At 37.7% G+C, this 72,089-nt stretch overlaps 4 protein-coding genes and 1 long non-coding RNA gene across 5 annotated transcripts; 1 reads left to right on the forward strand and 4 right to left on the reverse strand.

The window, feature by feature from the left end:
- Positions 1-14,800: 14,800 nt before the first annotated feature.
- LOC133802606 (uncharacterized) lies at positions 14,801-16,582 on the reverse strand. Its single transcript, XR_009877400.1, has 4 exons — positions 16,425-16,582; positions 16,270-16,344; positions 15,740-15,801; positions 14,801-15,023 (listed from the first exon to the last, which is right to left on the reverse strand). It is a non-coding gene; the product is annotated as an uncharacterized LOC133802606 (long non-coding RNA).
- Positions 16,583-31,931: 15,349 nt separating this feature from the next.
- On the forward strand, positions 31,932-34,131 carry LOC133801475 (short-chain dehydrogenase TIC 32 B, chloroplastic). Its single transcript, XM_062239689.1, has 8 exons — positions 31,932-32,344; positions 32,477-32,708; positions 32,800-32,879; positions 32,971-33,124; positions 33,215-33,293; positions 33,371-33,455; positions 33,562-33,608; positions 33,719-34,131. Exons 1-8 carry the CDS (start codon positions 32,227-32,229, stop codon positions 33,890-33,892), a joined length of 969 nt encoding a protein of 322 aa, XP_062095673.1. The 5' UTR covers positions 31,932-32,226; the 3' UTR covers positions 33,893-34,131.
- On the reverse strand, positions 34,099-34,938 carry LOC133801476 (uncharacterized). The gene has a single exon (XM_062239691.1). It carries the CDS (start codon positions 34,667-34,669, stop codon positions 34,277-34,279), a length of 393 nt encoding a protein of 130 aa, XP_062095675.1. The 5' UTR covers positions 34,670-34,938; the 3' UTR covers positions 34,099-34,276.
- Positions 34,939-35,392: 454 nt separating this feature from the next.
- LOC133801474 (UNC93-like protein 3) lies at positions 35,393-38,980 on the reverse strand. Its single transcript, XM_062239688.1, has 10 exons — positions 38,646-38,980; positions 38,366-38,529; positions 37,846-37,909; positions 37,651-37,764; positions 37,508-37,552; positions 36,897-37,147; positions 36,679-36,769; positions 36,054-36,166; positions 35,841-35,964; positions 35,393-35,706 (listed from the first exon to the last, which is right to left on the reverse strand). The coding sequence occupies exons 1-10, from the start codon at positions 38,817-38,819 to the stop codon at positions 35,521-35,523; spliced, it is 1,326 nt and encodes a 441-aa protein (XP_062095672.1). The 5' UTR covers positions 38,820-38,980; the 3' UTR covers positions 35,393-35,520.
- Positions 38,981-39,393: 413 nt separating this feature from the next.
- Positions 39,394-47,552, reverse strand: LOC133801477 (AP-4 complex subunit epsilon). Its single transcript, XM_062239692.1, has 10 exons — positions 46,533-47,552; positions 46,235-46,450; positions 46,007-46,117; positions 45,723-45,920; positions 45,475-45,606; positions 43,973-44,029; positions 43,761-43,877; positions 42,597-42,674; positions 41,442-41,585; positions 39,394-40,977 (listed from the first exon to the last, which is right to left on the reverse strand). Exons 1-10 carry the CDS (start codon positions 47,319-47,321, stop codon positions 39,907-39,909), a joined length of 2,913 nt encoding a protein of 970 aa, XP_062095676.1. The 5' UTR covers positions 47,322-47,552; the 3' UTR covers positions 39,394-39,906.
- Positions 47,553-72,089: the final 24,537 nt, after the last annotated feature.

Raw genomic sequence — 72,089 nt, forward strand, 5'->3', positions numbered from 1 at the left:
AACAATTTACTTCCTTTTTTGATCCGTTTTTTAAATCACTCGCGTCGAACTTAGCGTAGGATTAGGATGTTGCTGGTTATTTAGACACGAGCAACGTTATCCTAATCTTCCACACTACTTCGCAGATTGTGTCTTATCTCCTCCATTGTCTGTTTACAGTTCATATGCAAGACCCTTGGGGAGGAGAAAGACCTATTGAAGATGAGCTATTGGGCCAACTACTTGAAGGCAAAGAGAACCCATCCACATTGATCCCAAAAATCATTTTTTCTCGTCCTAGTTCAAACTGTCCAGTCCCCAATCAGAGAATGGCCCGAACGAAAACAAAAGCCCGAAAAAGAAGAAACCCTAACTCTTCAGGCCAACCTTCTACTGATGCCCCCTCGACCAGTGGTCGAGGCGAATTCACTCCTGAGACTAATGTCCAGAGGCGTGCCCGTCCTCGGCATGCAGACCAGCCAGCTGTTGAGTGGCACGTCGTCCCTCAAAGTTCGGTGACACTGCGGATGATCGCCAATTATTTAAACAGATACAATCTGACGGGGGTGACCCTGGTCAGACCCTCTATCGACCAGCGAGCCAACCTGCCAGGATGGGCTTACAGCGCCTGGTCGAGGTTCCACATCGAGGCAGGTGCCACCCTGCCTCTTCACCCATTTTTTCAAGGGGTGGTAAACTACTTCGGAGTAGCCCCCTTTCAGATCACCCCGAATGGGTATAGGATGCTGGCCGCACTCTATATCCTGTACAAGCTCAAAAAATGGACAGCTCCTTCTCCACATGAGGTCAATTTCCTGTTTGACCTTAAGTCCAACCCCAACCAAGATGGTACGGGGTTATTTCACCTCTGCCACCAGGAGACCGGGCGCACCTTCTTGTCCGACACCACTCATATCTCCAACGTGGGGAGGTACCATCACGAGTACTTCCTCACGCCCGACATCGCCGCAGATAATCTGACCTTCACTCGAGGAGGTAAAAATTCCTACGCCAGTAGCTTCTGCACTTTAATGTTTTCTTGTCATAATGTCTCGACGTTCCATTGTGTTCCAGGCCCATGGTTACGCCCAACCCCCACTCCAGGAATGGAGTTGAGGGCAACACTCTTAGCCAGCATGTCAAATGCTGATAAGAGTGTAAAAAACTTAGTCAACGAGGCTAACCTTAGGCTGGCTGGCCTTTGGGGCTCCCAATATGCGACGAATGAACCCTCGACGGGTGGTGTCCAAGTCGACGCGGAACCTGAGCAGGAACCCGAGCAGCAACCTCAGGCACCCCCTCCACGAAGGAGGCTAACTGGGGTTACGATCAGGGAACCTGCCGTTCCCCATCGAGCGGCGGAATCCTCGGTCCCCGAGGGCAAGGGGAAACAAAAGGCTGCCGAGCCTACCGAACTTTCTGACGACTCGTCGAATGTAAACGATACAATAATCTCGCTTTTAAATAATTTGCCAATTCCCTCTCATCTATTTGATGGGGACGGCAACTCTAGGAATGCTTCTTCTTTAAACTCAAATTTCTTCCAAGAACTAGGTAGTTCAATAGATAATGTTATGACCAGTAGCTGTAGCCCGGGTACTTTACTTGTAATTTTTACTTTTATCCCGGTTCCCCCTATGACCATTTAATCTCAATACTCGAGTTGTTTCCTTTTGTGCAGGTATGGACTCCGAGGACGTCTTTGCGCACTACTAGGCTACCGCTGCCTCTTCTGTCCCGAAGAAGGATAGCAAGAGGGCTCGAGGGGAAAGCATCAAGACCCCCTCAAGAAGGCTCGAACAGAAGATGCTCCTGCCAACGCCCCCTCCAAGGAGAATTCACCACCTCCGCCCCCTTCCGAGCAGACGACTCCCACACCCGTCAATCCCCAGCCTTCCTCTAAGGCTGCCGACAAGGAGACTTTGGACAACTTTTCCGAAGGCTCCCTGCCCAGCCTCATAGTTGGCTCGGCCAGGGAGAGGATATATTGGCTCTCAAAGCACAGACACAGCCAGACCGCCATCACTGACACTGCCTCAATGGAGGTCGACCAAATCATCAACAAAGGGTTGAATGAGATAGTCAGCGTAAGTCATCTTCTGCTACTTTATCATTTATGTCTGACTTCCTTTCCTAACTTTATCTCATTCTTTGTCTTCAGGGGCTGCTGTCCTTAACTGCTAGCTGGCGCCGTGCTGGGGCGTTGGTCTCTCGGGGAAAGAACTTCGACTCCAGGCTTGCCCAGGCTAAGCAAGCACTTGAGGCTGAGAACAACAAGCTGCTCGAGGAGAACAAGGAGCTGTCCAAGCTGAATGAACAATTGTGCGAGGACCAAGCCACTCTCACCCAGGAGCTTCAGGATGCCCAAGATACGTTGAAGAAAGCCAACAAGGAACGGAAGACATGGAGGGAGAGTGCTGTACTTGTCACCCAAGAGTGTAAGCAGCTTAAGCTTGATCTGACCGGTAGCAGGGAAGAGACGAAGAAACTCGAAGAGCGGGTGCAGGAGCTCGAGGGGCGAGTGCGAGAGATCGAGGAGGAAGGGGCCACGAACTTGAAGAAGTATAAGGAGGTCACCCTTCTTTGCTTTTATGACTTCTGGAAGCACAACTGGGAGGCTAACTTCAACTATCTTTCCAAGCAGTTGAAGAGGACTTTGATGGCGCAGTGCACCACCCGATTGGAGGTAGAGGAGAAGGCTAAGGCTAAGGCTCCTGCTGCTGATACTGAAGCTGGTCCCCCGGCCGATCAAAGCACTCCTCCCAATCCTGAAGACCCTCCTGCTCCTCAGTAATTATCTCTTTTTTTTATTATTATTATTATGGCCCCCGGGCCTGCTTGTAAAGACAATTTATTTTTATTGCTGCAAGGGCAGCTTTTTTACTTACAATTGAACAATTACATCCGAGCAATACTGCTCGTGGTGTAAAAGATTGCCTTATTGATATTATAATGTTTATTTTATTATAATATCTGTTCGCATGACCAAACTTAGCACAGTACTTTGGTTTGATTTAACAAAACATAGGTTTTGAAAAATACTCTAAGTACCGTAGCATGCTTTCACTCATTTTGTTCATGTGTTTACATACCTCGTGGTATGCTTTGCTATCGATGTACCTTATATTCCCCCAAGTGATCGAGGAGCTTTAGGTCCTTGGTCACTTGCCTTGACTACGACCTGTGCGAACATTGCTGCTCGGTATGAAATTCAACACTTGTAATACAGCAAAACAACACACGTAATGAACAAATACTTGTAAAAATAAATTTACAAAGGTTGGCAAGAATGACTGGCTGCGCACAGTCCCTTATAATCTCGTATTAAAATGGACTAAACATGTATGTACGAGTGATCTTAAAAAAAATCTTACACTTATAAGCGATTAGCCATACAACGTGGCTAACCCTTTTTCGAAACTTGTAAAAAGTAAAAATTAATACAAGCCAGTCCTTTAAAAAGGACTGTTCATTGATAATACTTGCGCAGGTGTTCTCCATTCCAATAGCGTGGAATGAGATCTCCATTTAAGCGTGCAAGTTTGTAGGTGCCTGGATGAAGGACTTCTTCAATCTGGTACGGTCCTTCCCAGTTTGGTCCGAGTACTCCAGCAGTGGGGTCGCGGGTGTTCAAGAAAACTCGTCGTAGCACTAGATCTCCGACGTTGAATTTTCTTTCTTTCACCTTTGAATTAAAGTACCGGGCGACCTTTTGCTGGTACGCAGCTACCCAGAGTTGGGCTTTTTCCCGTTTTTCTTCAAGTGAGTCTAGGGACTCCATCATCAGTTGGCTATTCTGGTCCTGGTCGTATGTAATTCGCCGGTGTGAGGGCGGATCTAACTCGACGGGCAACATAGCTTCATACCCGTATGCTAAGGAAAATGGGGTATGACCTGTCGCTGTTCGGTGAGAAGTTCTATACGCCAGAGAACTTCAGGCAGCTGTTCTGGCCATGCTCCTTTAGCGTCTTCAAGTCTTTTCTTCAAGGTGTCCTTAAGTGTTTTATTCACCGCTTCTACTTGCCCATTTGCTTGTGGATGTGCAACTGAAGAAAAGCTTTTGACAATTCCATGTCTTTCGCAGAAGTCCGTGAAATAATCACTGTCAAACTGGGTGCCGTTGTCTGAGACAATTTTACGAGGCAAACCATATCGGCAAACTATGTTCTTGATGACAAAGTCAAGAACCTTCTTGGTCGTTATGGTTGCGAGTGGTTCAGCTTCGGCCCATTTAGTGAAGTAGTCGACTGCTACAATTGCGTACTTTACTCCACCCTTTCCTGTTAACAGTGATCCGATTAAGTCTATACCCCATACTGCAAAAGGCCACGGACTCTGCATCTGCTTTAACTCGTTGGGAGTTGTGCGTGGTATTTTGGAAAATCTTTGACACTTATCACATTTTTGCACAAACTCCATTGAGTCTTCATTCATAGTCGGCCAGAAATAGCCCTGCCTTAGAATCTTTTTTGCCAAACTTTGCCCCCCAGCATGATCTCCGCAGAAGCCTTCATGTACTTCCCTCATCAACTCCTTAGCTTTCTCTGGTGTAATACATCTGAGCAGCGGCATGGAATATCCCCTTCGATATAGAACACCATCGACCAGTATATATCTAGCAGCCTGCCTTTGAAGAGTCCTAGCTTTGTTCCTATCTGCCGGCAGTACGCCATTAGTCAGATACTCCAAGTATGGCGCCATCCATGTGTCTTCCATCCGGATTTCCATGCTGGTTTCATTTGCTCGTATGCTTGGCTCGCTCAATCTTTCTACTGGCACAATGTTCAAAGTGTCAGCATCCTTTCCGCTTGCGAGTTTGGCTAAGGCATCTGCGTTTGAATTCTGATCTCGGGGAATTTGCTGGAGGGTATACTTCTGGAACTGAGCCAAAAAATCTTTAGTTTTGTTCAAGTAGGCCCCCATTTTGAGGCCCCGTGCTTGATATTCCCCTAGAACTTGATTCACTACCAGCTGTGAATCACTGTAAATATCCAGCACCTTTATACTCATGTCTTTGGCCATTCTTAGTCCAGCAAGGAGTGCTTCGTATTCTGCTTCATTATTTGATGCTATGAAGTCGAACCTAATGGCGCAGTGAAATCGATGCCCTTCTGGCATTATCAAAATCACTCCTGCCCCCACGTGAGATTCGTTTGACGACCCATCCGTAAATAACTTCCACGAGGGAGCTTCATCTTGAGGCTCAGGCGCATTAGGCTTTTCGCACTGCTCGTCGTCTGGGAGTTCGGTAAATTCTGCAATGAGATCGGCCAAGACTTGTCCCTTTACTGCTGCTCGCGGTGAATATGTAATATCGAACTGCCCTAGTTCGACTGCCCATTTTAATAAGTGCCCAGCCGCCTCTGGTTTCTGGAGGACTTACCGAAGGGGCTAGTCGGTTAGAACTATTATGGGATGGGCTTGGAAGTAAGGACGTAGCTTCCTTGAGGCCAAGATTAAGCAGTAAGCTAACCTTTCAATAGGAGGATATCTCAACTCTGCTCCAATTAGCCTCTTGCTTACATAGTAAACCGCTTTTTGTACGCCTTCTTCTTCTCGTACTAGCACCGCACTGGCAACAACTTCAGTGATTTCCAGGTAGATGAACAAAGTTTCTCCTTCGATAGGCTTTGATAAAATATGAGGTTGTGCCATATGGGCCTTTAAGGCCTGAAAAGCTTGCTCGCAGTCTCCTGTCCATTCAAACTTCTTGTTGCCTCTAAGTAGATTAAAGAAAGGGACGCATTTATCCGTTGACTTGGAAATAAATCTACTTAGGGCTGCAATTCTCCCAGTTAAACTTTGTACATCTTTGATCTTCTCTGGCGATTTCATGTCGATCAGGGCTTTTATCTTGTCGGGGTTGGCTTCGATTCCTCTTGAATTAAAAATGAACCCCAAAAAATTTCCCTGATCCAACTCCGAAGGAACATTTAAGAGGATTTAGTTTCATCTGGTACTTGTTCAATACATCGAAGCATTCTTGTAAATCCTTCACATGTCCTTCTGCTTTCTTTGACTTTACCAACATGTCGTCCACGTACACCTCCATGTTTACTCCGATCAACTCTTTAAACATGTGGTTAACCAATCGTTGGTAAGTCGCACCTGCGTTTTTAAATCCAAAGGGCATTAATTTATAACAGTATAGTCCCGTATCGGTCTGAAAGCTGGTGTGATCCTCGTCAAGGGGATGCATGCTGATCTGATTGTACCCTGAGTATGCATCCATGAAGGAGAGGATCTCATGTCCTGCAGTTGCATCGACCAGCTGGTCGATCCTTGGGAGTGGGAAACAATCCTTTGGGCTGGCTTTATTCAAGTCTGTGAAATCCACACAGGTTCACCATTTTCCGTTAGGCTTGGGAACCAGCACTGGATTAGAAACCCACGATGGATAAAACGCCACCCTGATGAACCCATTCTCCTTTATCCTTTTAACTTCTTCTTTTAAGGCCCTCGACCGATCCTTATCGAGCAACCTTCTTTTCTGTTGCACGGGTGGAAAACTCTTGTCTATGTTCAGGACATGACTGATAACTGCAGGATCTATCCCAGCCATGTCTTTATGCGACCAGGCAAAGACTCCCTGGTTTTTCCACAGAAACTCCACCAATGCATGCTTCATGGTTGGCTCTAAGTTTTTCCCGACCTTTACGACTCTGATCGGGTCTTTTTCGTCAAGTTGGACATTTTCCAGGTCCTCGACGGGTCCAACATTTTCCTCAAAATCCCCAAAGCGAGGATCTAAATCTCTATCCTCACTTTGGGCAACACCCTATTTGGTGACTTCATCACCGGATTGGGCTTGTACCATAGCCATCTGCAACCTATCAGGGGGAGTGCTTTTTGACGTTCCCTTCTTCGCCTTCGCAACCGAGGCATTGTAGCACTCCCTGGCCTCCCTCTGGTTTCCCAACTCGCGTCCTACCCCTGCGTCTGTTGGGAATTTCATGGCTAGGTGCCATATAGAGGTGACGGCCCGTAGATCAACCAGTATAGGCCTTCCAATGACCGCATTGTACACCGAGGGACAATCGACTACTATGAAAGTAGCGAGTAATGTCCTGGTAGCGGGCGCTGTACCTGCTGTCACTGGAAGTCTGATTGACCCTGCAGGGGCGAGTCCCTCACCAGAGAAGCCGTATATTGTTTGGTTGCAGGGTTCCAAGTCCTTAACGGACAACTTCATGCGTTCCAGAGAAGATTTATACAGGATGTTCACTGAACTTTCTGTGTTGACTAGCACTCTTTTCACCATCATATTGGCCATTTGGATATCCACGGCCAGCGGATCGGAGTGTGGGAATCGGACGTGCTGAGCGTCGCCATCAGAAAAGGTTATTTCGCCTTCCTCTGATCGAGCCTTTTTCAGTGCGCGGTCTTCCACAGTCATCATCTCGATGTCCTGGTCGTGGCGTAGAGTCTGAGCGTATCATTCCCTGGCCTTTCCACTGTTTCCTGCGAGGTGCGGGCCTCCACAGATGGTTAATAAGGTGCCAGTTACGGGATCAGGCTGCAAAGGTGGCGAGCGTTGGCGCGTAGACGCTTGCTCGTTGCCACCTGGAGCTTCTCGTTGGGAATTTCCCGAGGCCCGTATATATCTTCTTAAGTGTCCTTGTCTGATAAAGAACTCAATCTCATCCTTCAACTGGTTGCATTCATTGGTATCATGTCCGTAGTCGTTATGATAACGACAGAACTTGGTAGTGTCTCTTCTTGAAATATCCTTCCGAATGGGGGCAGGTTTCTTATAGGGCACACTGGAACTCGTGGCCTGATATACCTCTCCCCGAGACTCAATAAGGGCAGTATAGTTAGTGAACCGAGGTTCATAACGATTACCCTTGTTTCTTTTATTGTCGGAGGTGGGAGGCTCGTTGTGTGGCCGTTTCCCACCATTTTTGTCGTTGCCATTGCCGTTCTCGTTGCCTTTGCCATTGCCATTGGGTTTTGACCCATTGGCGGGCTCGGCTGTCCCCTTATCTTTGCCTGGGGGTTTTCCCTCGTTGGCAATGGCATCCTCGAGTTTGATATAACGATTAGCTCGATCTAAAAATTCCTGGGTTGTTCTAACCCCATGCTTTCTGAGGCTCTCCCAGAGAGGCGTACGGCACATAACTCCTGCTGTTATGGCCATCATCTTGCCTTCGTCTCCCACCGTTTTCGCTCCAGCGGCTGCTCGCATGAAACGCTGAACGTAGTCTTTCAGCGATTTTCCGTCTTGCTGGCGTATTTCAACCAGCTGATTCGCCTCAGTGGGGTGCACACGACCCGCATAGAACTATCCATAAAATTCATTCACGAACATTTCCCTGGAAATTATACTTGCAGGAGGGAACTTGAAAAACCACTCTTGTGCAGCGTCAGAAAGTGTTGCAGGGAAGATCCTGCATCGAGCGTCTTCGGACACTTTCTGAATGTCCATTTGTATCTCAAATTTGTTGACATGAGATACCGGGTCACCATACTCGTCAAAGTTCGGAAGCGTAGGTATTTTGAACTTGCTAGGAGTTTCCGCCATGGCTATCCTCTGGATGAAAGGAGTGCATTTTCTCCAATCATGGTCGATATAAGATGTTCTTCCCCCGACCAGCTGCTGCACTGCCTGGTTGAGGGCATCTATTTGGGCTTGCACGGCGCTAGGAACCGCCGGGGCCTCTGCTGTTGCTAGGGGAATGTACTCATCGTGCCGTTCCCGGTGATCGTTGAGTACATCTCGCAAATCTTCGTCTCTTCTTCTCTGCTCGCTAGCCCTGAGCCGATCAAAGACGTTGTTATGCCTGGGCTGCCCCCCAGCATCGCGTCTTTCAGGGTAGTCGTCCCTAAGCAGTGGGCTTCTACCCCCTCCTCTTTCTTCGTTCCTCCGACCGGCATTACCTCTGCCTGAGTCGGCTTCGTTGTAATCGTGGCCATCCCTAAACCTCGACTGGCCACGATGGGATCGACTATTCCCTCGGTTGCCTTCCCGGGCTGGTACCTCCTGAGCGTTAGAGGGTGGCTTGCGCTGGTCGGTAGGTCCCCTTGCATTATCATGTCGTGGGGGTTCCCGGACCGCAAAGCCTGTCTCTGAGTTCCTTCTGTTTCCAGAAGGACGTTGCCCTCTGCTCGGTGGATTTAGCTCGTCGCCCCTATGGTGTCTAGGACTGCGAGGCGACTGCCTGGCCCTATTCTGCCTCTGCTGCGAGGGATTGCCGCGACCAGCTTGGGATAAAGGCTGTGCTTCAGGATCCCTTGGTGGGAGATCATCCTGAGGCATTGTAGGCTCGAAGGCCTTTGTGGGCTCGAGGGCTGGATAGACGGGCTAAGATTAGGACCTCTTTGGGGCGGTCCATTTGTGGCCTGATCAGGCTGCGAAGCAGGTACAGCCTGACTCCTAGCCAACTGTAAAGCAGCTTCGAGGGCTGCCATGGCCTCCCTTTGACGGCGGTCCATCTCCGCTTGCCTCTCACTTAGCTCCAGGCGCTGCCGCTCGATTTCTTGTTGCTGCTGCGCCATGATCTCGGCAGCGCTTTCTTGGCTGGCCCTCAGATTGGGCAGTTCATCCTGCAGTACTCCTAGGGTACTCCGCAGTGTCTCGGAGTCTAGCTCCTCTTCATCTAAGTCCAGATGTGGCTCATTTTCTGCCACGTTGGGAGGAGGAGGAGGCGGTTGAGATGGTGCAGCGCTAGCCGCCTGTCCAGTCTTCTTGGTAGGTTTCGCCATTGATGTTTCAACAATCTTGAATCAAGCTCTCAATGAAAGCACCAGAATGTTGACCCTAATTTTGGCCAACTGACACAGAGTCAAATACACTTGACGTGGATAAATGCGTTGAAATGAATGTGATGACGAAAACAATAAGAATACAAGAATTTATAGTGGTTCGGCCCCAGAATCTGGTAATGATCTACGTCCACTTGAATTGTTATTGATATGAGATTCAAAGAGGTGATCAAAGAACTAGGGTTCAATGAGTTTCACTAACCTTTGAAGAAGAAAATACAAATATTCTAGTGTAATCTCTCTAATCTCGAATAATTTTCTAGCCAAAAGGAAAAAGGCCCCCCTCCCTTGAGCTCTCTTCTTCTATTTATAAGCTCATGGAAGATTTACATTAATTTGTTACATATATTCTTTCCTAAATAATCGGATACTCAGGAAATCATGGGAGATAATTTCGGATTCAATCATAACTGCCTAAGATTTCCTCCGTGTATAGCGTTCGTACGACCAGGCTGGTCGTATGAAGAAGTCGATCGCGTGACAATAGATGTCTTCCTGGTCGATAGTCGAGCACGGATTCTGCCAGATGTCAGCCACGTGTATTTAATGTCTGCCATGTCATCCATGTCTGATTGTTGGGTGTACGCCCTCATTTTCCACGGGCTATTAGCGAGCTGAGATATGGCGTAATTATATCAACCACGTGGATCCCACGTGGGCGGAGCTGCTGTTGTCAGGTCCTACCCCTTTAGCTCGAGGTAGCCAAAGGTCTATCAAGACTAATCAAGGGTCGAGTCACGATTATGAAGACCGCAGGCCACAAAGGCGTCCAGCTCGGGGCTCGAGCTGGAGTTGGAAGCTATGACCTTTTATAAAGTCAACCACGCAATGTAAACATGCATATATCAGACATCACGTGTCTGGTATATCCCTGAATTCTCGAACACGCAGCAGGAACGTGCGTGTTCAGGCACCCACGACTGAGATGGGCCGTGCGGCCCATTATCCCCTTTTTTATTGATTAGACCACACTTCATGTGTCAGGTTTTAGGAATTAATCATGAATGTCACAGAAGTGACATGATGGGTAAGAAGGTCACGGGATGACCCCCCTTACCAACCCCCAGGTGCCTTCTCCTATAAATATGGAAAGGCTGGGAGTTGCAAAGGGTTGGATTCTATGGTGTAACAAAATACCTTGTAAAGAATACCAGAAATATAGCAATAATAGTGGCTGGTGGAGTAAAAGAATTTTAACCTTTGAACCACCTAAAAAAAGTGTTTGCATTATCATATTACATTAAGATCACTCATCTATTTCAGTTCAACACTTAGCACTAATCCCATTCTCTTATTTTCTTAATTACCTGTTGGCGAAGAACCGCGTCAACATTGGGATAATAGAGATTTTCAACTTTGTATATTTTTTTATGGATTTTGACATTATTTTTTAAATTTGTATGGGTTTTTTTCCCATGTTTGGATATTTTTTTATTTTACCATTTTTTTTAAATAACCGATTACTAATGTCGAATTAGTTATTTTAAAATGATGTAGCAGTAATTGGTTACCACTATGAATTTTTTTTGGGATATTTGTGGCGAAAGTACTTAAATTATTGTGTTTTTAGAACTTAAGTAACTAAGTTATTTTTTGGCAGCGAAAGTACCTTTCGTCCATGTTTTTGTGCAGTTTAGTGCATTTGTTTGTTGCGTCGTTAAGTCTGCCACCATGGCGTGAAATTTCCTTATAATTTTAGTACTTTCGTCACAAATATCTCTTAAATTTAGTACTTCTGCCACAAATATCCCTTTAATTATGTACTTTTGCTACAAATATCCATTTAATTTGGACTTTTGCATACGTGTTATAATCGAACTTAACGGTAAGAAATGACGGTTGTACTAAACTGCACCAAAACATGGACGGTTGGTACTTTCCCTGCTAAAAAAAATAATTTGGATACGTAAGTGCTACAAACATAATGACTTGGGTACTTTCACCGAATATATCCCTTTTTTTAGTGTTGTGGTGATAACAATTACCACTATGAAATTAGTTTTTATGTGTTTACTAATGCGGTGGTAACTGGTTACCATTATCAATATAACTAGTTACCACTATCAAAATAACTTTCTATGCTAATAAGAATTGTAGATGTGATTTCATACAATTGATTAGACGAGCACCAGCAACTTGTCAAGAACAAAGAGAGAGAGACGAGAGTTCAATTGAGAGCATCGGTGAGGTGTTAGCCAAAGGACTCTGACGCTCAAGTTATTCGGGTTGTAACGAAAGATGATTGAAAGTAATAAAACTATTATGTATATAATGAAAAAGTGACGGATGGATGAGTAATGAAGTGATCAAAGTAATGGTGGCGACGGCAGGACTGAACGGCTGGGTCAAGTCCAATCAGATCAGACTGATTCAACTTGCTTGACTGGATTGCTGAGAAAGAGAGTAGCCTTCGTTTCAATAAGAGAGTAAAAGAGAGTCAAGTGATTATCAGATGTCCCCCCCTCAACCCCTGAGGGTCTTCTTTATAGTCGTTCTCTTCTTTCCATTCTCCCTTCGTCTGTCTCGCCTGTCTGACCCGTTCTTAGTGGTTCCCTCCGATTCTCATGGGAAGAGGGGCGTGCATTTTGATTGCTTCAATGTCCCTGACTGATTGAATGCACCCGGACTTGGGTCTGGGTACCAGCTAGCTCGTTTGGATGGTTGAGCCCATTTACATAGGTTTGGGGCCTTACTTGCTTATTGGGTCTGGCAAGCTAGTTTGGCTGACTAGATGGGCTTTAATTGTAGAAAAATTTTGTCCACTACAACAATCAAATCTAAAACTTTAATAAATAAATAAAAAAACAAGTTACTTAACCTAAACTAATAATGATGGTAACTAATTATTTAGCCAAATCTAAGAATAAAAAAAAAAACTGACCGTGATAGTAAATAGTTACTTAGCCATATATGGGAAAAAATAATCAGATTTGAAACAAGAAAAAAATGAATGTGTTGTCAGATCTAGAAAAAAAAAACCCAGATTTGGAAAAAAAACATAATCAGATAGATCTGAAAACAACCAAGAAGAAAAAGAAATATATAGATTTCAAATCGCAATGATAACTAGTTACTTAGACAGATCTGGAAAAAAAAATTAGATCTAAAGGAAGAAGAAAAACAAATCTGAAAACAACCATTGCAGAAGAAGAAGAGAAGAAAAATGATAAGAATCTAGATCGTTGCTAGAGAAATTTATCGTAATCTTATAGGTGATGCCGAAGAAGATGGCTGGAGAAATGGTGGTGAAAGAATCTTTTTTTAGAAAGCTAAAGAAAAAAGGAATAGCTAGTTAGCTTTTTTAATGAAATTGATGAATTTGTTTATGGTAATATATTTTGAATATTTTATTTAACATTCATATTAAAAAAAAAAAAAATTGTCAACAACCCATATTTTGTGGCATTATTTTTTTGCCATACTTTTGTAAATTTCCCAAAGAAAGAAAAAGTGGTAATTTTTCCCAATGTGTCTATATGGGATTTAACTTTTGCAATAAAATATGGAAAAAAAACTTATTATAGAAATATATATGAAACAAACTAAAAACATTTTTTTGGGAACTAATTCTCATATTCAAATCACAATTAATACAATAAATAAAATAATTCCAAACCATTAAAGCATATATGAATATATTCTTGGTATATACTATAATGTTACATAAATTATTATCGTTATATTCTATACGGTAGTATATATATCTTTATATATTTAATAATTATATTAATATAAATTTAAATATTATAATAATAATATTTAACACACAATCCTAATTTTTTTTCATCATTTATACATATATTTTTTTTAAAAATGCATTATTCTTTTTATTATTACTTAATATTACTTATATAAATATATACTTATATAATTAAATAATAAAAACATTATGAATACATTATATATTGTGTTTGTACAAAATTTATGAGTGTGTAACTACATAAAAAAAAAAGTAAAATAACATCATTATTCTATCCAAAATGAACAAATTTCTTCAGTGATTTGAAGAATATCATAGTCGAACATTTTGTACTTTGAATAGAAGTACGTAGAGTGATTTGTTATTTAAAAAATTATCACATTATCTAAATAATATTTTTGGTTTATTTTTTTTAAATATATTTATGTCATTTTTTTATAATTTATATAAAAAATTAAATAAATATAATAAAAATAAATAAATATATTTTTTATTGCATCTTGCTTTCACAAAGTCACTTGCAAAGTTGTGTGGCAGCTGCCTCCACTCAAATTTCTTTTTTTTTTTAATTGAAAATTTTCAATTTTATATATGTATATATATAATACATATTAGTATAATATTTTTGTTGTTGCTTAATATGCCCCACTATTTTTTTGTACTTAAACTACTCCCACCGTATTAAATCTTTGGCTTTGTAACTATATATAAATATATATAATTTTAATGGTTACTACCTATTGATGATTATTTTAATATTAACTATTAGATTAAGATCAATGATCTATATTTATAGTTGTTAATTAATATTTCTAAAAATAAAATTTGATTTTTTCAAATTTTGGAAAGGTTATCTGATGAAAATCGTGTATTTATTATGAAAATATAATATTGTAAATTTTTCATTTTTCAAATGCATGTTAATTTCTAAATATAGCTAGTGTTATCCCCATTTCCTGTCAGGGTTTTGGGCCTTCGCCCCGGCCCACGGTCAGGGGACCAACTCGGTATTTGGGCCTTGCCCGAGGACTCCGGACTGGGCCTGCATATATGGGTCCAGGACGTTCCTCCGGGTTCGTCTCCAGCTTGAACGGTCCCGGCAATGTCCGGAGTGCCTGGACTGTCGCGGCCATCGCATCCCCGTCCCGGCCCTGGAATGGTCCGGGCTCGGAGTAAATGTAGCGGGCCAGGGGTAAACGAACCTGGACCGCTTCTTCCCCAGGCGTCCAGTGTAACACCCTCACTTATTTTAGTTAAAACCATATTTGAGGTGTTACGTTTTAAAACTATATCATAATTTATTACTGCAAAAGTTTGGACATTTTTTTTTTTTTTTTTTTTTTAAAACTTGAAAACTTATTTCACATTATTTACATTAAACATAAAGTGGGTCTCAAACATATTATACATAAGTATTAAATAACCCAATTTATTTTCAAAACATAACTTCACACTTTATTACAAACATCTCACTAATAATTGAAATAACCCACAAAAGGTCGATATGTTCATATGTACAAATCAGGGTCAGGACCATGCTTCAGTTCTCCTCATGTCATTCACACATTTCTTTCTCTACCTGCAACACAAGACAACTGTGAGCCTAAAGCTCAGTAAGCAAAGTAATGCATGCAATGCTAATGATTACCCAATATCAATGGACATACACAACTTCTTTTTAAATTTTGGGCCCCTTAATATTGTGCACACTGTTTGAATTGGTCAATGCCTACAGGGCTTGTTACACATACAATATAAAATCCCATGGGTTCTCCTCCGGCTAGCCATCACCACAGTAGGGCACATTAAAAACCTTATTCCATCGTTGCCCCGTCAGGCTCAAGAGTTAAGGCGGCCACACACTGTGGTGTCAATACATATAACAATAACTCATATGGAGGAGAAATAAAAACGGAAATATGGCAAACAATATAATTGGTTCACTAAACCTAGCCCAAATTATTGGGCAGCCACTATAAGCCTACTATAGGCCTCCGTTTACACTTATTAACACTTTCATTTGCCTTTTCAAAACAGTGGCACTGAACTTAACTTCTTATTACAACTTTCTTTTATGTTGCACAAAACTTGCAAAGGTATCATATAATTAATCATCATAATATCATGCATGGTCTTATATCATATAATAATTTACCATATCACTATTATGCCATGCATACAAATTTATGATGAAGTGTCACTGTATGTTAATACCACTTACTCACAAAATATTCATATAATGCATACTTTCACATAACACATAATTCTTGTGTTGCAGTTGAGTACTTTACTTACCTTTTGTCCACAATATATTTCACCGTGTAACAAGTGATGTCTTAGGTGTTGATATGCTTATCCTGACAATGGCATGGATTTCTCATCACAATGAAGGCAGTAAGACATTGAAATATCATTTAAAAATACCCATAAAACATCATATCAACTTTCATACCCAAAACATGCCTAAAACGCCTTAAACCACCTAGATCGAGCATTAGATTTATCTTAGACATTTGGGGAAATTTTGACAGAGTTTCCCCTTAATTTTAGCTATCCTCAAATATCAAAATCCACCAATAATCAACATCAATTAACCTGCCATAACCATATATCCCAAATACCAACATGATTCATCATAAAGTTATCATATACCGATTTTGATAAAATTCTTATCTCCTAGATCATCATCCAAATTAAATGAGTCTCCACATCTATTAAAACATTTATAAACATATATACTCTCTTATAAACTCAATCAAATAACCAAAAATCATCTTGTACTCCAAGAACCCCAAAAACCTCATAAAACACAAAATTTCACTTACCGAGCAACTTTTCGGTGAAAACAATCTCTTCAAGCTTTTCTAAACCTCAAACCACTTGGAAACCCCAAGAAATATCTTAAAAATGATAAAACACCATATATAAGCTTTCAGAAAAATTCAAAAACATAGTTTAACTTCCAAGTACAAGAACTTACCATAAAAAGGCTAGAACTAAGCTTAATCTACTTCTTTGGCTTTGCTTTCACTTGGATCTCCTTAGAATTTCTTCAAACCAGCCAAGAAATGGTTTTTGGTTTTCTTTTCTCTCTGTTTTTCAGAATAATGGTCGTGCAAAGTGATAAGGTTTGATGAAAATTCCTTATTTTCAATGATTTAGCCTTATTGTCAAAAGTTGACACCTTTCATCTCATCATTTCACCTTTTGACTTATGAAAACCTTATCACTTCAATAATTTCGACTTAATAATCTGCTAGGCCTATTATCCTTATGTGTAAAACACTCACACCAAACCTTAGGTCCATATGACTTCATACCCAATAGTTATGCTTACCCGATCGAGCGTAGTGCACTTATGCTAAGCTCGTTTTGACTTTGCATCAATACCACTGATTATGTATACCTCCCATCAAGAATTGATCTAATGGTTCTAAAACCATTTTTACATCATCAATGAGACCTTAATCATACCTCGATTACATTTGGTAAATCCATAAATACTCAATTTTACACCGAAATACTAGTAATCAACATTGTACTATTTTTCACTACTTAACCTATTTTGCCTTCTATATCTCACTTTCATCACTTAATTCCATGCCTTGTCCATATTTTTCATACTTTCTTATATCTTGAGCACATCAAACACCCATAAAAGACAACTCAAATTCCACAAGGTTAATAATATTGAGCATACATATAGACATCACATACACAACTTTTATACTTATACATGAGAACACTTATAAGAATATGCATATGCTCAAATTATACATATTGTATGATATGTAATGCAATGCAATCATGTGATTATTGGCTATATATATCAAAATAATGTGGGTGCTACATCCAGGACACTGAAACCGCCTCATTTCGCGTGAGCCTTGTCCCCCCACTTTTCACCTGCAGAAAGGGTCACCTTGGGATTATCTGCTGGCGTGTCAGGACTGCACAGCCAAGTACTCTGACCGGTCTTGTCTCCCAAATCGGCCTCGCGACTCGAAGTGGTCAGAGCCAAAGCGCCGTTTTGTCGGGGGAATGCTTGCGTCTCAGGGCAACTAATTGGGCCTGAGCTGGTTTGGAGTTGGTGTGCTGTATATCTTTTTAGCTGGGGCCTCCACTAGGGAGGTCCCTTGTGCACATTCCTCGGATGGGTCCGGGTCAGATCCGGCCCAAACCAGATGTCTCCCTCGTCTTATAAATACAAGTTGTAATACAACGTAGAAAAGGGAGAGAAGGCAGAACCCATGTTCAAATATAATTAGAAAACTCCATTGTAAAAGCTTATCCTAGCTCTAATACAGATTTATACATGGACTCGTGGACTAAGGCTAGTTAACGCCCCAACCACGTAAAACTCTTGCGTCGATCTTCCATTTTCATTATTATTATCAGTAAATACCCTTCATTAAGATAGTTGCCGAAAATCTCGGTAAACAGCTAGTGTCTCTCATTAATTGGAAATAACATTAATTATGACAAAAAAAAACTAAATTCAAAATTAATGTAGAAAACAAATATTTACATGTTAGTGACTTGCTATAAGTCACTATGTTGTCACATAATCATAATTGTTAGTACCTATGAGTAGTAACCATTAAAAAATCTTCTATATATATTATATAATGATGTTCATTATAGTCATGACAAATTTTTCGCATGTTTTTTGGAAATTCTAAATATTTATTTTGCCTAAAACAAGTAGTAATGTATTGGTACAACAAAATATATTATCCATGTTTAAATTTTGCTTTCGGCACAATAAATTATTTATAATTTTCCAGAAACATATGAGAAATTTGCTATTACTACAACGAACACTATTATATAAAAGAAATGAGGTCTTAACTTATTCACCTACCAAAAATGGTATAGTGTCATACCAATATGGCAAACAAATATGTTGTACCACAAACGCTCCCTAATTATATAAACTCTACCTAATTTTTTTTATATATATATATGTTATTAGATTAAAATTAATCTAGATGCATAACAATCTTAATGCGGAATAAACAGATTGTTACATAAAATAGTATAATCAAATATTGTACCTCCAGCCATTGCTATTGATAATCTCGTTCTATAAACTTTAGATCTACAAAAGAAAAGAAAGAAAATAAGAGAAATTATAACGAGTACACGGGCTTCCAAGCTCTCACTATCTCTTTAGATGGAGTTACTGAAAGTCAGAATGAGCAGTGAGTTTGGGGACCAGTACTCTATTTTTATAGGGTGAGACCTACCATCAGAGTCTCTTTCACAGTTACAGAGATTGGGATATTCTCTCAACTTAATTGATATATTTCCTCCATTTGTTAGGAAGTTCAAATTGGACTTAACAGATAAATGTTGACAATTAATTTTGATATATTAAATAAATAAAAATTCAATTAGTTATAACAAATTAATTTTTTAATATATATAGTTATAAAATATTCCAACATATGTATCTTGTAAGTAAACATGGGATCGAGATCGGTAGCCACTGAACTTCATCTTCTTCCTTTTTCTTTTTCTGGCTCTTCCTTTCCGTCAATGGCACGACTGAACGTCACTCTTTCTCTCTCAACTTGTTCAATGGAAAATACTTTAACCATGGTGGAGATGGAGAATCTTATTGCAGGATCTTTCTAACTTGGCACATCAACATGGTTTAGAACAAAAATTCATTTAATTAAAATTGAGTGGATTCAATTCAATAATAAATGGTAAGAAAACTAAAAATTATTCTAACTAGAATTCGACCATATGTATATTAAATTTAATAATGATTCATGTTTCTATTTGACACAATATGTTATATCAAATAATTATTATTGTGTTTAATTTTTGTGATAATAGTAATAGGAATAAATGGGATAAGCTCATTTATATTTAGGCCATGAGCATCCACATAACCACTATAATAGTTTTTTTTTTTTTTAAATTATAGTGGCAACTAGTAATTAGTCTATGAAATCCTAAAAATATGATAAGTACCATTGAAAACGTAAAAAGTTTAGTAACCAATTAGTGATCATATTTTTCATAGTAGTAATGGATTACCCATTTGAAACTAACAAAAAAAAGTTAAAGTAGTTAATGTGTAGTATTTTTTAGATTATAAAAAAGAGTAACATGTTTCTGTTGAAAACATAAAAGTTTGGTAACCAAGTTATTGTATCGATTTTCCATAGTAGTAACCAATTACCAATTTGAAACTAAAAAATTGGTAACAAGTTAATGTGTGGTGTTTTTATATTTAAAAAATCAGTAGCAAGTTAATTAAAAGGAGATCAAGTAGTTACAGGGCCGGCCCATGAGTATTGGGGGCCCAAGGCAAATTTTAGTATTTTTACAATATTTATATATAAAATGGTATTTTTGTATAAAAAAAATATCACTTTTGGGCATTTTTATTTGGGGGCCTAGGCACAAGCCCACCTATGCATAAGGACCGGCCCTAAGTAGTTATTGTATTTTATTAAATATAATTAATAAACACGGTTAGAACATACACATATAGTATAATTTTTAAGGTGGAAACAATTTCATACAACACTTGTGAATAAAAAAAACTAATTTGATAGTAGTAACTGGTTACCATCACATGAGTTACTATTTTTCTTAGTTTCATATTACATGATAACTAATTCCCTATATTTACGGTAATATAGGTAATAAATATGGGTAATTGATTACCGATAAATTAAACATATGCCAGAGTAATCAATTACCATTTTTCTTATTTTTAAATTGCATTATAACCTGTTACTCATATTTACAATAATATGGGTGATATTATTTCAAGTAATATGGTGATTGTACACATATTAAAACATGATGGTAATCTAATACTTAACCTAAATCTAAAAAAAAAAAAATGGAAAAAGTAAATTTGTACGTGAAATTTGTTGTTGTACAGTATATTTTGAAAGGGAAATATGACATATTATGTATTATAATATACCATAAATATGCTAACAAAATTAATTATCCAAAAATTATGTCATTTTGTAAAATTTGGACACAATTGCCCCTCTCTCTAAAACTATCTCTCATCCCCTCTCTCATTCTCTATCATCATTACCATCGTCCTCTCCATTGGCGCTGCCACCTTCTATCACCATTGAAGAATCCCATCGAATATCTCTCTTCATTTTTTTTATGTTTTAATGATTCAAAATGCAATCATCGAAATTGTGTGTTCTACATACAAATTTTAAAATTTTACATGATCTAATCTTGTAAATCTCGAAAAAAAATACTAGAATTAAAAAAAAAATCAACTAGAATGGACATTTGATTGAAAAGATATGAACCTCCAAAGTTTTTTATCAAATTTTAGCACAAAACATCGAAATTGCATTAAAAAATCATTGTTTTTTTTCTTCAAAAATCAAGTTTTCATAATTGCATCACAAAAACATCAAAACAACATCGATTGTGTATCAAAAAGCATTGATTTTGCATAAAAAAAGCATCGTTTTGACAAAAATTTAAGTTTTCATGATTGCATCGCAAGAGCATCGAAACAACATCGATTTTGCATCGAAAAAACATCGTTTTGGCAAAAAAAAAAAATCAAGTTTTCATTATTGCATTGCAAGAACATTAAAACAACATTGATTTTGCATCGAAAAAATATCGTTTTGGCAAAAAAAATCAAGTTTTCATGATTGCATCGCAAGAACATCGAAGCAACATCGATTTTGCATCGAAAAAGCATAGTTTTTCGGTTATGTATATTTATGTCTTATGTCACTATTATAGTTTTGAAAATATAATTGATAGAGTAATTTAAATAATTTAATATGAAATTTTAAAATATATAATGAAAAATTATTATGACTCATTTATTATTTTTATTTTTAATTTATTTACCTTATATAGATGACTTTATTATTTTTTTGTTTTTTTAGATTTATTTACTTAATTTAGATGACTTTAAAACTAATAGTGTAATCAAACTATAAAAAAATATTAAATCTAATGTAAACCAACATTTTTCATTAATCCCATATTTATAATATATAAAGATAATAAAATAGTATTGGAAAATTTTATTTAAGAAAAAAATGGGAATATAATACGTACGAAATTGAGCAAATCAGCTAAATTATAATTAAAAAGTTTTTTTTTTTTAAATGTAAAAACTAATGAATGGTCAATAATAATAATAAAAAAAACATAATACAACATACAAAATGACAAAAGTAAAGTAATCTATATTAATTAATAGTAAAGATTTTTAAAAAAATATGGGAAAATAAATTTCATATATTTGACTAAAACAAGTCATTCCTTAAAAAAATGAGAAAAGTTGAAAAAGTCATATTTGTGTAAAAGTTTTAAAATTCTCATATTAGATTTAATGTCCACAATTGATAAAGCCCAAAAACAAGAGAAAACTATATATCTTACTAGAGGCTAACACACAAAGTTCAAAATAAAGGCTACACTAGACCAATATATTACTATTAAGAGCTTGTTTTATCTTCTTGGGAAATTTCATACTTTTGAGTAATTTTAGATTTGATTTATATGGCAGAATTTGAAGATATATGCTTTCTAATACTTCATAGTTATTAATTATGCCAAGTTTACTAATTATTACAAAATTATGCTATCTATTTCTACTTCTCATTTCCTCTCATTTTCATTTTTTTTTTCTCTCTCTACCTGTGACGACAGAGCACCACCTCAACGCCAACCTCCATTAACGTCACCCTGACCATCGAACGAACTATCAACCATACCATTACTCTACATATACATCAATTTTTTTTTTAATATTTTTAATGATTCAAAACTTAAACCTATGAAAATCTTCACTTAAGGCAATAGTTTATATATGGTTCGAATACTTCTGTGCATAATTCTTTTATTTTGCTTACGATTTTTTACCTCATGAAATATGAAATTTGCAAAATTCCAAACAATTTTGATACGAATCAATAGTTCCGTCAAAACTTAATTTTGGAAGATAAAATCAATGGTTCTATCAAAACTTAATTTTGAAAGTCGAAATCAATGGTTCACTCAAAACTTGATTTAGAAAGTCAAAAGAAATGCAAAATCGATAGTTCAATACAAACTTGATTTTGGAATTCAAAAGCAATGCAAATCATGGTTCCATCAAAACTTGATTATGGAAGTCAATTTTTGATGCAATTCGATGGTTTTAATAAAAATTGAAGAAACTCTGTATGTGGTTAAAATTTTGCATAAAATTTTATAAGAACTTTAAAAAGTCATAACTTTTCACTTGGTTGTCTATTTAAAATGATTTTTTTTTTAATTTTAGTATATTTTTTTTAAGATCTACACATGCCAAACTTTCACTATTTTCTAAAAAAAAATAATTTTGGCAACTAAATTCATGTTTTTAGTGCCATTTTTAGCAAATTATTGATGCTTTATTTCAATTTTACATCAAAATTATTTCCCAAATTCTAACTTTGATAGAACAATATTTTGCATCAATTTTGTCCTCCAAAATAGTAAAGTTGGCATATTTTTTTAAATATGAGACACTAGGATGCATAGAAGCTAATGTTAGGAAAATATAAATTTGCTTCAATGGAAATTGATAATAATATTACAACTCTATGCAAAATATTATAATAGACAAGGATTGATTAAATAAAGTGTTACAACTCTATAACTGAAAATACAAATAAAAAGGAAATGAAGAAGATGATGAAGAAGAAGAGAATAGTAAAATACAACTCTAAGCAAAATGTTACAAATAAAGTAAAGTATTTGAAACAAAAGTAAAGAAAAGATTACAACTCTTGAACAAGAAATACAAGTAAAGGAACAAGAGAATAAGAAGAAAACAATACAATAGAAAGAAGAACAGAAATGCAAGAAACTCTCACTTACACAACCTAAGTGAAGAGGGTTGGGGATCACTAACTTGAACAAGGTTTAAAACCTTTGTCCAAAAGCTTATTTCTCCCTAACTCAAGCACCAAGGGATCTCTCTCAGATATTGGAAAAGCTTTCTGGAATTATCAAGCCTCAAGGTGCTTCTAGCCAAGTGCTCTAATGGATAGAAATGTTGTGTCTTACAAGTGAGCATTAGGCTCCTATTTATAGAGTTTCGAGACACCCTTTGAATTTCAAATTCCACCAACCCCCATGACTGTTACCAATGATTAATTGGATGTTTTATGGAATTAAAATAGAGATTTGAGAGTTACTTTGCTTTTGGAAACGTTCAAAATTGGATAAAAATCAAAGTTGGAAGAGGCTGTCAGGCACTAGGGCCGCGGCGCCTGGTAACAAGCGCCGCGGCCCTCAGTCAGTTCCAACAACTATTTTTTCAGTTTTTTTTCAAAACGTTCCAATTTATTCCCACTTGATTTTGTAACTTCCATACACAATATGGGAGTTAAAATCACATCTCTATCAGCCATTTCTCATATGGCTTTAAGAAATTCATCTCAAAATTATGTAACAACAAATCTACACAATAATGGGTGATATTTTAGGAGTTACAAATTTGTGATGAATTTGTAACACCAAATATATTACATGTTTGGATATTTCACTTATATCCAAATAATGTAACTCTCTATTATATGTTACAATATGTGACACTCTATGTCACATTTATTTAATCTAAAACATTATATTATAAAATAATATAATATTACATTATATTATAAAATAATATAACATTCCCCCACTAGATTAAATAGTCATCTATTGTAACACGTATTTAATCAATCATTATATTTAAAAATATAACATATCCCTCACTTGATTAAATAAGAACTCTCTCTTATAGGAGTCATTGCATTGATGCATAAAGTAAAGTGTTTTTCAACTTGAACTTTACTATAGTGTAATTATCACAAAATTTGTCGAAAATTTGATTACACTAGGCATTGAACCATCTTTTCATGATGACAAATCGGTGATAATACACACACCTTTGCGATGTTCACTTGAGACCTCTATGTCTCGCTTTGCACTGTTAATGGCCATGTGCACTTTCCATTCGTGGACGTTCTTGAGAATACTCCCAATTCTCATGAGAGGCGGCACCACCCCTAGGTCCATATAGGTAGAATTCTTACAGTATTTTGTTACAAAAAATACTTGTCTTTACAAGACTGAATTCTATTAAAAAACCTTTCGGTTTTAACCCTCCACTTGGTAACACACAAATACTCAATATCTCAGATGGGACTTGTTTTGAGTACAACTAATATTCAATTGATTGACTTGTTATTACCTATTGAACCTAACACTGGTTGAATAACTAGTGTTAAGATAGGTTACCGTCAATCGTGAATCTCTTTAGGGAGTTTAAGTCCCATCCCTCGAGATGATGCGGCCACTAAATCCCTCGTTAGTGGCTTAGTGAAAGGATCCGCCAGATTTTCACTTGTTCTCACATAGGATATTGAGATGACTCCTCTTTGAATCAATTCTCTTACATATCCATGTCTTAGACTAATGTGTCTAGACTTCCCATTATACACTCCGATGTATGCTCTAGCCAATGTCGCTTGGCTATCACAATGTATCGATATAGTAGATACATTCTCTTTGATTAGGGGAATCTCTATCAACAGATCCCTTAACCATTCGGCCTCTTTGTCGGTAGCAGCTAGAGCTATGAACTCTGCTTCCATAGTGGAATGAGATATACAGGTTTGTTTCTTGGAACCCCAAGAAATTGCACCTCCACCAAGTGTAAATACCCAACCAGTTGTGGACAAGTTGTCCCCAATATTGGATATCCAACTTGCATCTGTATATCCTTCTAATATCGAAGGAAATTTGGAGTAGTGAAGGTTTAGTCCTTTGGTTTTCTTGAGATAACCTAGGACTCTTCCAATTTCCTTCCAGTGATCCACACTTGGATTACTTGTAAACCTACTAAGTTTACTTACCGCAAATGTTATATCAGGTCTAGTACACTGGGCAGTGTACATTAGACTCCCTATAGCACTAGCGTACTCCAATTGAGCCACCGCTCTTCCTTCATTCTTCTCTAGTTTTACACTATGATCGAATGGAGTATTGACATCTTTAACCTTGAGATGGTTAAATTTGTTCAATACTTTCTCAACGTAGTGGGCTTGCCCTAGTGCAAAACCCTCACTATGTTTCTTTACTTTGATACCGAGTATGGTATCAACTTCTCCAAGATCTTTCATCATGAAGGTTGATGATAGAAACATCTTCGTTTCTTCTATCCCTTTCATGCTATTACTTAGAATAAGCATGTCATCCACATATAAGCAAACAATGATCACATATCCCTTACAAGTTTTGGAATACAAACACTTGTCTCCATTGTTATGTCTAAACCCATTAGACATGATGGCTTGATCAAATTTCTCATGCCATTGCTTGGGAGCTTGTTTCAATCCATATAAGGATTTTACAAGTCTACAAACTTTATGTTCATATTTTGGTAGGACAAACCCTTCAGGTTGTTCCATATAGACCTCCTCATTGAGGTCACCATTAAGGAATGCCGTTTTGACATCCATTTGATGAACATACAAGTTGTGTATAGAAGCTAAAGCGAACAAAATTCTTATAGAAGTTGTTCTTGCAACAGGCGCATAGGTATCGAAATAATCGATAACCTCTTTTTGCCTAAACCCTTTAGCTACTAATCTAGCTTTAAAGGTTTGGATAGTGCCATCAGTGTGGTATTTTTCTCCTAAATACCCACTTACACCCAATTGGCTTAGACCCTGGTGGGAGGTCTACCAATTCTCAAGTGTTATTGGAGAGAATGGAATCCATCTCATCATTGATGGCTTCTTTCCAAAATGCACAATCTCTTGATTGCATAGCTTCTCTATAAGTCTTAGGATCATCCTCAACGAGAAGTACAATAGGAATTTTCCTAATGACTTCCTCTCTATTTCCTTCTACCATGTAGAATGAAATTCATTGAGAATCTATCTCATCCACTACTAGACTTTTATGATTTTTAAGCCTTTGACTTCTTCTAGGTTCAAAGGGTTGCTTACATCCTTTTGAGAATTCTCCTCTTGAGAATCAACTTTGGATGTAGAAGCTTGAGAATTGTTCTCATATAACAAATTCTCCTTTAGAGATGTTGAAGCTTGAGAATTGTTGTCACCTAACATATTCTCAAAGAATTCAACTTCTCTAGATTCAATCATAATATTATACTCTAAGTCTAATAGCCTATAAGCTTTGCTATTGTTGGCATAACCAACAAAAACACACTTTATGGCTCTTGAACCTAACTTTGTTCTATTAGGTTCGTTTTTCTTGCAATATGCAAGACACCCCCACACTTTGAAGTACCCTATGTTGGGTTTTCTTCCTTTCCATAACTCATATGAAGATATAAATACCATGTGAAAATTTTCAAGCAAATAATCACTAATTTCGCTTTTAGTTGTCTAAATGATCTCAAAATGACTTAAACAACTTTTGTGCGTTTTCTAAGAGTCTTTTTGACATTCTTTTGAAAACATCATTTTGACATCCATTGATTTTCTCATCAAAGTCAATTTGAAGATGTCAATTTTTAAGCACTTAAATCAAAGAAAATAAACTCTCAATGATTTATTTAAAGACTTTGATTTCTAATGCTTTAGTTTAAAAAATTATCTCCTCATTGAGATTAATTTAAAACATATCACCATCTTTAACAAGAATGAATAAAATTCTCTTCAACCTTATTCACTATTGGTATAAAGATTCAAAATTGCTTCTCCAATTTTGTAATGTCACCTCATTGAGACATTAAATATTTGAGAATTATTGTCACTAAGTAATTCTCGAATCTTTTATCTTTTGACCACACTTTAGACTCCAAGCCTATAGGTCAATATTTCATTCCATAATTTTGGATTCTCTTAATCCATTTTCTTGCAATAGCAAGACTCTTATCAAAAGATGTAACCCTTTTAGGTTCATCTTTTCTTATCTCATAAGTTGAGATGGTCAACACTTAAATGAGAAATTTTAATTTCTCAAATAGTTCTCTTTATTTACCAAATAAATGGTAATTCATCACATTGCAATAAAATATGATAAAACATATTTATATTATTATCACTGTTGACGCCGTTTTCGTTAACAGTGAAATAAGAGCACGAAAATAGTAAATGGTTATGGCCAGAAAAATACAATGAGACAAACATGATTTTTTACGTAGTTCAGCAGTTAACTCTTCTTAGTCCACGAGTCTTTGTTATTAGAACTTAAGATGATTTCTGGAAATTCTTCAAGAATGAATTCTCTAGAGTTTCTCTCAAGATCACAAAAATTCGGTCATTTACAATAGTGCATGACTTCTTTATTTATAGAGGAGATTTCATAATACTATCCCACACATTTCGGGAAGTTATTCTGTATATGTAAATAAATTTAATGGCATTAAAAGCCTGTAACTCCTATATACAAGGAAACGTCCCCTGAAGATCAGGGGGCGTATAACTGAATAATAAATACCCCTTTATTATAGGGGATTTACAATAATGAATGTAGACCGCGTCTCTCCAAAATGACTCACTAGGATATTCAAAGTTATCAATCTACATCGTCAGTGTCGTGCCCACCCAGGTCTCTTAATGACTTTCAAGCTGTAGCATTTTCCCCGAGATCATGTGGCTTCGAACTCATACTTATGTCAGGCTCGGAGCCCCTGATCCGAGGTCATCCGAGAACAGACGTACTTCGATGTCTGCCTTTTGAGCTTGTGAGGATTTCAAGGCTACCATCTTCGAGGTTGCCCCTGCTTTGTAGGTTCGATGCCTAGGTGGCGGACACGTGTTCCAGACATTACAAGCCCATTCCTGACGAATCCAGCTTTCGAGATCACAATTCTTAAGGCTCGAAATCTGGGTGTAACAATCACCTTAATTATCATATTATATGAAACACCATAATAATCATGATAATTCTCATGTATATCTCAATATACTTTTATATATTAACATAATTATGTCTCAAAGAAATTTAACATAATTTGTCAACATATACCCATCATATTAGCATGCATTTTGAATCTCATAATTATATTGTAAATATATCACAAATATCATTCACATATTGATATATTCTATTGATTCACAAAATCAATATATAGGCATGTAAAAAACTACCTAATTATTATGCTTTATAAATTCTCAAAAATTAATTTATGTCAAATGTATGTCTTACTATATCACATATAGCATACACATAAGATTAACAATCACTAGATTATGTTGAGCTTCTCAAAAGTTCATTTCTAAGGACTTAACTTTCACAAATAGATGTGTAACCTATGTTACAATGTATCTCATATTATATTAACATGTTAAACATTTACACAATTATTCATATATCAACATTTGGAAAATATGCTAATACATGAAATAAAATTTCATCATTATAATACAAAAGAGAGTATACATTTACACTTACCTTGTCTTACCACCTAGTTCAATGGGATCCATCAAACCTATCCAACCTCACTAGGTCTTAATTCATGATTTTGATAGTCTCCCCTTCCATTGAAACAAAAAGGGGTTAAGCTTTTGAATGTTAGGAAAATATAAATTTGCCTCAATGGAAATTGATAATAATATTACAACTCTATGCAAAATATTACAATAGACAATGATTGATTAAATAAAGTGTTACAACTCTATAACTGAAAATACAAATAAAAAGGAAATGAAGAAGATGATGAAGAAGAAGAGAATAGTAAAATACAACTCTAAGCAAAATGTTACAAATAAAGTAAAGTATTTGAAACAAAAGTAAAGAAAAGATTACAACTCTTGAACAAGAAATACAAGTAAAGGAACAAGAGAATAAGAAGAAAACAATACAATAGAAAGAAGAACAGAAATGCAAGAAACTCTCACTTACACAACCTAAGTGAAGAGGGTTGGGGATCACCAACTTGAACAAGGTTTAAAACCTTTGTCCAAAAGCTTATTTCCCCCTAACTCAAGCACCAATGGATCTCTCTCAGATATTGGAAAAGCTTTCTGGAATTATCAAGCCTCAAGGTGCTTCTAGCCAAGTGCTCTAATGGATAGAAATGTTGTGTCTTACAAGTGACCATTAGGCTCTTATTTATAGAGTTTTGAGACACCCTTTGAATTTCAAATTCCACTAACCCCCATGGCTGTTACCAATGATTAATTTGATATTTTATGGAATTAAAATAGAGATTTGGGAGTTACTTTGCTTTTGGAAACGTTCAAAATTGGATAAAAATCAAAGTTGGAAGAGGCTATCAGACACTAGGGCCGCGGCGCCTGGTAACAAGCGCCGCGGCCCTCAGTCAGTTCCAGCAACTATTTTTTCAATTTTTTTTCAAAACGTTCCAATTTATTCCCACTTGATTTTGTAACTTCTATACACAATATGGGAGTTAAAATCACATATCTATCAGCCATTTCTCATATGACTTTAAGAAATTCATCTCAAAATTGTGTAACAACAAATCTACACAATAATAGGTGATATTTTAGGAGTTACAAATTTGTGATGAATTTGTAACACCAAATATGTTACATGTTTGGATATTTTACTTATATCCAAATAATGTAACTCTCTATTATATACTACAATATGTGACACTCTATGTCACATTTATTTAATCTAAAACATTATATTATAAAATAATATAACAGCTACAATTTCACTTTACTCACCCACATGAGGACCAAGTCTTATTTGTTGTAATTATTTTATTTTTTAGAATTAGGCCTAAAAACGTGTTTGTCTCAAAAATTAAAAGTTGGGGATAGGGACTGATTTGACAAAAAACAAACAATATGAACCAACTTGCCAAACCTACATGTACATTAATCATAGTAGTAGTAGCTAGCTAGCTAGTAGTGGTGAAAATATGAATATGTTTTGTGACTAAATTTGAGGTCACCAAGTGATGCACTCAAACAATTCATTAATAAACATGCATTAAGTATGTCAAGATGATGATTTTCGTACGTATAAGCTCACATTGCTCTAAAAAATGATGGTGTTCTACATCCATATTTGCGGTTCTATGGAAATCTGGCACAATCACCATTATATTTATGTCATAATGAGATATAACTTTTTTGGTTTTTTTTTTTGGTTTTTTTGTTTTGGGTTAAAACCTAAACTTATTATCTGCCAATATCACCTGACTGCATCTCAGTCCCTTTCCTTGTTATATAGCATCATTTCATTTATTGTTTGAGAGGGAACTCCACGTGAAAAGCCTCATCAACTTCAACTATATTCAACCATATGGGCCCTAATTTATACAGTATATACCATGACATACTTTTGCTTTTGTAATTTTTAAAAACATGATCAATCTGGTATTGATGAAAGAAGACAAAGATGAGAAAATGATTCGACCCATATGAGAAATTGGCAAATGCAAACTCATTATGATATTTGGTTATAGTATGACACAACACAAGATCTGCTTGTTCCCATGGGGCATGCAACCTCAACATTTTTATTCATAGGTTTAGCATAGCACAACTACATTTCTTACTACACACATAAATAAATATATTGGACAATTTTTCTATAGGAGCTTTATTTTAAGTCCTATCGGTAGGTCTTTCAGTATTTATCGACCCGTGAGTATTGGGGACCCAAGGAAAATTTTAGTATTTGGAATTTTCTCAACGCATAAAAAAAATTAGTCACGCGTGCAACAACATGTTTGAACCTAGTTTTCGGTACTGTAAACTATTCGAAATTTTCTGAAAATTTGCAGGATGCTCTTAATAGCTACAATATACATGGTCATAAAAAAAATCGCGCCGAAAACTATTCACAAGTTAAGAACACTGAGAGTCCTACCAATAGGACTTAAAGTGAAGCCCCAATAAGAGAACTTCCCTATATATATATATATATATTGTACTTAGTATTTGCATTGGGTGGAACTCAACTCCAATTTGTATTGATGAGCACATATGAACATTGGGCTGCATTTATTTTTTGTGCTTATGAAGGCATTGTAATTCTTTTTCGATCCATTTTTAACATTTGCAGGCTTGGTAGAAAAAATAAATGTTATAAAAAAGACACACAAGTGAAAAACTACAAAGAGGGCATTTATGAAAAAGAGGGGACCTCATAATTATTTTGCCTAGTACAATATTTAAGGGCTGCTTCTAGTACATAGAGTATTAGATAGATAAGATGGATTTTTGGAGGACTAGCAATGGTGTGTGTATGGTGTGATTGTGAATCAACAACCAACTACTATTCACATGACCCAATAAAAAATGGGAAAATTTATTTACTTAAATGATGTGATATATATACACATCCATATAATGCTGAAATAAACAAAATTTCTTAAGTCAAGAATGAAAGCCGATAAAGTTCTTTCTCCTTGATTGAAAGATGATTAAGTTGAGTTGACATACTTATCTTTCTCCTTGATTGAAAGATGATTAAGTTGAGTTGACAAGCTTATCTTTCTCCTTAATTGAAAGATGAATAAGTTGAGCTCCTTAATTTTCAATTAAGAGAAAGAGTTATGATGTGGGAATAAGACTCATGAAATAGTGAAAGGTAGTGGTTGAGAGGTCGTTGAGGCTATTTAACATCTCATAAGCACAGCTAGGTTGAGTCATCACCGACGAGCATTAACTTGTTCTTGAGAATGGTTTGGTTATATATAAGTGTGACTATTGAGATTGATCAAATGAAACAAAAACTGCATTTATAACCTAAGTACCACCCTCTCTTCTTCTTCCTATAAATATACATATATATATTTAATCAAGTCATTCTGAAGTATAGAATAAGAAGGTATTAAAAAAATGAGCATATTTTCTTTGGTGACTGGGAGACCAGGCCCGAGTGGCTATGGATCAGCCTCCACGGCCGAGCAAGTCACTCAAGGGATTGATGCATCTAAGCTCACTGTTATTGTCACTGGTCAGCAGCATCTATTACTTTCTTTCTTTGATACTAATGCAGTGATTGATCGTGTGGTTATGTATATATTTGTCATTTTGTTAGAAATGTATGCAGTCAAGAGCTAAGCAAAAATATAATTTTTTTTTGCAGGAGGTGGAAGTGGGATTGGGTTGGAGACCTCAAGAGTTTTGGCTCTTAGGGGTGCCCATGTGATCATTGCAGCAAGGAACACTGAGGCTGCAAATAAAGCAAAACAAGTGATTGTGAAAGACATAGAAAATGCAAGAGTGGATGTTCTAAAACTCGATCTCAGCTCCATCAAATCTGTTAGATCATTTGTTGATAACTTCCATGCTCTTCATCTTCCTCTTAACATACTAATGTAATCTAATCTAATCACTATTCAACTCCATATATTCTTTTCTCTTACCAAAAATAATGATATATATGTATGAAAAACTTGTGTGTTGCAGAAACAATGCTGGTGTGATGTTTTGCCCATTCCAGCTTTCAGAAGATGGGATAGAGATGCAGTTTGCAACCAATCATCTTGGTATAAGATTTAGTTACTAATCAACTCTCTTTATTTCTCTTGACTAATTATGTCTTATTTTATGATTTTTTTTTATTCGATTTATGAACAGGTCATTTCCTCTTAACAAACCTCCTCCTTGATAAAATGAAAGACACAGCCAGAACCACTGGTATTGAAGGCAGGATTGTGAATCTGTCTTCCATAGCTCATCTCCACACTTATGAAGGAGGAATTTGCTTCGAAAAGATCAATGATAAGAGTAGGTATGTATGAGGGTGGTGCAATAAATTAAAAAAATGACTTTTTTTTCTGTACAAGTAGATATATTTATAATAATTTTTATTGGGTTTCAGTTATTCTGACAAAAGAGCATATGGCCAATCCAAACTGGCCAACTTATTACATGCCAGAGAACTATCTCGTCGGTTACAGGTCATTTACACTCTTTTAAGTCAAATTTGTTTGTAAAGAAAATAAAGAAGCTGTCATTAAATTTGATGCTATTGCAGGAAGAAGGAGCAAACATCACAGTGAATTCAGTCCACCCAGGATTGATAATGACACCTCTTATGAGGCATTCTGCTCTTCTGATGAGTGTGTTTCTGATGCTTCATTTTCATATAATATAATATAATTATATACTATTACTACTCATGACATGATGAATATATATATATATTATGAATATACATATATGCAGGAATTTTGAAGGTTTTTACATGTCTCCTATGGAAGAATGTACCTCAGGTAAAGTAATTAATGAATGAATGAAAGAATCACATGCATCTTTGTTGGAAGTTTCTTTATATAATATAATATATATATATATATATATATGTGTGTGTGTGTATGGACAGGGGGCAGCCACAACATGCTACGTGGCATTGGATCCAAGGCTGAAAGGTGTAACTGGGAAATACTACCTGGATTGTAATGAGATGGTGCCTGGTGCTTATGCCAGGGACCAAAAACTGGCCAGGGAGCTCTGGGACTACAGCAACAAGTGGATTAATTCTACTTCAATGTCTTGATCAGAAAAACTACTTATCTTTATTTCATCATTAATCTTAATGCTGTGTTCATAATTAGAAAAATTCATCATAATAAGTGTGTGAGAGAGAGATTCTTAGTGAATTCAGTCACTATTCATCATTATGCCTTGGCTTTATATTTTAGGCCAGGCCACCTCTAGTTATTTATTGAAATAGTTGGATTCTGTTTGTAATTTCAATCAGTATTGATATAGTACAATCTCTTTCTTTATTTACAACGGTGTTGTATTGTGTGCAAGTATCATATGAAGATAAAAAAAAATGACAAGTCTAATGCAAATTGACAACTTTTGAGGCTTTAAGGGAAAAAAAAATGAACCAAAAAAACTATGATATATCTATGCACGTAAGCATCCAAGTGAACTAGTAAGAATGAGCATCGTCCTCCCACAAGGCGGCTGCTCGAACCAGAAAGGCGGAGCCAGCAACGACCGCTGCTGCAAAGACTGGCGGCACGATAAGATCAAGCTTGGACTTGGTGAAGAGATAGGATGGCAGGCAGAGTACTTCTCCAGGCATGTCTAGTGGAACTCTGATGGCCTTATTGGTTTGGCAGGCGCGGGAGGACGAGGAGGGGGAGATGGCCGAGACAAAGGCCAGCTCGGGGGAGAAAGATGCCACTGCCACTGTCAGGGTGAGGACTGTGGTCCAGCTGATGGCATAGATCAGCAGTGGCCAACGGCGGAGGATGTGGGAGATGAGCATGTTGGTCATTGACAAATTATGATGAGGAGGAGGAGAAGGAGTACGAAGCATTGTTGGTCTGATTTCTGTTTTGTTGGGGAACAGAACAGGTGAAGAGTACTTGCTTGGTTTATGTATATATGGTTAAAAGTGGCAACCTAATCTCAACGACTTTTCTAAGTTAGGAGTTTAGGTTTGATTGACTACTGCTGACGTTGTTTTGGGTTCGGTTAGGACAGGAGACCAACTCTCTTTCTCTCTTTCCATCTCTCTCTCTCCCACACACAAACACACACATAAGCTCAACAACTAGCTATCTTGATATGTATCAATATTTGGTCAACATACCCTTTCTTTTCTTCTAAGTTCTAAGATTATTGTCCTTAAAATAATGAAGTCAATGGGGCCTGGTCTGTCTACAACTATGCAAGTATTCTTGGTTTCACAAATCATAATGGGATAAGCTACTAAAGTGGCGTTGTGGTCTCAGCTAGGGACAAAGAATAAATGTACACAACAACATGTCAGCCTTACATTCTTCAGGTTTGCCGGCCCCCTTCGATCTAATAGGGAAACGTACACTTGTGAAACACGACTGTCATCCACATGACCATTTTATAAAAATATTTACCACTGTCACCATCACTTCCATTAATACTATTACTATTCATAGCCATCCCATGGCTGCCCTACTCCACAGGCAATCACCCATTATAGTAGGGCACCTCAATAGCCACCCCCCTTTCCCATTCCCATTCCCTACATATTTATATAAAAGTTCCATGCTACTTCTGATTGGGAAAAATAGACATATATCTTGAATCATTATTGACCAGATTTACACGCAGCTTCAGCATGGCAGTATGAATCAGTTTACATATACATACATATGTATGTACTTACTCTGCTTTGTGATTAAAATATTACAAACTGGATGGGGAACAAACTCTCTCCATCAAAAGAGTCAGAAAAAGAAACCCACCATAGGAGATGCATATTCCAGCTAGCATAATCAACAGCATTGCTTGCAATGAGATGTGTGGGCTCAAAAAGAAAACGACTGCAATGGAAGCACTCTGCCACACCTTCAGCTGTGAAAATGCTCCTTCCTGTCCCCCAAATGCAACAGTTTGTTATTAAATATTCAAATTCCAATTGATTAAATTATCAAGTACAATCATGAGTTTTGCAAGAACAGATATTAAAGCAAGTACTTTAGAAATATTAGAAGGTCAATCAGTACCGTGTCATGCTTGAAGAGTATTCCAATTAAAGCATTAAGCTGTGTATTAAGTACTCCATCACCAATGCCCAATAGAGCTGCCATCAGAAGTGGGTATAAGACTCCGAGTACTCCACTAGTTGCGCTGCAGGTGGCATGGTAAAACAACCAAGTCAGAGCCACAGAAAGTTATTCTAAAGCAATAATATGACACTATATGAACATAAGGATAACCTGTACTTAAGGAGGAGCCAGAGGAACACAATAACATGTGCAAAAACACCTCCGGATACTATGAGAGTGATGGACTTGAGACCAGAAGTAAGTCGACCAGCAGCCAGAGAACACTGAGACAATAGTCCAACATAATTTGAGACTACAATATATCAAATTCTACTAAAGCACTGAGTGGAAGACTTTTTCTTTCAACTCTTTACTATCATTTAACACCAAAATTTAAGTGTCTCTATATGATATGAAAAAAAAATTGTGCACTTCAAATGTCCATCATTGATCAGAAGGTGATAAACAAGAACAATGAGATAATGCAAGAAAAGAAAGTTTCTTCTCATGCAAGAGGGCTGATGAGCAATTTTCAATATCAGAACTTTCATTTTTCAGTCTCAAACGAATAAATAAGTAACCTGGTTGTGAGCTTTTATATGACTTTGTTTTGAGGAATTATCATCCTCATGATACCTACATTTTTATTCTCACTAATAATATTTCACATTTCTTGTAAAACTAAACAAATGAATTATAATATGGGCATTACTTGCAAAAAGGCACATATAAAATTAAAATCAGCAAAAGCACCACTTTTGTAAGTGTTAAAAACTGTTTGCTACTGCATACTTACTATTGCATCAAAAGCCCCATACACCGCCATTGAACCTCCGACACCAGATACACCCAGTGCAGGGGTTACAATATACTCGGTGAATTCTGCCCTACAAATTAGAACACATCTTCCTTGATTGAAAAATCTAATTTTGAAAGATAATATGAGAAAATAAAAGAACTAAACAACACTGGTTTTGTTTTGTAAGTAGATAATATGACTTAATCAAGACTTACCACACAAATGCTTGTTGTAGTCCTGAATATGCCATAAGAGGAACAATCAACAGCATCCGAGCATTTAACAAAGGAGTGATGACTGACTTCAACAGAGCTATCAGTGAAACATACAAGGATACAGAAGAAGATTCAGGGGCCTCCTCTCCTTTACCATCCCGTTTTTGTAGGAAGCACATAAGTATAGTACCCAAGGTCATACTGCAAAGGAACACAACATACAATAAAGTTGTCCCGCTCGTACTTCCGTCCTGCAGTGACATAATATAATCGAAATAATTATTACGTTAGACAAACTTGAAGATAGACTAGTACACTCAGCTTAAGACTAAACAGTTTAATAAATGCTTATGTCTTCCAATTTTTACATAGCTGATTGATTATGTCATTCCTTGCACAGACAAATTATATACTAAGGCTTCCCTACTACCAAAGCTACTCATACCTAACTCGTGACATATGAAACTAATAAATATATAAATTTGCTGTAGGAGCTATTAGATGGCAGTGTAACCATTTCATGTGTCGTGACTCTCCAAATAAAGCAAAAGAGTTATAGTAAATTGAACAAGAACCAGAATCCAAAGCCAAAATACAAAGAAGAAACATACTGTTCCATCTCTTAGGAGAGCAAGCGAGATAAGATTCCCAACAAACTGCAATGAATAAAGTTGTCACTTCGACTAAACAAAACACATCAACAAGAGACATCATAGATAGCAACACAAGAATATTCAGATTTAGATAGGTTGACCTGGTGACCGGCAAACATTCCCCAAAATATTCCATTGAAGTTCCCAATAATTGTTCCTTCATGCAAGCTGGAGTCTCTTGCATAACTTCGGGCTACAGAAGTTAGATACGTACCCTGAATGGACCACACTAAGGTAAGCAGTAAATATAGAAAAAAACTAAAGCTTTAAAGGAAATACAAAGCATGAACTTTCACCTCGCCAACCCAGATTATAGAAGCAGCAAAACCAAGGTACAAAGAAGCTGGAACCATTGTATACCTACACGAAAAAATCTTCAATAACAAAGCATGTGCGGTTTCAACATCTGATGAAATGCAAAATTTCAAATAAGCGACTTGAGAGATTTTGCCATTCATGGTCACAAATTGATGAAAAATTTCATACACTAGTTATCCATAAAAATACTGAATTGAATTATTGGAGATTCCATGTAGTGTAGTGGTCAAACAAAACTAGTTTATCCTTGCATCCTATATGTGACAAAACAACAGTCGCTATGAAATTAGATGTCTCAAGATTAAAATCAGGTCCATGAGGCAATTGGGTGTCTCAATAGGTGTGACATAAAATGTAAGTTCCTTCCACTATGAAACAGAACAGTCTCTCAGTCACTCTTCTTAAAGGACTTGAATCAATAATGATTTTCTGGGTCCAAAGTCCAAACTTGTATTCCTCATTCCTTAAGTAAACTAAGAAAGGAAAAAAGAAGATTACCATGTTGGTTTTAAATTTGCAGCAACAAATAACCAATAACCAGTAGTCCCAAGAACCAAAGCATTCTTTGAGCCCAGAAAGCGAACCACAATAGAGGCGAGCAGAGAGAAAAAGGTGAAAGACGTATACAAAATCCCCAATGAAGTTGTACCCAAAGCATGCTCCTGACAACCCCAAAAAAGAAACATCAGAGTGGAATGAATATAATTATAAACATATATATATATATATATAGAGAGAGAGAGAGAGAGAGAGAGAGAAGAGGAAGAATAAAACGCACAGTGTTGAGAGTACTCTGCAAGTTCTGAGCGGCACCATAGGCGAGGAAGATCAACAAGAAGGCGAAGCTGAGAATATAAACATCTCTTGTGTAATTCTGAGAGTGAGAGCTCTTGATGGATAAATCGTCGACAACGAGCGGGGCCTCCTCATCACCAGAATTTGCAGCCTCCATGTGAGTGTGAGTATGAGTACGAGAAGAGTAGAATTGGGATTTGGAATATATCAGAGCTTCAAAGGGCGTGTTTGGTCAATGAGAAAATCGGAGGAGGAATAGATTCATGTTTGAGTTTGGTGGGTGATGCTGATTCCATAGTATTACCAAAGGCAAAAACAGATTCAATAAAGGACAGACAAACGACGATTCCAATGGCTTTTATTACATATTTAATTCGTCGTTTCCACTTGTCACTTGGTTAGTTCGTTATCAGTTAAAATTCAATATTCTAATAAAAATAGATTCTTTTTTATGGAACTAAAAATAATAATAACAATAAAAATAGATTCTTTGTTGCCAACATTACTCCAAAAATCCTGAATATAACTAACAATTTATTCTCTCATTTCACTTTTAACTTTTCCAAATACCAAAAACACACTTCTAAAGAAAGAAAAAGAAGGAAGATGATACTTTTTTTTTGTTTTTCTACACAAAAACAAACACTAGAGATGTTCTATTAACCCAAAAAAGGCGCCAGCATTATTATTAAAAAAAACCCAAAAAGGGTCACAAACGAAACAAATTGATATAGTAAAAAAAATGGAAAGAGAAACTCTTATTAATACAACATTAATTCAACAAGTCGTAGAGAAAATGCAAAATCTTAATAATACACGTGCTTGGAAAAAACCTCATGGCATAACTTTAGAACCCTCAAAAAAGCCTTTCTCCCTCTCTCCTCTCCCCAACCAAATAATTAAAAAAAAAAAAAAAAGAAAGGAAAACCCACCAGATGAATGGCCCTAGCAAACCCAATAGGCTGGTTAAGCTGTGAGAACAGAGATCAGTGCATCATCACCAACTATATCCTATTTTCTACAGAACCCAACCCAATATGCCTGATTTTTTTTTACAATGTCTCCAGTGGAGATTTCATCATTCCACAAGGGTTTCTCTCTGCTTCTCTAGCTTGTGAAATCTACATCATATCTTTCCCTTTTTTTTCAGCCTTCAAGGTTAAAAAGAAATTGCATACATCAAATAACCAAAAGGTTGCCCGGTCCGAATATTGAAATCTTTTTTATGCCCCGCCCCGCATCATTTACCCAAGCAGATCTCCAAACAAATTTGGATTCTGACTGGTTGGGGTAACCCCCATCTGCCTTACAAGGGCATCCTTTTCTAAAGCCTCCTTCCTATTCGGACCTTTGCTAAATTGAGTGAGATATGCACCTGTAGCCCCGCCTTGATTGGTCTCGGTAGGATTCAATAATTCAGAAGCAACATTAACATCGAACCCGCTACTCTGGCCACTTACAGGTGTATCAGAATATAAAGCCATTAAATCAGGTGCTTTAGAAGCACCATCCCCACCATGATTTGCACTTGAAGAAACTAGAGCTGGATCGAGAAGCCCTTCTAACTGCCTGAATGGATCAATAGATGGAGGAGCACTTGTCACAGTTGGTTCGCTTAAGTCGAGCAGATCAGGAGCTTGAATATTTGTCCTGTCCACAGAACTTTCACTGGGCACTTTTGGTACCTGAGGCTTTTCTGTTGCATGGCTGCTACTGGCTTTTACCCCCTTATGGTTTGTAGAGGAAGTCTTTCTCTCACTTTTTGAGGAACCCCCAAATAATGAAGCAGCAAGCTTCTGCTTTTCTGGGTTGATTTCAACTTGTGTTTTCTTTGAGTCATATGTTTCTCGGCCTTTTGAGTTTACAGTGCTAACATTTGTTTGTGCAACCCCATTAGTTGTTTTCTGGGAAGTAGATTCAGAGGATGATGATGCAGAAGTGGAGTAATTTGGCCTGCCCCATTTTTTCTGAACACCATCAAGCCGTAACTTAAGATCGGATGATCCTGCTCCTGGGTCTAAAACAACTGATGGAACTAATGCTGCCTGCTGAGTCTCCCTAGGATAGGATGGCTCAGGTACTGGAACAAGTTCAGTTGGAGATGCAAGAGGAGCGATTGTTGATGGAACTAGTGGCTTTGGAACTTCATAAGCCTCAAATCTTAGACTATGGCTAGTCACTTCATGCTGTACTTGGCTTCCAAAAGAGCTAATATTTAGCACTCCAGAGCGCTCACTCTCGGGCATGTAGGGTTGCGCACCTTGTTCTATTGACTGTTGAACATAGCTGTTGAGGAAGGCAAGGTCTTTATCAATCTGCAAAAGCAAGACAATGATGAGCACACAGTATATTAAAATATTTTAAAGATGGTAATTATATTCATTCATGTCTGCCATCCTACATTTAGTGAGGGCATTTATAAGAAAAATAATCTGTGAGAGCAAGTAGAAAATAAATATTATGAATATGGTAAATTTCAGCCTAGTTCATTATACAATATTAGTATTGAGAATATTATAAACTAATTTTCTAGTTACTAACAAAATTATGGCATGTGCAAATTATGCACACGCTGCATCTACACTAGACCACCACAATTTAAATGAAAGCGTCAAGTATCTCAGATAAGCAAACTAACATGTAAAATCACAACAATTATCAAAATAGCAGAAATCCAGAGCATGATAACCACCAAAATTATGACCAAAATACTTCTACAAAGAATTCGAACATTAAACTAAAAATGAATACAGTAGGAATTTTGCAATAATTATATGACCTCTATGTCTTCACAACTTGCATCAGATGGCAAGATACTCCTGACAGCGTTAGCATCTAAGCCGATGACAGCTTGCATTTCATATGCTCGTTGCTGCAGATCTGTAGAGTGTGAAGCTGATAATGCCTCAACCAAAGATTGGCACTACAAAAACAGAAGAAGAATTACTAATGCTTATACGATTAATAAGATATGATGTGAACATACATGCAAATTAGTTCTATATTTCAAGAATTACTCCATTAGTTGCAACTTGCAACAAAGACAGAGGCAAGCAAGCTAACATCTGTAGAACATAATAACTTATTATGCACTCCTATTTTCTCCAAAGTTAAGACTTCTAATAATAAAAGGGCAGCACACCCACAACTTTTATTGATTGACAACAACATAAGTTATCCTTAAGAAAATAAAACAAAACTTAAAATAACGTAAGAGAAACATAAGTAAACACCATTAAACAACTAAGAGTTGCTAAAGGGACAATCCTCAAATTCCTTCTCCATTGAAGCCCAAAAAGAAGTTTGAAACATTCCTTTTTTCCTGTAAAACCATCACCATGCAGTTCTACAAAACAATCACCATCTTAGTCCAACCAAAACAGATAGGCTTGCCAATCATCAACAGCTCATGGAGAACCCAAAATCAGCTTTCAAGCAACAGTATATACCATAAAGCACTATCTATGCTACAATGCAGAAATACACATAAACGGTCTAGTGTTTAACTACCTTCCTTGCACATCACACACTAGAGGGAGAAAAAATAAGGTAAGGCCTTTTCCGTTTGTACCAATGCACAAGCACTAATCTTTCTAAGATAAACTAACTAAGAAAGTTCATCGTCAACACTGTCAGGAACAGATGACTATTTTATAAAAAAAAAATTGTCCTCCTGAACCCTACAATCCTTGGAAGGAAGATTTTTTATTTTTTTATTTAAAAAAATAAACAAACTAAACAAAACTACTTGGAAGTATTATTAGATCTCATAAGGTATCAAATCCCAGACCTCACAAGGTATTACATTATTATAAGATATTACACTTTTACTAGCTCCATTATCCAAATCATAAACAATAAATTCCGAGCCTTTAAAATCTTCAAGCAAATAAAGAGAAAAACAGAGGATTGTGGTATTGTTAATACTACTAACCTCAGGTAGCATAACCACTTCTCTCCCAGCTGCTATTTCAAAAGCATATACTTTCATGATTGCTGTAATAGCATAAGCCTAAAAGAAAACAGGATTTTTAATATTAGTAGCCAGTTTTTTATTTACACAAAAATAGAAAAGGCAACACATATACCATTTCACATATACATACAATTATGTGTGGGGGTACACGTACACAAATAAAGATACCAACATAATGCAATGCATGTGCAGATACACATGCTGTAGACACATGGGCATAAGGAAATGAAAATGGATAGAAATATATATTTTTCTATGAATCCCTCCAGAGGCTGACTGAGGATATTTGCACTTATCACAAGATTAATATCATAAAAATGAAGTTGTATTGAAAACAAAATATTGTTACTTTGATCTCAAGGATGAAGTTCCTATATATGTAAAAGTACTGGCATGGGAAGATGAAAATAAACCCATAATTTGGCATTTTTTTTTATATATAATGGAATAGGCAGTGGAAGAGAAAAGAGATGTGTGATTTCAGGATTACTATGATAAGTAATTGAAATGGGATTGTAATGAAAACTTTTAAAGGAAAATGCCCAAAAAAATTTAACATCATGTATTAATGCTACTCCATTACAATGACCATTCCATCAGCCCAAACACCACCTAACATAGCTATATGCACCATTAATGACCTATAAGATAACAATCTTACAACCAGCAGGTTAGTGGGTTTGAGATCAAGATCACAATCTTCCTATTTACCCACTAATGATTAGTTAGCAAGCGAGTTTGAGTAAGTCAGAAAAATCTAGCCAACTCATCATGCAAAACATGCTTACAAAGCAATCATAATTGGTCTTCAACAACAGAGCATTAGACTGCTGAATAAGAAGGAACTTCATAATAAAAAAATTTGAAGATTGCTGATCAGCCCATTCTAATAACGTGTACTGCAGTGGGCAGCTCTTCCAAAAAAAAAACATGAATGTCCATCCATAACTGTCCTTTTTCTGTTCTTATCAAGATTACAGACACACGGTAATAATTGGTAAAGGAAAAGGAAAACAAACATAGACATGTGAGTAAATCAAGTACAAATCATGTCTTTAAATTCCAATTCCAAATAAAAAAAATAGCCAAAACATAAAATAGGAAAATGTGATTTAAGGATACCTTAACAGTTTCATCACCAGAATATGCCTCTGCAATGTCACATAATTTTCCAGTGATATAGGCAGCATCATACTTCCCATCAGCAGTTCCATATTCCCCCAAAACCCAACAAATGACCTACAATGAGAACCACAATTTTTATTATACACAGTCGTACTTTCTCAGGCTGATCATTTTGTAGACAGCAATTGGAGAAGGTAGAATAGATATACCTGAAGAAATACTGATGGCAGTTTGGGCTCATTAAGAATATGCAAATACGACTGTACCTGCATGATTACAAGAAACTTATGTAAATAAATAATTAAAAGGAACACCATTTGATAAGAATGGGGAAAAAAATGTACATGAAACTAGAGGGCAACGATGACAAGTTTGTGCAAGGATTAACAGGGTTATAAATAATGACTGTTGGGACGTGGAAGTGAATGTTTGGAAGGATATTCATAAGACCATAGCTAGAATTAGATTTAAAAAAAAAAATCACCAATCAGAAAAGTCTCACACATCATGTGTACTCTTCCTCAGCAAACACACAATAATCCCAGTGAACAAGCATTTTACGACTTAGCTCCAACATATCCAAAATGAGGTAAAGAACAATGACATTAAGACCTAGAATCATGCAGATGTCCTCAGTTTTACACTTTAAAAGATTGCATCCCATATTTCCAAGAGCAAGGCAACAGTAAATTTTTTTCAAGCTTGTTCTTGGTAAAGTTATATAATATATACACACACACACGCACGCGCACACACACACGTGCACGCACGCGCGCACACACACACACACACACATATATATATCTAAACACCCCACGACTTGAAAAAAAAATCCTGTGAAAATTACTATACAATATAACATATGGGGCATGATATTACCAATAAATCACTAATATGATTAAAATAGCCCTAGGACACCAACAACACCCTTCATCAAAATTATACCAGATTACCAATAAATATATTTTGGGGGAAAGAGAAAGAGGGGATTAATTTACAATAAGACATAGCTAAGGAACCAAGGAAATATAATGGCATAGCTTGCTTAAAAATTCACCATTTCCCAAGGCTTATTAACACACTTCATGCTACAATAATCTGATGCAATGCCACTGCAGGCTCAAATTCACCATTTCCCAAGGCATATTTATACAAGTACCTCATGCTATAGTCTAAACTTGTAATCCGATGCAAAACTGACTTCAAGAGAATATAAGTATAGCTGGTGGAAGAATAATAAGAAAAATACGCTAATCTTGTAGAAAGTAACAGGCAAATCAACACTTGAAGAATAAAATCCAAAGAAGTTCATCTTGTAGAAAGTAAAAGGCAAATGTCGAATAATATCCTAATACAAAGTCACAAACACTTCCATTCCGATAATCCCTGATTCCCAAAATTCCAAAAATGCAATAGCCACATCTTTTTTATATTTTGAACAGATACAATTGTGGGGACTCGAACCTCACGCCACTCACCCACATTCAACTACTTGAGCATGGAAAAAAGCGATAGCCACATCTTGAGGACAATAGAAAGTATAAACTGTGCTTAGCTATTCGACAGAATGCAAATCAGATTTAATTTTGCTTTCTAAAATATGAAATGTAAATTAAAGCAAAATAACTAATTCCATGACTTTACTGATATTGAGAAATCCAACAATACACATGGATAGGTATATATGAATAGCATTGTCAAAATTACATACAGCAGATGATCTCAGCTGAGTATCCGCAGTTTCATCATTATCTCCAAACCCCTCAGCAATCAACCTCATCAAGTTATGTGCCACCTTTACATTCACAAGATCTCCAGCATGCTCGAAGACTTTATTCATTGTCTGTAGAGCATATATCAGGCAGGCAGAGATTACAATATGACAATAAAGAAAACAATTTTGTTTTTCCTTTATTGTGCCTTTATAAATAGAAAATCAAGAATGGTAAAACAAATTACCTGTATAAACCAAATGTTACTAGGTGCAAATTGTTCTGCAAGTTCAACGCATCGAGATGCTATATAAGTTTTGTAATGATTATCATTAATGCTTATCATGTAATCAATCATACGGTCAACAATCACTTCAACATTGGAGGACTTGGTCATTTTGTATAATAGTCCAAACGTTTTTCGTTTTAGAGTATCATCCGGGTCCTGGTTGTTCAGATGGAGATTTTATTAGAGTGATAATAACAAGTATGAAAGGTAAAAACAATCATCATGCATCAAGCACTGCTAACCTCTAAGCAATCAATCACAGCCAGTTGATGTTGCTCGGCTATCTCGGGACTCATCTTTATAAGTCGACCAAGAGCGTCAATGCCCATATATTTGAGATTATGACTATCGCTCTGTGGACAGCAATTAGAAATTATGAATAAAAAAACTGTAAAATTGGGCAAAAACTATTTGGTACAGGCAGGTCAAGCCTTACAGAAAAACTATCTAAGAAACCCACTGAGACAAACCTTCAAAAATCTGGAAATGACTTCGGTGGCGTCCCCTAATAGCTTGGTATTAGGATATATAGAAGAAACACAGCAAATGGACTCGTAAAGTACAGCATTTCCTATATTACTAGATGAATCACATTTGCGGAATATGTCTCCGACGACGGTGTACATCTTTTCGCTAGCTTGCTTATCCCCAAGTCCCAGCAAAGCTAGAATCTTGAGCAACTTAATCTGCATGCAGAGCTCTCTAAGTAAGTTTATAACGAAGAACAAGTAATGACCAACTTAATCTTAAGAGGAGTTGGTTTTGCACCTGAATGAAAGGGGCAGGCAAGGAGTGGTAGTCATAAGCTTTGGGCAACCTGCGCTCCGCCACCTGCTTGAGAATGCTGACGAAACTAACTACCAAGTCCTTATAAGAGTTGGGATCGGTGATGATAAGATCATAGAGCGGACAGAGAGTGGCGCCCATGACTCCGGGGTCGTTGTCACAGAGTCGCTTACGGAAATTGGTGATGAGATGGGAAATGGAAGAAGGGGATTTGTGGTGGAAGCGATGAAGGGCCATGATTGCCTTCTTCCTGACGGCCTCTTTGGGGTGGGCGAGGAGGTCGACGACCTGGGGCAAAACGGCGGGGATGGTCTCGTCGTTGATGAGCTTACAGACGGCATTGAGGGCGGCACAAACAACAAGGTAATTATCGGAACGGAGGTCCTTCTGGATAGTGTTGACGATGAGAATGATGAGGTCGTGATCGTCGGAGAGGAAGAGAGTGACGGCGAGATAGCCAGTGCGCTTGAGTAGTAGATTGTCATCATGAGTCATCTTGACTGCGTGGATGTAAGCGAAGGAGGCATCGTGGCCAAGCATCTCGACATAGACGAGGCGGATGAGATACTCCTTCATCTTGCGCTTGGGGATGTCAGGCTCGGTGAGACGGCGCTTGAGGGTTTCGATCTCGTGAAGAACGATGCGATCCTCTTCGGCCTTGGATCGGGCTTCTCCGATCGACTTGACGAGGTCGAGAAACTCCTTGGATTGGCCGAAGCCACCCTGCGATCCCATGGCCAGCTCCCGCCCTATGGTCTTCAATTGCTCCATTACTGTATGTACTACGATTTCTAGGGTTTTACAGATTGGAATCGGAATCCAAAATCATTCAGACAATTGAGTTGGATTGAATCTGAAATATTTTAGATCTGAATTCTTCTTCCGTTTTCGGAATTATGAATTTAGAAATAAGTATTTTCCACGTTTTATTTTGTATTGTTTTGCCTTTTGCGAACAAAGAGAGTAAGAAAGAGGAGATCGAATTTAACTTCTCTGCCACACCACACCACACCACACTTGTTTAACTGTCAAGATTTGTTTTAGCTTACTGTTTATTGCTTAATCATAATTTTCATCATATTGAGATTTTTTTTCAACGCAAGTCTCCTTCTTTATATTTTGTATCCCAAAAATTAGTTTTATATCAATTAAGTCTTTAATTTTTCCAAATCGCATTATTTAGATTTTAAATGATATATTTATTTCTTTTTCCTTTTAAAATACATAAACAAAATATTAAAAAAATAATAAATCATTCTTCAAAAAAATTGGATCACTTAATTTATAACAATATCAAACATAACATTAAAATATATATATATCTTGATGATATTTTAAAAAATATTTAATGATTTTATAAAGTAAATTAATTTTTCATTAAAAAATTCTTATCTATAAATTTTTAATATTAATGACTAAACTATCGCGAGATTATCAATATTTATAATATACATATTTATTTATTTTTTTGTAATTTTTTTATAATGAAACCGATTACTAATCATACATAAATGCACATAAATAACTTTATATACACTATTATTAAGTTTTAATATGAATATATGAAATAAAAAAACATAAATATAATAAAAAATAATAATATCAAGATAATCGAGATAATATAATTATTAATATTAATTATAAAACAACAATGTAGGTAAGAATATTTTTTTAATAAAATATTAATTTAATTTATAAAAATATTAAATATTTTTAAAAATAACACAAAATTAATTTTTTTCTCATGTCGTATTTGTTATTATCATAAATTAATGTCTAAATATTTTAATAATGATTCACTATTTATTTTTTTTTTTTATGTATTTTCAAAGAAAAAATAACATTTAAAGACCTAAATAATATGATTTGAAAAGGTTGGGAACATAATTGATACAAAATTAATTTTTGGGACTTAAGTGTTATAAAGTGTAAAAAATAAGCTGCAGCTAAAATATACCCTTCTAATCATGATTTGTTCTTTATTTATTTGTTTCATGGTTAATCACAACATCCTAAACAACTAACATAATGAAAGGGAAAAAAATGAAGGCCAACTTCTCCTTTGAGATGAAAAGTTCTTTGATAAGAGAAAACATATAGGTAGCACTCTCAATAAGTAGGTAAAATATCGTATTCTTTATAATATAAAGAAAAAATAGTTAAATAGTTTTTCAATGGGTGATGTAAACTTATATTTTTTTACTTAAATGAATAATATTTCTTTATATGTGGTGAAACACTATTCATCAAGCTATAAATATTTTATTATATTTTTATAAACTCTTGTATATATATATATATGAGTGTGATACTATTATATTTAATTATTTTATTTCTTAAAATGAATAAAATATTTTTTAAAATATAATATTTAAATGATGTAGAGAAAAAATAAAAAAGCTGATCTATGGCATAATGTAAAAGTTTGAGGTAAATTATAAAAAAAATATGTTTTGGTGATGTATTTTGTAATACACTTTCTCTATAATATTTAGTTAAAACTCACAAAAACATCTTTCATCAGCTCTTTTATACATATATTTATAATAGTTATGCACAAACTTCAATTAATCCATATCTACATTTACATAATATTTACATATCATTTATATAATATTTTAATATTATTATTTTTCTTTATAAGCTTTCTCTCTCCTATTTAGTATATATTTATTATTTCTTTTTTCTTTTTCAATTATTTTATTTTACTTTAATTAATAAAATATATTTAAAGATATAATATTTAAATGATGTAGATTATTATATAGAGAAGTTGATGTATGATATAATGTAAAACTTAGAGGTAAAATAGAAAAATGTGTGTTTTGATAAAGTATTTTAAAGGATTGAGTAAAATATCAATTGGGAGTGCTCTCACAGTCAAAATGAAGACCAATTGTTTCAATACCTAAATTATCCTCCCAAAATATTATAAAGAAATGTCTTTTCAAAATATTTTTTTAGTATATATTTATTTTTTAAGAGGCAATTTGGTATGAGAAGTTCAAAAATTAGCATTAATGAGAATGACGAAATGTTATTCTCCACCCGAACTATAGCACTTGTGACTTTTGCCTCCCGAATTTTTTTGCTTAGCAAAAATACCCCTCAAACTATAACACATGTAGTTAATATCAATGTTTAACTGCTATGTCAGCAAACCGACGAATCATTTAGGGGCACAATCATATAGTGGTCATAGTTCGGGCATAATCATGTGTTGACCCTAGTTTTGGTCAATGACACGGAGTCTAGAAAACGACAGAAAATAATATAGAGCTTGAGAAAATGATCTAATGGAAAATAAAGGACACAGAGAATTATAGTAGTTCGGCCCCAGTGATTGGTAATAACCTACGTCTACTTGATACTATTATTAGTATTGAGCTTCAAAGGTGTGATCAAAGAACTAGAGTTCCTGAGTTTCCAGACCTTAGAAGAAGAAAACAATTCAAACAATGGATAATAGTAATACAATTCTGCCAAAGAGAAAAAAGATCGATCCCCCTTCTTGAGTTATTTCTTGTGTATTTATAGGCTCAAGAAGGGTTACATGAATTAGGAAATAATATTTATCCTTAATAAATGGATCTGCAGGTCATAGTGTAACGACCTCCTTTCTTAACATACATATATATAGTGTAAAAACAAAGTTTAACATGAATATAACAATACTGAAATTCTGAATTTACAAAAACTTTATTAAACAATACATAAACTAATGTTCATAACTTCAAGCCATACAATACTCACAACTAAATAAAAACTTTATCTTACATACAAATCTTAATACTTTTATAAATAATTTTCGTGGCGTGACTACACCTTAACGTAGAAATGAAGATGTATCCAACTGATAAATTGAAAAGCTTTATGTAAATTACAAAGTTCATGAAATACTTTTAAAGCTTTAAGTAAATTATAAAGTTCACAAAATACTTTTTATGAAATATAATTATAAAATCAAGTTTCTCGTTTATTTATAAAATAGCATAGCAGAACTCTACTCCCTTCAGGTCAGCCCCATATGTACAGTCATGTTGGCTCCACGTATACTCATCAACGATTTATATTTGAGGCATCTTACCTACAATACAAGACATTGTCTGATGAGCTAAGGCTCAGTAAGCAGAATAACTACCTCATATGCATAAACGTGCAACATGTTATATGTATTTTATTTCTTTCTTTCACTTTCCTTTCTTTTGGGCCCTAGAGGATGCTGCTGCCGGCATTACATAGGAAATCACATTCCCACCTGAACATAAACATGATAATAGGGAATTTCTCCCTTATAAACATTCATCATATAGGGAAGTACATCTCCCTCCTTACATTTTTGGGACTTAGGTCTCCCAAGCAGCACCTATACTTTAATGCTTTCAATAACTTGTTTGTGAAGATTAAGCGTGCTTATGCATAATAAATATAACATTCTTGAAAATAACTTATGCATAAGAACAATATGGCAGATTAACATATAAAGCATATAAATGCACATAAGACACATAAAAGACTTGTATTGTAGATGAGGATTTTACTTACCTTGCGTCTTGATAAAACAACCGAAATTGTTAGCTTCTTGATAAAAACACAAACTATTAATTTACATAAAATCTACATTATGAAATGTTAGCTTATAATTGTTATTATTCTATTTTTTTCCTGTTTTATTGCTTATTTTATGTCCAGGCATATGGTCATACTATAATTGTCCATGGCAAGGTCCTTATTTAAAAGTCGTGGTCATGGTCATATGGAAAAGTCCAGGTCATAATACTTGTCCATAATAGTAGGGAATAAGGTCATAAGAGTCCATAATAATAGTCCAAAGTGTGACCATAGCCTATATAAGTTTAGTATTATAATGATACAAAAAAAAAATAGTTTATATTTCAATTTTGGCATTGTAAATTATAACGACATGGTAAAGTAATCTTATATATAAATTTTGGCATTATAACGGCATAATAAAATAATCTATATATAACTTTTGACATTATAATGACATGGTAAAATAATCTATATATAAATTTTGACATTATAAAGACATAGTAAAATAATCTATATATAAAAAATAGTTAATTAACTGAACTGAAAGGCTCGGGAAGGAACTTACCCAAAATGTCTTCGTAGGCTAGTGTTACAGATAGAACTTCGCCTAGATTTTAGAGATTTAAAACTTTAAAATAGCGTTAAGAAGATTTTTAGGCAGAGTAAGAGAAAGAAAATTTTTTCGTAATTCAAAAAAATGAATTCTGGAAGGCTCTATTTATAGGAAAACATTGGATTACTATACTGCATAGTAAAATAATAAAATATTTAAAATATCAAGCATAGTAAAATAATAAAATATTCAAAATATCAAGCATAGTAATTTGTTGAAGTCATCACTGTGTCACTATTGCATCAACATGTGGGACCCATGGGGTGGACCACGTTGTGGGACCCACTATGAATAGTACTTGGTGAATAGTAACCAAAAAATAAAAACTTCTCAATCTTCTTATATTACTTAGTCCAACACTTTTGACTCACAAACTTTTCTGAAAATGTTTCTCTAACATCTATAAATTAATTATTCTCATGTGTTAGTTACTTCAACAACTTAGAATTGTTAAAATCCCACAATAGAAATACAATTATATCCCCAACGGTCAGGTAAATGTTTCCAACGGTCAGATCACTATTCATCAACTGTCATAACGACTAGTTTTTGTCCTATAAATACTTGTTCCTTCAACCATTTACTTGCACAACTTCTTCATCTCTTAACCTTATAGATAAAATTCATCATCAAATCATGAATTTCTCTTTATTGTTCATAACTTTAGTGATTGTTTGCTTGTATTTAGCATCATTCTGTGGGTATTATACTAATGAAATGCCCATGAATATTATAGTTGCGTATTCGTTAGTTATTCTTCCACTTTATTTAATAGCTCTAGCATTCGATTAACATTGTAATGTACTCCAAAGTATGAAAAAAAATATCTTCTCTTGTTTTTCATAATTGTTATAATGCATTTGTAGAAAGAAGTGGGAGTTACACATAATGAAGAGATGTTCTCGGAGATCATCACAACTGTACAGATCTTTACATAAATGAATGGAGTATACGACCAGTCTGGTCACATATAAAACTTTATCTTTTCATGTGGAAATTATCCTGGTCGATAGGCGAGCAATATCTCTGCCACGTGTCAGCCAGCTGTCGAAAATCCTTGCCACATCATCAGCAGCTGTTTTAGGGATAAACATTTGCCCCCAAGTTTATTTATTGCGACCAGCAATAAGTAAACTTAGGAAACCAACTTTTCGCATGCCCCACGAAATCTGTCAGAGCCTCTCGTGCGTTCTTGAAAACTGTGACCCAATCACGTCCAATCATGCCTTTTTAGTTTCCAAGTAACCTTTCCGATGGCTGATACACTCCCCCATGCTTTGAAAAAGGTAACTCATGATTACCCATTTTCAACACATCTTAGCTTCTATAAATAATCCTCACATTTTTCTTTAAACTCTTTACATGCTATCTCTTTGCCAAGAACTCTCAAGAACTTTATTTCAGAGCCCGGAACTTCAAAGGTCTTCAGTCGCTTTGCTAAGGGTCCTTCGCTTGCAAACCCAAAGTCATTCATTTTCAGAATCTTCAATCTTTATCCAGGTAAATTTCTTCGACGTTTAAACCCTTTGAGATGCCAAGCATATTGTTTCTGTGTTCTGAAATTTTTTGCATTTTTGGGTAGAAATTTGTGAGGATTTTGTATATACCGTTTGATGCTTAATAGGGTAGCGTATTTTTGCTCTGTAGAAGTTAAGAATCAGTTTGATAGTCAGAATCATGGGTTTAGGGCGTAAAATCGAAGTAAAAAATCGATTTTTAGGCTAGCTGAAAAACTGGGTTTTACCTTTAAACTAGCTCGGCCAAATGGAGAAGCAGTCCTACGGACCTGGAACGTGGTGCATCTAAAGAAATATTATCAGTAATACTTTTGTAAGGCTTAATTATGAAAGCCACCTTATTTTATTAAATAATGAGAATTAGTTTCTTTGTATTATTGTATATCTTTGTGTGTACAGTGTTAGGACATGTTCCAAGTAACCAAGAAAGATCCCTTCCTGATTACTTGAGGGGCATATATCCTGGATACGACCAGGTCCTAAAACTTAGAAGTTGGTTTAAATTGATTGATCGATGTTTTTCTTAAAAAGCACGAGATATCAATAAAAAGTAACGCGAAATAAGTTTTCAAAGTCAATGTCTTGGATACGACCAAGTCCTAAAACTTAGAAGTTAGTTTAAATTGATTGATCGATGTTTTTCTTAAAAAGCACGAGATATCAATAAAAATTAACGCGAACTAAGTTTTCAAAGTCAGTATCCTGGATACGACCAGGTCCTGAAACTTAGAAGTTGGTTTAAATTGATTGATCGATGTTTTTCTTAAAAAGCACGAGATATCAATAAAAATTAATGCGAACTAAGTTTCTAAAATCAATGTCCTGGATACAACCAGGTCCTAAAACTTAGAAGTTGATTCAAATTGGTTAATCGATTTTTTTTCTTAAAAGAACACAAGATATCAATAAAGGATTAACGCGAACTAAGTTTTCAAAACTTAACCGTCCTGGATAAAACCAGGTCTCGAAACTTAGAAGTTAGTTGATTGACAGAGTGCTTTGTGGTTTTAAAGAAAAAGTTAGTGAACTAACGTGAACTAAGTTCTTACCAAATGCGTTAAAAATGAATAACAATAAGGATAAAAATAGATTAAAATGAAATTCGGGGAAACCAATTGTCTTGAGGAGAAAAAAAATTCGTAGTGGAAGATTACAAATATAAAAAAAAAAAAAAGGGAAATAAAGAGATCAAAAGTCCTAGCCCCCCCAGGTCGTTCCGACGAAGTCACCCCTTCAACATCCTACTCGCCTGCAGCGGAAGTCTCCCCAGTCTCAGAGGGCGCCTCCTATTGAAGACGAGCCTTGAAATTCTCGAGGAAGGGCTCCCACACCTCCAGTGCCAGGAAGGAAAAATCGCCATCCTGGTTGAAGGCCCAACAATGATAAAGCATGGCCTCCATGGAGGAGCTAGAAGATGCCTTCTATGTCACAAGGGCGGCCTTGGCCTCCTTAATCTCGACCTTCGCGGCCACCAAGGCGACCTGTGTAGCCTCGGCCTCCAGTTGCTTAGCCCGGGTTGCCTCTAGATCGGCCTTCGCAGCGGCCAAGGCGGCCTGCGTGGCTTTTTCGCTTTCCTTGGCAGCCATCAGGGCAGCCTTGGCATCTCGCTCTTGTTGTTGTGCAGACGCGATGGAGGCCTGAGCAGTTTGGAACTCGCCCTTGATCTCGTCAAACCTGGCCCTGGACCGAGCTATGCTGCGGTGTAGAGCCAAAGCCTCCTTCAAAGTCAAAGATAGTAAGGCATGTGCTATAGAAATAGAATTATTGATTAAGTAAACTTACCGTGAGGGTCATCCTCAGTGAAGACTCCATAAAGTTCTCAGGGCTCCTCGTCTCGATCTCCCGCAAGTCCCTTGGGGTGGCATTGTAGTAATGATCCACCGTATAGCTCGCGGTTTCGTAAACCGTCCCTCGAAAGGCCTCGGGGATTTTTTCCAGGGCCTGAGTGTTAACTGGGATGCGCACGGTGGGAGTTGGAGCTGGCGAGGTGTAACAACCTCCTTTCTTAACATACATATATATAGTGTAAAAACAAAGTTTAACCTGAATATAACAATACTGAAATTCTGAATTTACAAAAACTTTATTAAACAATACATAACTAATGTTCATAACCTCAAACCATACAATACTCACAACTAAATAAAAACTTTATCTTACATACAAATCTTAATACTTTTATAAATAATTTTCGTGGCGTTACTACACCTTAACGTAGAAATGAAGATGTATCCAACCGATAAATTGAAAATCTTTATGTAAATTACAACGTTCATGAAATACTTTTAAAGCTTTAAGTAAATTATAAAGTTCACAAAATACTTTTAATGAAATATAATTATAAAATCAAGTTTCTCGTTTATTTATAAAATAACATAGCAGAACTCCACTCCCTTCAGGTCAGCCCCATATGTACAGTCATGTTGGCTCCACGTATACTCATCAACAATTTATATTTGGGGCCTCTTACCTACAATACAAAACATTATCTGATGAGCTAAGGCTCAGTAAGTAGAATAAATACCTCATATGCATTAAAATAAACGTGCAACATGCTATGTATTTTCTTTTTTTCACTTTCCTTTCTTTTGGGCCCTAGAGGATGCTGCTGCCGGCATTACATAGGGAATCACATTCCCACCTGAACATAAACATGATAATAGGGAATTTCTCCCTCATAAACATTCATTATATAGGGACGTACATCTCCCTCCTTACTTATTTGGGACTTAGGTCTCCCAAGCAGCACCTCTACTTTAACGCTTTCAGTAACTTGTCTGTGAACATTAAGCGTGCTTATGCATAATAATTATAACATTCTTGAAAATAACTTATGCATAAGAACATGACAGGATAACATATAAAGCATATAAATGCACATAAGACACATAAAAGACTTGTATTGTAGATGAGGATTCTACTTACCTTGCGTCTTGATAAAACAACCGAAATTGTTAGCTTCCTGATAAAAACACAAACTATTAAATTACATAAAATCTACATTATGAAATGTTAGCTTAATATTGTTATTATCCCATTTTTCCTGTTTTATTGCTTATTTTATGTCTAGGCGTATGGTCATACTATAGTTGTCCATGACAAGATCCTGATCTAAAAGTCGTGGTCATGGTCATACTGAAAAGTCCAGGTCATAATACTTGTCCATAATAATAGGGAATAAGGTCATAAGAGTCCATAATAATAGTCCAAAGTATGACCATAGCCTATATAAGTTTAGTATTATGAGGATACATAAAAAAATAGTTCATATTTCAATTTTAGCATTGTAAAATATGACGACATGGTAAAGAAATCTATATATAAATTTTGGTATTATAATGGCATAGTAAAATAATCTATATATAAATTTCGGCATTATAATGGCATGATAAAATAATCTATATATAAATTTTGACATTATAAAGACATAGTAAATTAATCTATATATAAATTTTTTTAAACATAGTAGCATAATCTATATATAAATTTTGGCATTATAACGGCATGATAAAATAATCTATATATAAATTTTGACATTATAACGACATAGTAAATTAATCTATATATAAATTTTTAAACATAGTAGCATAATCTATATATAAATTTTGGCATTATAACGGCATGATAAAATAATCTATATATAAATTTTGACATTATAAAGGCATAGTAAAATAATCTATATATAAATAATAGTTAAATAACTGAACTAAAAGGCTCAGGAAGGAGCTTACCCAAAAAGGTCTTCGTCGGCTAGCGTTACAAACAGAACTTCGCCTAGATTTTAGAGATTTAAAACTTTAAAAGAGTGTTAAGAAGAGTTTTAGGCAGAGTGAGAGAAAGAAAGATTTTTCGTAATTCAAAATGAATTCTGAAAGGCTCTATTTATAGGAAAACATTGGGTCACTATGCTGCATAGTAAAATAATAAAATATTAAAAATATCAAGCATAGTAAAATAATAAAATATTCAAAATATCAAGCATAGTAATTTGCTTAGGTCATCACTATATCACTACTGCATCAACATGTGGGACCCATGGGGTGGACCCCGCTGTGGGACCCATGTGGACCCTACTGTGGGACCCACTATGAATAGTACCCGGTGAATAGTAAAAAAAATGAAAATTTCCCCAACGGTCATGATCACTATTCACCAACGGTCATAAACGGCTAGTTTTTGTCCTATAAATACTTGTTCCTTCAACCATTTACTTGCACAACTTCTTCATCTCTTAACCTTCTAGATAAAATTTATCATCAAATCATGAATTTCTCTTTATTTTTCATAACTTTAGTGATTGTTTGCTTGTATTTAGCATCATTCTATGGGTATTATACTAATGAAATGCCCATGAATGTTATAGTTGCATATTCATTAGTTATTCTTCCACTTTACATAATAGCTCTAGCATTCGGTTAGCATTGTAATGCACTCAAAAATATGAATAAAAATATCTTCTCTTATTTTTTTCATAATTGTTGTAATGTATTTGTAAAAAGAAATGGGAGTTACACGAGGTCCCAGTTGGTGCCTCCAGTTCCCAAGTAGGGCCGGAGGTCATGGGGGAGGTGGGGGCATCTTCTCTGTGGCGGCAGGGACCTGGCCCTTCCCCTTAGCGGGAGACTTGGAGGTGGTCCCGGGAAGGGGAGCTTTCTTGGTCAGCTGGGGTTTCTTTACCAATGGCCCGGACGACCCGGAGGGAGGATTCCCACCTGGAAAATGGATCGCAAGACGTTGTCCCCAGGCTGTGCCATCTCTTCGCCTGAAACAAAAACAAGGAGGCGTTAGTATACATGTAAGAATACTTGATCACAAAAAATCTTAGGGTGTATTGGGAAGGCCCTACCCTCTGAGCTAGAGGAGGAATCTATTGCCACGACCTCCGGATGTGGAGCTTCTACGGGGGAGTCTAAATTTATAACTTCGCGAATGAGAGGGGGCTCTGGGTCCGGATCCGCCTCAGGACTGGACTCCTCTACATACTGTGTAACGATCCAAAATCGCTAATAAGGCTTAAGGGCCTTGATTAGTGTGCCAGGAGGGCATTAATGGAATAATTGTGATTTAAATGAGTAATTATATGTTTAGTAATGTTTATATGATAATTGATGATATTACGTGATAATTTGATACGTATATATATGTGATAAATGTGAGAACCACATCACTATGTGGTAGGTTTGCAGGGCATGACTCAAGACGATCCTAGGGTCAGATAGCGCGGGAAAAGTCACAACGGGGCTTAAGATATGACTTTGGACAAGTCAGGGGTATTTTAGGTATCGGGTAGAGAATTGGACTATCGGGTCATGAAAATAAATATATAGAGATATATTTAAGGTTAGGATGTCTAGGCGGGAATATTTGGGGATTTTACTGTTTTGGCCTCGGGGACGGTTCCGGCACCCCGAGCTTTGGGATTAACTTAACAAGTAAGATAGACATAAGGAAGCCTTTAGAAAACATAAACCAACCTTAATTTTCTCAGCTCTTTCCTCTACTCTCCCTCTCAAGGAAACACAAGATAGAAAGGAACACAGAAAACTTAAGGGAAACAAGCTGGAATTTCTGAGATTTGTGTGAGGATTTGGAGGTTTAGCTCAGGAGTAAATCAAGAACTAAAACAGGGATTAAGGTAAGTATCTAATCTTCTTTTCTGTGGTTGAATTCTGAGTTCTAGTTGGGTTTTGAGGCAAATATGGTTCTAATGTTTAGGGACAGAATTAAAGGGGAAAAAGCTTGGGAATTTGCTTGGCTTTGGCTTGGTGGAGTGGCTCAGCAGAGAAGGTAAGTTTTAACTCATAGTTTAGAGGTTCTAAATTGGATTTGAGTGACTGGTTTAACTGTTTATAGCTCTTGAATTTCAGAAATTCAAAAGAAGATTAATGTGTGTTGGGTTGAGTTTTCTATGGAAATATGTTGTATAAGTCATGTTAAAGGTGTTCAGATTGTTGGGTGTTGAAGTAGGGAGCTTAAGGGTGGTTGTGGCTGAGGTTTTGGGCTTTGAAATGGTGTAAATTTTGGGTTCGAAGGGAAGGGTCGTGGCTCTGTTCTAGAGCGCTATGGCCTTAGCATGCAAAGGAGCCAAGGAGGCTCGACCAAAGGGAAGCGTCGCGGTGCCCAAAGCAAGGGCCGCGGATCGTGTCCTCTTTCAAGGGTGGTGTTGGTTCTATTTTGGGGAAGGGCCACGGTTAAGCTTCAAGGGCCGCAGCCCTTGGGTGCACACATGAACTTTTGAGGGTTTTAGGCGTGGGAATGTGGTCTAGCTTGCTCGAGATTGATTTCACCACCGTGCTTGGTGGAATTCGGATTCCCGAGAGTTAGTTTTGTAACCGAGAACCTATATTTGAGTATTAATGAAACCCTATACTTTGGTTGTGACTAGGTGATAAAGGCTTAGGCTCGAGAACAGATCGTGCTTAAGGGGCGTGGCTCATAATCGATAACCGCATAGACTAAAGGTAAGAAAACTTCACCCGATTGAATATTTGAACGAGACTAAGGGCTCCCTAATATAGATGATTGAAAGAATGGTATTATGCCATGTAAATTGTAACCAACGGCCTAAGCAAGCCACGGTTAACTTGTGCAATTGGCACAGCTCAGACACTGGTATCCGAGGACAGCTTAATATGCACTGAGCTCGGTTTAAGCGGGCCGGAGTCAGTGGGTTAAACGGAGGGAGCGGCCTAAGGTGTCGGCCCTAGTATTTGTGTGAAATGAATACTGTATTTGGTATAATAGAGATTGTTGAATAATCTAAGTGTGGTTGAAGTTACTTGTACCCTGAAATATGCTTATATGCTATTGAACTGTTAACTGAACATGCTTGCTAGAATATCTGTTTGAGAATGCTATATATGTTGTGTACATTGTTTTCTTGCTGGGCCTTGGCTCACGGGTGTTGCGTGGTGCAGGTAAAGGCAAGGGCAAAGTCGATCAGCCTTGATTGGAGAGCTCTGCAGGGTGAATGTACATGGCAGGCCGCTCAGCCGCCACGGTTGAGGAGATTAGAGGGACGAGAGGACCAGAATCTTGTATTTTTCCTTAGTATGGCTAAGGGTTACTCTTAACTGTTGAATTTTGTAAACCAACTTTTAAACGTTGTACTTTTGGGGATCCCTTCTGTAACTTGTTTATAATCTATGAAATGTTTCTTTTGCAGCCAAAATGTCTATTAGCCCTAGAACACTTTAGCTAATGACACATTTTGATTAAATGACTTGATTAGCAAGTCTCACACCTTTATAAACACACAGTGTAACGGTCTTGGCTATCCAGGGCGTTACATACTGCCTAAGCCTCGAAGCAACTACACCCTCCAAAAGGGAGGGCCACGACCTAAGGTTGGTCCCATACTCCTAAAAAAAGGCCGACCTAAAAGCCAGGGTGTTGTCTACTACTACAGTGCCCCTAGAGCAACCCATGTCATGGCGCAACACTAGTTGATCAACGCACTGGAGTAGAGTTATGTTAAGGTCTGGGTCATTTTGATGATGATGTACGAGATGGATGGGGTTAAACCTAGCAAGCCGTAGGTCTACGGCAGCCCTGTCTAAGTCTGTAACGTCCTGGATATCCAAGACCGCTACACTGTGTGTTTGTAAAGGGGTATAACTTGCTAATCAAGTCATTTAATTAAAACGTGTCACTAATCATAAGTGGGCTAGGGTTAAAAAGAAGTTTTGGCCTCAAAAGATACATTTTATAAACAATAAACAGTTTTACATATGGGATCCCAAAATCATCAATGTTTAAAAGTTGGTTTACAAAATTCAAAAGTTAAAGACAATCATTGGCCATACTAAGGCAAAATAAACAGTTCTGGTCCTCTCGTCCCTGCCTCCTTCTCAACCGTGGCGGCTGAACGGCCGACCATGTACATTCAGCTTGCAGAGCTCTCCAAATCAGGGCTGATCGAGCTTGCCCTTGCCTTTACCTGCACCACGCAGCACCCGTGAGCCAAGGCCCAGCAAGAAAACATAATACACATCATATACAGTATTGGCAAACAAGTAACCTTTTCAGCATGTTCAATCACTCAGTATTCATGTCATCTCTATAGCATGTAATCATAATCCAAGATACAAATAAACATCATTAACAATCAGATTACTCAATAATCACAATAATCATCTTTAATAGCCAAATTAAACAATAATCAGGGCCGACAACTTAGGCCGCATCCTCTGTTTAACCCACTGACTCCGGCCCGCTTAAACTGAGCTCAGTGCATAATAAGCTGTCCTCTACTACGAGTGGCCGAGCCGCGCCCTGTGTGCTAGTTTAATCATGGCACGCTTGGGCTGTTGGTTTACTATGTACATGCATAATACCATTCTTTCAAGCATACATATTAGGGAGCCCTTAGTCCAGTTCAAATACACAACCGGGTGTAGTTTTCTTACCTTTAACTTCTTCGTTTATTAGTTATGAGCGACGTCCCCCGAGCATGATCCTTTCCCGAGCCCTAACTTTAGCACCTAATCACAACCAAGGTATTGGGTTCCATTAATATTCAAATATAGGTTTTCGGGTACAAAACTGTAACGCCCTGGCTACCCCAGAACAGTTACGGAGAACGGTGAACCGGAAATTTGACTCGCTACCCGAGTCCTTTGGCTAAAAACGTGATCTAAGTGTTATTATCAGGTTAAGGTGGAAAACCAGTAAAAGGAAAGGGTACATTTCATTAAGTAAATAAACTGCTCATGAGCCTTTTAAAATGTTTACAAGTAGTTTGTATTACAAAAGAGTCGCTACAGTTTCATATATACAATCCCCGCCGGCCTAAGCGGCAAAAATAGGGTAAACCCCTAGTCCCTCTGAGAACTCCTTGACCGTGGCGGTCAAGCGGCCCTGTATGTACATCACACCGCCCAAGCTCTCCACTCAAGGCTGGCCAAGCTTTTCCTTTCCTTTACCTGCACCACATAGCACCCATGAGCCAAGGCCCAGCAAGAAAACATAATAAAACATGATATAATATCAACAACGATCATAACAACCATTCAGGACTATCAGTCCAACAAATAGGTGACATTAGCCAAAAGTCACATTAATGAGCATCGCTCCCTCTAGCCATGTGACGATAGGGTCACCAGGGCTTAACTGATAGGTGATTTCTTTCATAAGCATGTTCAGGACAGGTGCATGGTGATTGGTCACCAACATAACCTTCCTCACGACTCTAGGGTCGAAACTATGGACAACGTCCCTTAGCCACGTGACAAACGGTCACCGGGGTCATATACCTTGGCTATAGTCATCTGGTCGTAGACCAGGCAAGCACTTATAAGTTTCTCGACCTTAGGGTCGGTCTGGCATTAATGCTATAGAGCCATTCAATGCATGATCATCGACTTTAGAGTCGGTCCCTGACTAGTCAGTGTCTTTAACAGGTGATTAGCAATCATTAGCATTTGATATGCAATCCACGTTCACATATAACAAATAACATGCCTCAATATCAAATCATGCATGTCATATACCTGTACAGGGTGCAACTGTGTCCATACACTGTTTTCTTACCTCAAGTTCGAGCGAGAAGTATGATAAAGACGACCCCTGAGAACGATCGGTCTTTTAGCTCCTTAACGGTTACCTAATCACAACCAATTATAACCTCCATTAATGAGAATCCACAATAATAGGGTCTTAACCTAAGCACCACCCTCGGGACCTCGAAACATGCCCACACGGTGAGTAGAATCGATCCCGGGCCTTAAGGATTGAAACCCCAAGTCAAAAACCCTTAAAAACACTCAAAACGGGGTTTGGAAGGAACAGGGTAGCGCTACAGCGCTCAACCCCTAGCGCTACAGCGCTATACTCAGAACCGCCCAAGTGCCAGAAACCCTCCTGAGGAGCGCTATAGCGCCCTAGGGTGGGCGCTGTAGCGCTACCTCCAGCCCAGAACACCCCTGAACCGACTTTCTTCATCTCCTTCGATTCTAACTCGATTCCCAAGCTTCCAAAGCCTATTCTTGATGCCAAATGAACCCAAAAACCATCCCAACACATCCCAAACATCACAAGCATGGGAACCCTAGCCAAAACTCCCAACAAAACCCATGAATTCACCCTAAACATTTCAGCCGCAAAACCAAAACTAAAACAGAGCAAACCAGAGAAACTATGGTTAGAAACTTACCCAAAGCTTGGCTTATGAAGCTCTTCAATGATGGAACACACTCCCAAACTCCCAAGGCTTGCTTCCCAAGCTAGAATCCTCAAAGTTGGCTCAAAAACCACAAAGAACAGTGAAGAGAAAAAAGTACGGGAGGACTCTTTTTACATACTCTGTTTTCCAACATTTTCTTCAGCTATATAAGGTTATATCTATCCTAGGGGTGAAATGACCATTTTACCCCTAGGTCAACTAATGGTTTCTAAAGACTCCCAAGGGCATTTTTGGTACTTTCCTCCTAACTCGTTAATCATAATTAACACTCTCCAATTCCCGTTATTCTCGATAATCATAAACACCAATAATTCACATCCCGTTACCCTTTATCTCCCGGTAACGCTCTAATCATCAAAATCACCCCGAGACTCAAACCAAGTCCCGACACTTAATCCCGTTGTGACTAAACCGCTAATCAATCATCTACGATCGTCTCATGTCGAACAACTCGAACAAACCCACATCATAATGTGGTCTCAACATATATCACCGACATGCTTACAATTAACATTATATTATAATATAATTCTCATAAACGTACATAAACACGTTTAACAGCATAATTAAGCAATTATGGCCCTCCCGGCCTACTAATCCAGCCGTTAAACCACATTAGGGAATCCGGGGCATTACAAAAACTAACTTCCGAGAAATCAAATCCCACCAAGCACGGTGGTGAAATTGATCCCGAGCACTCTAGGCTTGATTCCCGTGTTTAAAAACCCTAAACGTTCAAGTATGCATCTAAGGGCTGCGACCCTTGAAGCTTAGTCGCGGCCCTGCCCTCAAAACAGAACCAAGGGCCTCCCTGAAAGAAGACACGCATTGTGACCCTTGCATTGGGCGCCGGGCGCTCACCCCTGGCCGAGCCTCCTTGGCTCATCTTCATCCTAGGGCCGCATCGCTCTAGAACAGAGCCACGACCCTTCCCTTCAAGCTCAGAAATTCCACCATTTCAATCCTTAAAACCTTACCCAAAATCACCCCAAAGCTTCCTAATTCAAAAACAAACATTCCCAACACTTTTATGATGACTTTAGCAACATAATTCAACTGAAAACCTAACCTAAAACTCATTGAAATCCTACTTTCAATTTCTGAAACTCAAGAACTTCAAAACACCCAACCAGCCATGCAAAACTCAAATTTAAACCTCTAATCATGAATTAGAGCTTACCTCTTCAGTTGAACTCCTTCTCTAAGCAAACTCCCAGCTAAGTCCTAAGTTTATCAGCTCAAATTCAACCTTAAACATTAACAATTCAATCATCTCAATACCCAGCTAAGAACTCAAAGTTTCTAACTTCAAAACACAGTTTAAGTCTTACCTTAGCCTTGATTAAGTGTTCCTTGAATAATCTCTGAGCTAAGCTTCAAAATCCCCCACTGAATTCCCAGCAATTCCCAGCTCAAATTCCAACAAAATTCTCAGTTTACCCCCTTGTGTTTTGCCTAATTTCCTTGAGAGAGAAAAGAGCTGAGAAGGAAGAGAAAAAGGTCGGTTTATTTTTTAGTTCTACTGTTTTCCTTAAGTTTATCTTATCCCGTTAACTTAATCCCGAGGCTCGGGGTGCCGGAATTGTGCCCGAGGGCAAAACGGTAAAATTCTCTAATATTCCCGCCTAGACTTCCTAACCATAAATATATCTCCATATATTTATTTTCATAACCTGATATTCTAAATAATTACCTGATACCTAAAGTACCCTTGACTTATCCAAAGTCAACTGTCAAGCCCCGTTGTGACTTTTCCTGCTATATAGCCCTAGGATCGTCCCGGGTCGTGCTCTGCAAACCTACCCACATAATAATGTGGTTCTCACAAATATCACATATATATCATATTATCATCATACCAACATTATTAATCACATAATTATGCATTTAAATCACATTTAACTCAATTATGCCCTCCCGGCACACTAATCAAGTCCCTTAAGCCTTAATAGCAAATTTGGGGTCATTGCAAAGTCCTTAAACAAGTATGGGTTACCTTGGCTGGAGGGGCCAGCTGCTGCCCCGAACTGGATCCGATCCGCGTCGAGCCCCTGGGCGATCTCAAGAGCCCGCTTCCCGCACGAGCGGCACCTCGTCCTGCTCGTCGTCGTCCGCAGCGCCCCCTCGGGGATGGGTGCCAACTCGCGAGCTACGGGGATAGCCCGCAACCTCCTTAAGGCTAAGGTCTGGCCTGGAGAAATTAACTTGCACGCCAGCATCGTCTCATCAGACACGAGCTGGCGGTGATCTTTGTCACTTGGTGGGAGCCCCGCCAAGGTCTCATATTGACCCTCGAGGGTCGCTGATTTGGCCGTCCTCATAAAAATGGCTGCATGGTGGTATTCGAGTCAATACATATGAAAATAAATAAAGTAACATGGCGATTTTGCGAAGCTGAGGATAGAAAGAACTTACGAGGATGGTTGAAGTAGTGGTGTTCGCAGTTGCGAAACCCCGTTGACATGAAGAACTGGTCCTTGAAGTCGTTGGGGTGGCTGGGCAGCTCAATGAATGCAGAAGAGTTGGGAAAATGGGTTAAGTAGTAGAACCTGTTGCCTCGCCCTCGTTGATCTGGGCTGGCTTTGAGGCAGAAAAAATAAAGAATGTCTGCCGGTGTTGGGACCTCCCACTCCTGCTTCGGTAAGAGGTACCTCAGCCCCGCTAAAAGATGGTAGGAGTTAGGGGGCAGTTGGAAGGGAGCCAGCTTCACATAATTCAGAAAATCCGCGAAGTACTGGTCCAGAGGTAGGAAGGTTCCGGCCTTGAGGTGTTCGTCGCTCCAGACCGCAAACTCCTCATCGAGGGGCGTGTAGCTCCTCTCGCCCTCGAGGGGAGGTCGGACAACAAGAGCGCCTGTCACAATTTCGATGTTATGGGACAGCAAGATCTTGTTGACCCTCCCTTGTGTCGTAATCTTTGAGACGATCCTCTCCGCCTCGAAGTAGGTATCAGGTCCCACCTCGACCTCTTTCTCCACCATGGGCCAAATTCGGGTATGGGGGACTCCACAGCGACCTCCTTCCCTTTGGACTGCTGGGACGACGATCCAACCACACTTCTTTTGGGCACGTTCCTCCTGGGTCCCATCAGATTGCCTAACGAACAAGAATGAGGAAAAACTTAATAGGCGATCTAAAAAAGCAAGAAAAACAAAGAAAAAATAGCACGAGGAGAAATGATTTTCATACATGGGCTAAGGTAATCTCAGCCCGTGGTGTGTGAAGCTACGGGTTGCCATGACCACGCGCCCATGTTTCAAATGGATCCCTGATCTCCAGGGATCTTCGTGTCAGGAGAGGCAGATTATTGCTTGCCTTGGAAGGGAAGTTTTGAAAGCAAAACCACCTGGGAAGCGTGACCCCTAAGCTACCCAGTTTTGCATCTTGAAAACCCCTTACTTTCCATATTCCAAGTAGACATTTCCAAAATTCTCCCAGAAATTTACCCAAAAATCCCATAGTTGTGAACATCACATTCTTAAACATGTTTCTAAGTATGATCAACATGCCTAGAGTTGGAACTTACGCAGCAAAAACTCGCCAGAAACAACCTATTGTTTATAACTAAGAAATAACTTTGCCTATCGAAGAAAGAGGGAAATCGAAGCATGTAAATAGACAGAAAACTTACAGTAGATTAAAGTTACTAAAGGCGTGGGGTTGGGAATCCTGGTTGAATCCTCAAAGCAAGACTTCTAAGATACTGCTGTGGCAAGAACATGTGGGTCTCTGAGGTTGTGACTAGAAGAAGAACATCTGAAACTTAAAAAGAGAAAATTTTCAAGCAAAAGTGATTAATGTTGAAGGTTGCCCTCCTTATATATACGTAAGAGACGGGAGGAAGCACAGACTGTTGGATCATATCAATGCGCAATTCGAGGGTCATAACTTAGGAGGTGAAACGGCAGCAGAAAGGTGGCTAGGCCATTTAATGCAAATCTTGGAATCCGAACAGTCTCCAACCACGGCATTCCACGTGTCTGGTACCAATGTAGTGGACGAGACATGAAGAGTCAAGTGGGAAGTTTAAAAGCCCCCACTGTGAAGATCGGAAGTGATGTCACAGGTCACGAGCAGGGGCTTGGGGGGAAAATGTACGCCTTGAATATCCGCACAATCTGGCGGGCTGGATAAAGGCCTAGATCTGCCATGTGTCAGCAGTCCGTCTGAAGTTGTTTATTACCGTCCCCTAATTTAACCAGCTCGAGTTGGTTAAACCATTTGGCTGTTCCTCGAGGCCATTGTATCGACTGGGTGAGAGCCACGAGCTGATACCACCTTTAGCTCGTAGTGCCTCAGAGGCCTGACACCCCCGACTATTTGTAAAGTCAACCACGTAATATAAACGTGCACTTCCCAAACATCACGTGTCTTTTCCATTCCTGAATTCTCAGGCACACAGTATTAACGTGCATATTAAGACATCCAACGATTGGTTTGGGCCATGCGACCCATTATCCCTCCTTACTTATTGATTAGACCACACTTCACAGTCAGGTTTTAGGAATTAATCATCAATGTCACAGAGATGACGTGAGGGGTAAAGCGGTCACGGGATGACCCCCTTTGCCAACCCAGGTATCCTCTCCCTATAAATACCAAGACCCTGGGCATTGCAAAAGGTTGGATATTTTTGTAAAAAAACACTCTGTAAGAAATATTCAAGAGATATCAATAATATTGCCTGGTAGACTAGAGAGATTTTAACCTTCGAACTACCTAAAAAGAAAGGAGTGATCATCTTCCCATATATTATTTTCCCTAATCTAAAACATAGTCATTTATATATATTACGGTTCACTAAATAGCACTAATCCATCCCACTTACTTGTATAATTACCTGTTGGTGAAGAACTGCGTCAACATCTGCATCTGCATTTGCTTTAACTCGTTGGGAGCTGCTCGTGGGATTTTAGAAAATCTCTGACACTTGTCACACCTTTGCACGAACTCCATTGAGTCTTCATTCATGGTTGGCCAGAAATATCCCTGCCTTAGGATCTTTTTGACAGGCTTTGCCCTCCAGCGTGGTCCCCGCAAAAGCCTTCGTGTACCTCTTTCATCAACTCTTTGGCTTTCTCCTTTGTAATACATCTGAGAAGTGGCAGTGAATATCCCCTTTGGTACATGATTCCATCGATCAGGATATACCTAGCAGTTTGCTGCTGAAGGGTCCTAGCTTTGTTTCTGTCCGCTGGCAGCACGCCGCATGACAGATACTCTACAAATGGTGCCATCCATGTATCCGCCATCCGGATGACCAGAGTGGTTTCTGCTACTTGGATGCTTGGCTCTGATAGTTTTTCGACTGGCACTATGCTCAGAGTATCAGCATCTTTTGCACTTGCCTACTTTGCCAAAGCGTCCGCGTTGGAATTCTAATCGTGAGGTACTTGCTGGAGACTATATCTGTCGAACTGGGCTAACATATCCTTTGCTTTATTCAGATAGGCAACCATCTTCAAACCTCGCGCCTGATACTCTCCCAAGACTTGGTTCACTACCAGCTGAGAATCACTATAAACGTCAAGTGCTTTTATGTTCATATCCTTGGCCAATCGTAGTCCAACGAGAAATGCTTCATATTCAACCTCATTGTTAGAAGCAGTGAAGTCAAATCTTATTGCACAGTGAAATCGATGCCCTTCCGGCGTTATCAATATCACTCCTGCTCCTGCGTGGGATTCGTTAGATGATCCTTCTGTGAACAATTTCCACGAGGGTGCTGGGATTTGACATTCAGGCTCGCTGGGCTTCTCAATTTGATCGCCACCCGTAGGCTCTGTGAATTCGGCGATGAAGTCCGCTAAGGCTTGTCCTTTTATCGCTACTCGCGGCAAGTAAGATATGTCGAACTACTCGAGTTCGACTGCCCACTTTAGTAATCTTCCGGCAGCCTCTGGCTTTTGCAGAACTTGCCGAAGAGGCTGGTCGGTCAATACCGTAATCGGATGAGCTTGGAAGTAAGGCCGCAGCTTCCTAGAGGCCAAAACTAAGCAGTAGGCTAACCTTTCAATGGGGGGATGCCTTAATTATGCTCTGATTAGCCTTTTTCTTACGTAATAAACAACCTTCTGCACACCCTCTTCTTCTCTTACAAGAACAACACTAGCAACATAATCCGTGATTGCCAGATAGATGAACAAAGTCTCTTTATCGACCGGTTTTGATAGGATGGGTGGCTGCGCCATATGCGTTTTTAGTGCTTCTGTCCATTCAAATTTCTTATTGCCTCTGAGTAGATTGAAAAATGGGACGCACTTGTCTGTTGATTTTGAAATAAATCTACGTAGAGCAGCAATTCTTCTGGTCAGGCTTTGGACATCCTTAATCTTTACTGGCGACTTCATCCCGATCAGGGCTTTTATTTTCTCAGGATTAACTTCAATTCCTCTAGAGTTAACTATAAATCCCAAGAACTTCCCTGATCCTACTCCGAAGGAGCATTTAAGGGGATTTAGCTTCATCCTATATTTATTCAGGACGTTGAAGCATTCCTACAAATCCCTTACATGCCCTTTTGCTTTCTTCGACTTAACCAGCATGTCATCAACATAAACCTCCATGTTTGCACCGATCAGCTCCTTAAACATGTGGTTGACGAATCTCTGGTAAGTCGCACCAGCATTTTTCAAACCAAAGGGAATTACTTTGTAACAGTAGAGCCCTGTATCGGTTCGAAAGATAATGTGATCCTCATCATGGGATGCATACTAATTTGATTATACCCAGAGTATGAATCCATAAATGAGAGGATCTCGTGTCCTGTAGTGGCATCGACCAACTGGTCGATCCTCGGGAGTGGGAAACAGTCTTTGGGGCAAGATTTATTTAGGTCTGTAAAATCCACGCACGTATGCCATTTGCCGTTCGGCTTGGGCATGAGTACAGGATTGGAGACCTATGATGGATAAAACGCCACCCTGATGAACCCATTCTCCTTCAGCTTCTTGACTTCCTCTTTCAAAGCCTTTGATCTGTCTTTGTCGAGCAGCCTTCTTTTTTGTTGCACAGGTGGAAAGCTTTTGTCAATGTTCAGGACATGGTTGATGATTGCAGGATCTATCTTGACCATGTCTTTATGCGACCAGGCAAAGACATCATGGTTCCTCTTTAAGAACTCCACCAATGCGTGTTTTGTTGTTGTTTCTAAGTTTTTATCGACTTTCACAATTCTGGTCGGATTTTCCTCATCGAGTTGGACCTCTTCAAGGTCCTCGATGGGACCCACTTCTTTTTCGAAATCCTCAAAGCGAGGATCTAAGTCTCTATCCTCACTTTGGGCAACGCTGTATTTGGTGAGATTATCACCTGAGCGGGCTTGAACATCAGTTGCCATTTGCAACTCTTTCCTGGTGGCATCTTTCGATACACCATTCTTTGCCTTGGTGATCGAGGCATTGTAGCACTCCCTCGCTTCCCTTTGGTTTCCCAAGACGCATTCTATCCTTGCGTCCATTGGAAATTTCATGGCGAGGTGCCATATAGAAGTGACGGCTCGAAGGTTGACTAGAATTGGTCTCCCTATCACAACATTGTATGTCGAAGGACAATCAACTACTATAAAAGTAGTGAGAAATGTCCTGTTAGCAGGTGTAGTGCCTGCTGTGACTGGGAGTTTAATTGACCCTATTGGGGCGATCCCTTCTACGGAAAAACCATAAATGGTTTGGTTGCATGGCTCTAGGTCCTTTACGGACAATTTCATCCTTTCCAGCGAGGACTTATATAGGATGTTGACCGAACTTCCTGTATCGACCAACACCCTTTTCACCATCATATTCGCGATTTGTACATCCACGACCAGCGGATCGGAGTGTGGGAATCGCACATGCTGGGCGTCGTCGTCAGAGAAGGTGATCAATTCCTCCTCTGTTCGAGTCTTTTTTGGTGCACGATCCTCGACACTCATCATCTCGATGTCTTAGTCGTGGCGTAGGGTTCGAGCATATCGTTCCCTCACTTTTCCACTATCTCCTGCAAGATGTGGGCCTTCGCAGATGGTGAGTACGGTACCTGCCACGAGAGCTGGCTGTAAAGGTGGCGAGCGTTGGCGTGCAGGCGCTGACTCGTTGCCACCTTGAGCCTCTCATTTTGAACCTCCCGCGGTTCGTACATATCTTCTTAAATGTCCCTGTCTTATCAGGAACTCAATTTCATCCTTCAGCTGGTTACACTCATTGGTGTCGTGCCCATAGTCGTTATGATAACAACAGAACTTTGTTGAATCTCTCTTGGAGATATCTTTTCTTATTGGTGCGGGTCACTTGTAGGGCACGCTCGAGCTGGTTGCTTGGTAAACTCGGCTCGACTTTCAACAAGGGCGGTGTAATTGGTGAATTTTGGTTCGTACCGAAAACCTTTGGGGCGCTTACTCTCGGAAGTCGAGGGTTCGTTGCTTGCCCGCTTTCCACCATTCTTACCATGGCCATTCCCGTTGCCTTTGTCGTTGCCATTGGGCTTAGACCCGGTGGCAGCTTTGGCGGGTTCTTCCTTGGACCCCTTGTCTTTTGTTGGTGATTTTCCTTCATTGGCAATCGCGTCTTCGAGCTTGATGTACCGATCAGCCCGATCTAAAAACTTCTGGTACTTTTAACCACATGCTTCCTGAGGCTACTCCAGAGGGGAGAATGACGCCTAACCCCAGCGATTAGGGCCATCATCTTGCCTTCA

This window comes from Humulus lupulus, chromosome 9, assembly GCF_963169125.1.
Source record: "Humulus lupulus chromosome 9, drHumLupu1.1, whole genome shotgun sequence".
Lineage (NCBI taxonomy): Eukaryota > Viridiplantae > Streptophyta > Magnoliopsida > Rosales > Cannabaceae > Humulus > Humulus lupulus.

Coding starts and splice junctions, on each gene's coding strand:
- LOC133801475 (XM_062239689.1), top strand. CDS start 32,227: ATGAGCATATTTTCTTTGGTGACTGGGAGACCAGGCCCGAGTGGCTAT. Junction 33,294..33,370: donor AACTATCTCGTCGGTTACAG/GTCATTTACACT, acceptor ATGCTATTGCAG/GAAGAAGGAGCAAACATCAC. Junction 33,609..33,718: donor TATGGAAGAATGTACCTCAG/GTAAAGTAATTA, acceptor GTGTATGGACAG/GGGGCAGCCACAACATGCTA.
- LOC133801476 (XM_062239691.1), bottom strand. CDS start 34,669: ATGCTTCGTACTCCTTCTCCTCCTCCTCATCATAATTTGTCAATGACC.
- LOC133801474 (XM_062239688.1), bottom strand. CDS start 38,819: ATGGAGGCTGCAAATTCTGGTGATGAGGAGGCCCCGCTCGTTGTCGAC. Junction 37,910..38,365: donor GCAAATTTAAAACCAACATG/GTAATCTTCTTT, acceptor TTTTTCGTGTAG/GTATACAATGGTTCCAGCTT. Junction 36,167..36,678: donor ATGGGGCTTTTGATGCAATA/GTAAGTATGCAG, acceptor CTATTGTCTCAG/TGTTCTCTGGCTGCTGGTCG.
- LOC133801477 (XM_062239692.1), bottom strand. CDS start 47,321: ATGGAGCAATTGAAGACCATAGGGCGGGAGCTGGCCATGGGATCGCAG. Junction 45,607..45,722: donor GTAACATTTGGTTTATACAG/GTAATTTGTTTT, acceptor TATGCTCTACAG/ACAATGAATAAAGTCTTCGA. Junction 40,978..41,441: donor CAAGTTGTGAAGACATAGAG/GTCATATAATTA, acceptor TTGCTTTTGCAG/ATTGATAAAGACCTTGCCTT.